Source organism: Haemaphysalis longicornis, unplaced genomic scaffold (assembly GCF_048455015.1).
Source record: "Haemaphysalis longicornis isolate Haplotype H1 unplaced genomic scaffold, Haemaphysalis longicornis Haplotype H1 scaffold_1, whole genome shotgun sequence".
Classification (NCBI taxonomy): domain Eukaryota; kingdom Metazoa; phylum Arthropoda; class Arachnida; order Ixodida; family Ixodidae; genus Haemaphysalis; species Haemaphysalis longicornis.
In genome coordinates this window covers 430479863-430551096 of record NW_027526203.1, presented here as the reverse complement: position 1 = coordinate 430551096, position 71234 = coordinate 430479863, and the positions used below count along the sequence as shown (strand labels likewise).

The 71234-nt window shown below is 48.9% G+C and overlaps 3 protein-coding genes across 3 annotated transcripts; all 3 read right to left on the bottom strand.

The window, feature by feature from the left end:
* Nucleotides 1-13733: 13733 nt before the first annotated feature.
* On the bottom strand, nt 13734-43907 carry LOC144155717 (cytoplasmic dynein 2 intermediate chain 2-like). Its single transcript, XM_077687331.1, has 7 exons — nt 43749-43907; nt 30037-30167; nt 21373-21526; nt 19716-19820; nt 17326-17492; nt 16193-16395; nt 13734-14198 (listed from the first exon to the last, which is right to left on the bottom strand). Exons 2-7 carry the CDS (start codon nt 30082-30084, stop codon nt 14060-14062), a joined length of 816 nt encoding a protein of 271 aa, XP_077543457.1. The 5' UTR covers nt 30085-30167; nt 43749-43907; the 3' UTR covers nt 13734-14059.
* Nucleotides 43908-44015: 108 nt separating this feature from the next.
* Nucleotides 44016-50001, bottom strand: LOC144155719 (cytoplasmic dynein 2 intermediate chain 2-like). The gene is made up of 4 exons (XM_077687333.1): nt 49900-50001; nt 48249-48333; nt 45781-45993; nt 44016-44639 (listed from the first exon to the last, which is right to left on the bottom strand). Exons 1-4 carry the CDS (start codon nt 49956-49958, stop codon nt 44430-44432), a joined length of 567 nt encoding a protein of 188 aa, XP_077543459.1. The 5' UTR covers nt 49959-50001; the 3' UTR covers nt 44016-44429.
* Nucleotides 50002-59093: 9092 nt separating this feature from the next.
* Nucleotides 59094-60151, bottom strand: LOC144172876 (uncharacterized). Its single transcript, XM_077701468.1, has one exon. It carries the CDS (start codon nt 60131-60133, stop codon nt 59450-59452), a length of 684 nt encoding a protein of 227 aa, XP_077557594.1. The 5' UTR covers nt 60134-60151; the 3' UTR covers nt 59094-59449.
* Between the last annotated feature and the right edge of the window lie 11083 nt (nt 60152-71234).

Here is a 71234-nt window from a genome sequence, read left to right as displayed (position 1 = left end):
CCACGCCGATCATCACCAGGTTGAACAGCAGCGGGAAAATGACCGAGCCCTGCGGCGTGCCGACGCTGCCGAGCTTCTTTTCGGGCAGCTGCAGGTCTCCTGCGCAGATCTTGGTCGTTCTGTTCGTCAAAAAGTCCCTGATGTAGTCGTACGTCCGTCCTCCCATGCTGAGTTTAGAGACTTGTCCTAGGATTGCCGAGTGTCGGACCTTGTCGAACGCACTCTGCAGATCCAGGCCAAGCACCGCTCTATTGTCTCTGGTCATCGTGTCTTCGTCCAGGATCTCGTGTTTTAGCAGGATCATGGCGTCCTGTGTGCTCATCTTATTTCTGAATCCTATGAGGGATTTGGGGTAGAGCTCTGCGTCTTCTAGGTAGCGTTGCCACCGGTTCATGAGGACGTGCTCCAGCACCTTCCCCACGCACGATGTGAGTGAAATTGGTCGAAGGTTCTCTATGCTCGGGGGCCTGCCGGGTTTAGGGATTAGGATCGTTTTGGCCGCCTTCCACTGCTTGGGGAGTTGGCCTGCGCGCCAGCACTTGTTGAAGTAGCGCGTCAGCGCCTCCACTGCCGCGTCGTTTAGGTTCCTGAGCGCCTTGTTGGTGACCCTGTCAGGTCCCGCCGCCGATCTTCTGTTGAGATTCTGCAGCGCGTCGCGCACTTCCCATGGTTCTATGTCCTTGTCTAGCTCTGCGTTCTTCTCTCCGAGGTAACCTGGGTGGTCCTCGGTGGGGGTGGTCGGGAGGTACTTGGCGTCCAGTGTTTTCTTGACCTCGTCCTCTCCCAGTTCCTTGATGGCCCTTTGGAGCGTACGGGCAATGTTGTTGTGTTGGGTACTCTTGGTCGTGGTCTCGTCCAGGAGGTGTCGTAGCATGTTCCATGTCTTTCCCGTGTGTATCATGCCGTCCGCCTCGTTACATGCCTGTTTCCATTGCTGGGCGCACAGCACCCTGCAGTGCTTTTCGATCTGTTTGTTGAGTTCGGCGATCCGTTTCCTCAGCCGACGGTTGGTGCGTTGTTTTAGCTAGTTCAGCTACGGGGCGCGGCGTTGTGTTGTGTTTTGTTTGATGACACATGAGAAACTAAGGCTATCACGTGCCAAACAAAACGTTTGGTGTTTTTTGTGGTTAATAACCAATTGCTTCATCTCGTTATAACTTGTTTAGAAGTGTTGCTTCATTTAAAAAAACTACAGATACAGTAAATTATAAAAAGACCATCCTCTCCTATGAGTAGGCTGGGGTGAAATGAAATTTGCTCCCTGTAGGACAGCCTAAAATGTTTTTTCCTCAAGGCCTCAAATTTCTCACAAGAGAGTAAGATGTATATACTGTGTGGGGATCGCGACTTTCACGCGAACCCCTTTCTGGCTAGTGTCCCATCGCGGCCGGCGTGCAAAACGCGCCTCGCTCACGCGACGGGAACCATACGGGAGGGCGCCAGCGACCGGACGGTTTGTTGTCGCCCTGGTGGAGGCGTTGACCCTTTTCCCCTCTGCCTTACCTGAGAACCAGTTCTTCCTCGATACTAGCGCCACCAAAAAAGGCGAGGTGTGGTGGGTTGTCGGATGACGTGAGGACGCTCTCTTGTCTTAGGGATCCGGTAGCGCGCGGACGTTTCGGCGCGCTGGTCCTGACCTGGGGAACGCGCCACAATGGGACGCGTCCGGACGAGCTGGGATACTGCAACCACGCTCGCACTCCGCCGCGCTCCGCTGCTCCGGTATGCCATCGGTGAGTCGAACCATCTCGATCTCTAGCGTTGTTTAATGCCTCGCTCCCAGTGTTACAGTTATGGCCTACGATTAGTCTGTATGCAGTGTATTTGATTTGCACTTTGCAATAAATGCTGCCATTGATGTTTTGCCCTCGCCGCCTCCTGCCCTTGTCTGTCTCCGCAAACAACGGATCCGTCCGCAGCCGGCGCTCGCAAGGCATGTTTGCTGAGCGCGGATGGCTGCGGGGTGGGAAATAACTAGTGTGTGAAATGTAGAACCCCACACCTGGCGCCCCAACGTGAGGCCTTGTTTGCGGAGACGAGCAGGAGGCACGGCAGCATCCTTTGTTCTGGCGTCGGACGATCCGAGCACAGACAACAGACTTCAGGCCTAACTGATTGGAGCGAGTTATTAGCAGAGGCGAACTTTCCTGAGAGTGAGGCGAATGATTTATTGCTGCAGCGTTTTTAATTTGTTAAGCGCCGAGTTTGCAGCAATCGTGTATATGGCAGGACATCGGTGCCAATTAACACGTGGTCTCCGAATTTTTGTCGGGACGTTGTTGTTTATGGAAACGAGGGTTTCCGAGTTTGCATCCACGCGAGGCCGGGAGCCCACGCCGTTGGGTCAGCCCGAAGTGAGTGTGTACGGAAGCTGCAATTTGGGTCCGAGTTTTTCTTTTTGTTTTGTCGACTCCGGGAGTCGAGGCTCTGGGAGCCGTGTGGCTGGGCCACGTGTGCCGCAAAAGGCTAGCTGGTATTGCAGCCTGGCATGGGCGCTCCGATACCGCGGAATGCGGTAGGCGCCGCTCGCTCATAAGCTGCTTGTGTTGCAGCGAGCGTGTAGGACCCTAAAAAGCAGATGTCTCCTCACGGCTGCACGTACGGGCACGTTCAGGGTTTCTTTCGTTTGGTCTGTTTTATTTTGTTTTGTTTTTGGATGCGGGTGGTTTGCCGAAGTGAGTGACCCGAAGGCTTTCACAGCCGGTCCTCCCGACGAAGGCACGACCTTGGGAACAATGCGAGGGCGCATGGAGCGCTCCCCCTCTTTTGTTGATCGCCTCGCGCGAGAGAAAGGAATCTCTCCCGCCTCAGGAAAGACTGGCTTTGACCCCTCGCTGCTTGAAAAACTGCTTTCCGCAGCGTACTTGTTTTTGTTGTCGCGCCACGCGTGCGACGGGACTGAAGGGGGGCCTCATCCCTCTTCCACTGACGGGGAGAATTACGCCAGGCAAACTTTGCGCCCGCTGATTGTAACGTCGCAGGAGCCCTCTTGTTCGGCTCGAGAGACCAAGCTCTGTTCACGTAAACTAAGCGCCAGTGTGTTGAAACGTATTTCAGCATTTTTACGCAAGCGGTGTTGTGTGTGAACATAGTGCTGTCGTTGGGAGCAAATACTGTTTCCGCGTTCATGTGTATGAATGAAGTGTTACTGATGCGAGCAAATACTGCTTTCGCATTTGTGTGGTTAAGCATCGCGCCGGGCGGTCGATGCGACCGTGTGTGTTCTTTGTACCCTGTACCGTATAGGGTTAGAACAGGTTCTAGCTCTGTGGACATTTCCAGAGCGGTTGCATTGCTGAGAAACTTAGCAGCTGAACCATCGGATTGTGTCAAGTTATCGATGCAATCGAGCTCGTATTTTCCCTACCCTGCACGCTGCAGGGTTAGGACAATTTGGCGTGCTTTGTTGACGCTAACAAGCTGGTAATTATGCCGAAGCCTTGGCAGTTGTGATATTCGACATCGAACCACATGATCGATGGGATCAAAGGGCTACTGCAGCCTGTTTTTTTCCTGCCCTATACATTGTAGGGTTTGGACTATTTATTGGGCTTTGTTGACATTAACAGAGCGATGGCAATGCTGACAACTCGGCAGTTGTCGTTAGGATCGCGCCACAAAGGCGGTGCGATCGGAGAGCTATTTTTTCTGCCGTACACTGAAGGTGCGGGGAGTTTCTTTGTGCAGCTAAGCCACCCCGGCTTGGACCACATGACGGAGCGTGTTTATGCTGCTGTCTACTGTTCCGGGCGAGCTGCCGAGCCCGCTGAAGGGGTGCGGTGCGGCATGCCGTCACCAGCCTGGCTGAGAGAGTCGGCAGTCTGGTCGCTCGGCGGCCACGGGCCATCACGGATGTGCCGCCACTTGAGCAACGCTTGCTTGGGTTGGCTGGTGCGATTCTTCCCGGAGCTACCCGCCTGCAGACATCAGCGGGCGACGACCGGGCCTGCTGGTACACTACCAGCGGTGGCATTGGACGAGTGGAAGCCGGCGTTGGCAACACGATGCAGTGACTAACGATTTAATCGACGAACGAACTTTTCGTCGCCTCTAGTCCTGTAGTCAGCTCTCACCGGCGTACGCAAGGAATTTAGGAGGGAGGGATGTGGGGATCGCGACTTTCACGCGAACCCCTTTCTGGCTAGTGTCCCATCGCGGCCGGCGTGCAAAACGCGCCTCGCTCACGCGACGGGAACCATACGGGAGGGCGCCAGCGACCGGACGGTTTGTTGTCGCCCTGGTGGAGGCGTTGACCCTTTTCCCCTCTGCCTTACCTGAGAACCAGTTCTTCCTCGATACTAGCGCCACCAAAAAAGGCGAGGTGTGGTGGGTTGTCGGATGACGTGAGGACGCTCTCTTGTCTTAGGGATCCGGTAGCGCGCGGACGTTTCGGCGCGCTGGTCCTGACCTGGGGAACGCGCCACAATGGGACGCGTCCGGACGAGCTGGGATACTGCAACCACGCTCGCACTCCGCCGCGCTCCGCTGCTCCGGTATGCCATCGGTGAGTCGAACCATCTCGATCTCAAGCGTTGTTTAATGCCTCGCTCCCAGTGTTACCGTTATGGCCTACGATTAGTCTGTATGCAGTGTATTTGATTTGCACTTTGCAATAAATGCTGTCATTGATGTTTTGCCCTCGCCGCCTCCTGCCTCTGTCGGTCTCCGCAAACCACGGACCCGTCCGCAGCCGGCGCTCGCAAGGCATGTTTGCTGAGCGCGATGGCTGCCGGGTGGGAAATCACTAGTGTGTGAAATATAGAATCCCACATCTGCTTTAGCGCCACCAAAAAAGGCGAGGTGTGGTGGGTTGTCGGATGACGTGAGGACGCTCTCTTGTCTTAGGGATCCGGTAGCGCGCGGACGTTTCGGCGCGCTGGTCCTGACCTGGGGAACGCGCCACAATGGGACGCGTCCGGACGAGCTGGGATACTGCAACCACGCTCGCACTCCGCCGCGCTCCGCTGCTCCGGTATGCCATCGGTGAGTCGAACCATCTCGATCTCAAGCGTTGTTTAATGCCTCGCTCCCAGTGTTACCGTTATGGCCTACGTGCCTGTTTCCATTGCTGGGCGCACAGCACCCTGCAGTGCTTTTCGATCTGTTTGTTGAGTTCGGCGATCCGTTTCCTCAGCCGACGGTTGGTGCGTTGTTTTAGCTAGTTCAGCTACGGGGCGCGGCGTTGTGTTGTGTTTTGTTTGATGACACATGAGAAACTAAGGCTATCACGCGCCAAACAAAACGTTTGGTGTTACTGTTCACATATGATATACTGATATACTGTTCACATCTAGGTTTGTCTAGTTTAGTAGGAAGAAGGTTATGTGTGTTCTAGCTAGTTCAGTGAGCTCTTGGCTTCCAGAAGGTGCGCCATCCGGCTGTCCATCTTGTCGATGTCCTCGTCCGTTTCTATTTCTGAAGTAGCGTCGTCCACCGTCTTCATGACGGCGGTGTTCCACTCTTCTATGTCTTCTATGTCGTCGTGCGTTTCGGGTAGCGCCCGGCGAAACGCCTCCCTTGTGCGTTTTCTTGCCGTAGTTGTTGCGGCCGGCGAGCGGGATTCGGACCTCCACTATCATGTGGTCGCTGCCAAGGTCTGCTCCCGTGTTGCGCCATTGCGCTTCGCGCGAGCACGCCGTCCCCATCTTGACGAACGTCAGGTCCGGGGTGGTATCCCTCGCCACCGACGTACCAGTTCTTGTGGGTTGCGACGAGTCCGTCACCAGGTTGAAGCCCGCGTCTATGGCATCCTGTAGTAGTTCTCTTCCCTTGACCGTCGTTCTGGCGTGTCCCCAAACCTGGTTCGGGGCGTTGAAGTCGCCGCATACCACTACCGTGTTCCCGCCGGCCAGCCGGGCCGCCTTGTAAATGGGGGCCTTGAAACGCTGCTGGTGGTGGAGCGGGTTACTGTATACGTTCACCACGAACGCGCTTTCCTTCTTTCTTTTACCCGTAACACATAGAAAACTTCTGTGGTAATGTCCTAGATGTGTGCTTCTAGAACTTGAAAAACGTACAAGTGTGTGCCTCCGAAATATCTCTTGTGCACCCCGACAAGTTTCACCCCCCTCTTATTGTCTCTGTCTCTGTCTCTGTCGCTGCCCAGCATCGCTATGGCGGTGTTGACGATTGTGCAGTCCCGCGATATGCTTTCAAGCGTGGAGATTATGCTGGGCTGTATCACTTTTATTCATCTGCTGAATGGTCTAGTGTTTTTGATGTCAATGATGTTGACGAACAGGTTCGACGTTTTACCGAAATTGTAAGGAGTGGCATGGAAAAGTACATCCCTTGTTATAAGCCTGTTCATTCCAAATTTCCCCACTGGTTCTCTAAAGAACTTCGAAATTCGCTTAAACTTAAGGACAGAGCCCACAAAAAGGCCAAGCGTTCTGGGCTTTCCAAGTGGAAAGCGGAGTTTAGTCGGTATCGCTCACTTTGTAAAAGCCTCTACCGGCGTGACCACCAGCTCTATATAGAGTCGTTAGAGGCTTCTGCGTCTCAAAAACCGGCTGACTTCTGGAGGTATGTACGCGGCCGTTCTAAGGCGTCTAAAGAACACATTAGCCTGCTTAATTCCGATGGGGAACAGGTTAAGGATGTTGCCACCAGCTTTACTCAGTACTTTCATTCTGTCTTTCAATTGCCAGATGGTCACGACGAACGCCTATCGTTTAATAATATGTCTAATTTTAGTACACTTTTGTTCGATGAAAAACTTGTCAATGATAGCCTTAAACGGATGAAACCGTCATTTTCCTGTGGTGAAAATGGAATTCCAGCAGCCCTCATGAAGGCTTACGGCAACATTTTTGTGCCTGTCTTAACTTCCATTTATAATAACTGTTTACTTTTCGGTAAATTTCCTCGTTCATGGAAGATCGCTCGAATTTTTTTAATATTTAAGTCTGGAGATAAGTCAGCCGTTACTAACTACCACCCGATCTCACTCCTTTGTGTTGCCTCAAAACTCTTTGAGTCAGCTCTGCACAAAGTTCTTGCTGCCTTCGTCAAGAACATTCTGATACCAAATCAGCACGGCTTTTTCTCGGGTCGATCGACGGTTACAAATCTTGCAAGCTTTATGACACAGGCTTCGGCAGCAGTATGCGAAAACAGCCAGTTGGACGTCATTTATTTTGACCTCAGTAAGGCGTTTGATAAGGTGAACCATCAATTATTATTTAACAAGCTTACTGCATCTGGTGTAGACGCAACCCTTGTTGCATTGTTTTCCAACTATCTCCTTGACCGACTATCTTCGGCCGGCGTGAGGCGGCCGGCGTGCGGCGTCTCATTCCCTGGGAGTGAGGCATGACCTGGGGTCCATGCAGTCTGGATGTAGGGCAAAGTCTTGATTATGATTATCTGGAGAAGCTTGAAGGCGGGAGGGGAAAGACATCCTGGCAGAAAGTTCCGGCAAGCTTTCTGTGAATCGGTAAGAATGGTTACATAGCCGGTAGTCGCTGTGGTGGCGGCGAGGGCTATGGCTGTCTCTTCGGCGGTTGAGGTGTTGGTATCAGCGATGGTGCCGGATGTCAGGACGAAGCCTTGAACAGAGAGGGTAACCATTGCATGGGCTCTTCGGTGTGAGTAGCGACATCCCTGTATCGTGTTTCGGGGTTGTTGGAGTATCGTTTCTCTAGGACACGAACGCGTGCCTGTCTTCGACCCCCGTTGTAAATATATTGGGTGCATATGGCGCGGATTTGGCAAACTTCGGTGCGTGTTCGGATTTGGGTGGACATTCGTTGTGGTACGCCCAATGAAGTGGGAACGGAACGACCCAGGTGTATCAAGACGGTGTGGCGCGTGGGATTGAGGGATTGGCGAGTGAGCTGGCCGACTTGCTGTGCTTCTAGTTCAGAAAGTGTATTGTGGAGGCCGAGGCGGAGTAGGTGCGTGGTAGGAGTGTATGCAGGGAGTCCAAGAGCAATTTTGTATGTTTTGCGAATAAGAGTTACAAAAATTAAACGATGCTCACACTAACGCATGGCATCTCGCTTCTCCATCTCTGCCGCAGATCTCGTCGCCTCCATTCGCGGCGGCAGAGACGGAGAAGTGAGATCGTCTAACACCAGGATTCGCCTTCCTTTAATTTGAAAAAAAAAAGAATTTCCACTCAAGTGCTTCCCCAATGTAACGCAAACACCGTTCATGAATAATGCATTGATTTAACCTTTTGCAAAGAATATCTCTCTGAAGTAATGAAGGGTGTGGTTAAGTGCGTTTCACTTGTCTCTGATTTCACTATCTGTAGAGCCACGTGAATGAATTTTAGTGAAGCCGCATGGGTAATCGTTGCGGGTGTCGTTTACAGCTTTGCTTTCCAACCACATTCACAGGGTGGATTGGCGCGAATTTGTTTCGTCTGGTAAACAAAAAACGCAGGTAGGACCCAGCTGTTCTCGCCCAAAACGCGGAGCGCATGCGTCAGGACCCAGCATTTGCCGCCAGATAAGCCGAGTGCAATCTTTCTTTGCAATTAGGCATGCAGCGTAGAGTTCACTATTAGTTAGAAAAACCACAAAATAAGCATCGAAACCGCATGATAGATGATAAAGCGACTGTGGACAATGGGACCCCCTATGTGTTCCCGGTAAAGACGAGGTCTGCAGCTGCTCGCGAAAGAGGGGTTGACGTGATTCGAGGGCCAGCGAATGCGTCAGGCTCTCCCGCCAGAGAAGCCGAGCGCAAGAGCACAGCTCGCCGAGGTGACGAGGGACATTTCACACCCTCCCATATCATCATGTGTAGTGGTTTACAATAGCTTCGCTGGACATGCACTTTCGCAGGGCGGGAAGGCAGCCATTTTTTATATTTTCCGCCGTTATCGCTTCTTTTTGGTGCAATTTTAGATGCGGTAATGTGAATTTTAATGCAGTAATTTGACTCACGGGGAACAGCGTGAGTCCCATAAACCTCATATATTCCTTTTATTCCTTGCGCTGAGCGGAATGGAACCGATCATGCGGTATAGACACACATAGAGCAGGGGGAACAGAAGATATAGCAACCATTTATTCTGCGTAAATCGTGGGTTCATGAATGACTCAAAAGATGGATCAAATAGGAGCGATCAAAATTTTACAACAAATATAAAGGTTTGAAAAAAAAGCACTTATCATTCCCAGCATTGTTTTTAACTATATTGCATACACACAAAGTACTAAATGAAAAATTCCAAAACCGCTGACATGGTTGGCGCCAAGGAAAAGACGCGGCCCTTCACAACTCCGCCACAAGTTCAGCCCAAGCCGAGCGTCTGCCCTCAGACACAGCCGGCGCAAGACCAGCTGACGAAGGAAAAGATGTTCCACTTGGAATAACTGGCCACCGACAGCGAAGGCTGCTCGAATACAAACGGCCTCAAGGCTCAGCGCGAGTACCACAGTACCCGCAGGTACGGGACCGATCACATGCCACATCGCCTCCCCTTCGCAAGAACGGGCTGCCAGAGCTGGCAGGCAGGTAGGGAACGAGGTCCTTCCACAACAGGATGGCTGCTGCCGATGTGTTCCATCTAACAGGCCGCCCGTACACCAATCCGACGCAAAAGGCCAGCAGGAGCACAGGACTGGTCATTGGGACAGCCGGGCTCGCAGTCACTCCAACCGCCGCTCCAACGGTTATGGTCTTCGGAACAGGAACACTGGGAAGTCAGACTCGTCGGACGTCGGCAACCGTGGCGGTGGCCAGCGCAGTTCCCTCCCATACTGCTGCCGCAAGGTATGCGGGACAGCCGGAGTGACCAACACCGTAAACTCGGAAACGCCGCCATCGGCGCCGAAATCTCGCGGCGGTCGTAATGACGATAGGCAGAAGGGAGGCGTGCCGCGAGTCCAGGGACAGCAGCCGTCCAGCCGGCCAGGTCCTGAGCGGGGAGCCGGCGCGAACCGCGAAAGGGAAGCAGCGTCCGCCAGCGGCAGGGCCCACAGCGCGAGGCCCTCGGCACATCGGAGGGCCTGTGCCTGAGCCGCTTCCGACGCTTCTTGGTCGTCATCGAGCAGAAACCGCCGGCCACCGTGGCCCGACTTGAACCAGCTACGTGGCGGTGCTGGTGATGAGATGTCGGATGCTCCGCCGCCAAAGCCTTCTGAAAGCGCGTCCTCGAGCGGAGACGATGAGGATGCTCAAGCATCTCGCACCGTTTAGGACCAGCCTGTCGAGTCTCAGTAGCGATGCCCTCTGAGAGAGTTCTGCGAGAGCCCCACGGTTCCACGTAGGCTGGCATCCCAGTGGTGGTGGTGGTGGTGGTTCCAGTGAAATTGAGCGTACCCACTCAGGGGGATTGGCCAGGAAATGGGCGCCTTACCGAAAGAAATTATAGAATTTTTTGTGGGGAAAGAAAACTATTTAAATATTAGAATGGATTAGCAGTAGATGACTAGAGAAATAAAAGTAAGGAGATTAGAGAAAGAAATAAGAAGAGGTAAAAACGAACATCATTTAATGAACATTAGAAGTAAGAAACACGAAGAAAGAAAGTGATACAGACGAAGCAGTGAGCTAGGCGCGCATATACTTGTCAGGGGAATCCAGCAGGGCCAAATGATGTCTAACATGGCAGACGGCCTGATTATATGAATAAGTGCAATGCACGGCAAAGATCCCCGTGGCAGAATCCCAGTTCCCTCGAATGACAAAATCAGTGTAGCAGACAGCGGGAGGTTTAGCCGGCTCCATTTGCTTTCTAAGTATATTCGTCTTATAGAGGAGAACCGTCCGCAGGAGAAGAAGAAATGGTCGATTGTTTCTAGTTCTTTGCAGAAAGCGCATAACGGCGACGGGGCAAGATTAGAGCGGTGCAAGTAATAATTTAAATTTGGCACGCGACAGCGAAAGCTAGTGATGGTGACTTCGCAAGCTCGCGACTGGCTTATGCTGCACTTCCATGAGTACCGGAGGTGCTCGAGCTCCGAGTCTTCGTAAGCAGAATCAGGCATACTTTGAAGTAAGCACAGCTTACGAAAGCGAGCCGAAGTTATGAGGGAAATGGGCGGCAGAACCTGATGATGATTGTAGGGTTTAACGCGCCGACGCAACGCTGGCGATGAGGCGCGTCGTAGTGGAGGGCTCCGGATTAATTTTTACCACCTGGGGATTTGTAACGTGCGTCGAAATCTCGTACACGCGGGCGTTTTTGCTTTTCTCCTCCATCAGAAAAGCGGCCGCCGCGGCTGGGAATCGAACCCGCGACCTCGTGCTCAGCAGCGCGACGACTTAGACACTGAGCCACCGCGGCGGGTGGGCGGCAGAACCTCCACAACTGGACCGCCCAATGCCATCCCCGCCATAGCATCCGCCGATTCCTTAAGCCAGATACCTGCATGTCCATGTACCCAAACCAAACGAAGTTCACGAAGGGAGGAAGGCGATAAAGAAGCAAGTGCTCGACGTAGGGGGGATGAAGTTGAGGAAGTAAGGGCAGAACAAACAGAAAATGAATCCGGGAGAATTATTGCCTGTCGTTTCGAGGAACCAAGCTTACGAAGGGCCAAGACTATTGCGAGAAATTCTTCGTGGAAAGACGTAGTAAAGTTAGGCAGCCAGAGGGAAAAGGCCCAATCTATAGACTTGGAGAAAAAATACCCACGCCTGCCTTCTTCTTCCGGACAGAAGCATCGGTTGCAACAATGGCGTGGAAAGGGAAACCGTTCAGATGATCCTGCAGGAGGCCTGTTAAAAGGTTCAGAGGGAGTAATTTCGCGTTAGAGGGAAAGATTTCATCAAAATAAATATCTACGGGCGACACTCTGTCAAGTACTGGGGCCGACAAGAGGGCCACATTTAATGGGCAAAGCAGAGACTGAACAAAGACCGCCTGTGGTTGTTTTAACCGCGGCCATGGACTACCAGAAAACAACGAAGGCCATGTAACGAAGGCTGTCTGCGGCCTGGATATGGGCGATTACATGACTCGTAAAAATGCATCTACGGTGAGGGCATGGATGCGTGAGACTAATGGTCAGCATGCGCACGCAGCTTCGTCGTCTTCGGAAATTGATGCGCGTGGTGCTGTAATGATAATGATAACGATAATTATGTTCCTTTATTCTGTCCACTCTTCTCGTTTCACAACCACACATGGTATGTGGTGGTGCAAGAAATTATACCAACCTGGTAGTAGTGAAGAAGAACAAAGTTTTATTTTGTTTTCGTGGTTCCTTCGAAACCAGGGCTTGATTAGGTTATCGGTTTTGAAAATCTCGTTTAGGTTCTCGGTAAAATAGCCGGCCTCCATTAAAGTTATTCTTTCTCTCTCTGGGTTTTCGACTAACGTCTTATGTCTGCTTACGTGGTTTAAAGGCGAAAGCCTAGCGGTTATCAAAAATGTCGTTACTACTACATTGCGTCTCTTCCTTCTCGATGTTCGTCTTTTTGCGGGAGCCACGTCACCCATCTGCGCGGCTCCACACGGCATGCTGCGCTAGAGGGCCTCTTTTTCTTTGCTTATTTGGGTACGCGGTCAAATTGGCCGCGAGGCTCCGTCTTGTGGCGTGTAGCACCCCTTTCTTTATTTTAGAGTTACCTAGCTTCTTTTCGGTGCAGTTATTTAACCCACATGCGGTGATTTGTATCTGTTTTCATAACAACCACTCCATCGTGTATTTTAATGATAAAAGTCATTCTTATCATGAGAATCGCAAACCCGTTTCATATGGCCGTTTTTCTTGTATTGTTTCCGCTTTAGACCAGGAGGGTACATGCTCTTGCAGAGTTGCTTCAGCCTTCGGCGGGAGTCACTAGATCCTGCGCAGCCTTCAGTACTACAAACATAATCTTTACAAGGAGCACATGGTGGGGGGGTGTCCTATTGTTCACAGGCGCCTTATCATCAGCATTGAAACCGCATGATGCTGTTTCGATGATGAGCACTCGGCGTCTTAGGCCTTAATTACTTAGAGTTTTTGCCCACGGAGATGAAACAGTGGGAAGGTAGAGGTATACAGCTTTTCTGTAAGCCTCGTGTCTTTGAAGCACGCAGCGCGAGGCGTTGGAAAACAAGTGTACCGGTGTTTTAGTACCGGGAATACATGAGACGACGACGACAGGAGACGCCGACAGCCCAAGCCCCTAAGGTGCTTCGCCCCTAAAAAAAAAACAAAAAACGCGAGACTCTCCATAAACCGTCGATTAAGCACGTGGTTCTGGGTTAATAACTGCGCACGTCGTTGGGATTTGCGCTGCTCGTGACGTTTTCTCAAGAAACATCTACAAAGCCTTAATCCTACATAATAACTCCCTGCTTGTTCGTTACTGTAATAACAAAACAGCAGTTTCATATCACAGGGGGACCACATCGGCTTTTGCCAATAGTATCCCTCTCAGGTAACGCGAGCAGTAGCGATTTTACAGCGAGGCTCTCTTGCGCTGGGTTATGGCCAAAATTCCGTATCTCTCAGGTCGCGTCGACGAAGAATGGCACGCACTCGTTCCAGAGGTAGTGCAAAATTCTGTGTAGCTCTAAGTCTAATATATCTTGGCAAAAGCACACCCAAACTGACCGCAAAATGTACGGCTCTATTATGACGCCGAGTCTCATTTACTTGTCATGATAAGTTACTTCACAGTAAAGCTGTAAACGTTGCAGAATTACCGCCTGCTGTCAATACGCGATGGCATTCACGGAGGGAGCATGGTCTGTAACTCCTGTCTCATCTAAACTATCCGGAAGCATATCTTATTAGGATGAACTTAAAATTAATTCAAAGGAAGTTGCTGGTATGGGTCTTTATTCGATCGATATAGTAATTCGCCATACATAGTCCACCAATACTACGCCGCTGGTCTTCCATCTTCACATTAGTGGAAGGGCACAAAATTTTATTTAAAAGAACAGTACTAGCGTCGTTTGTGTACTCGTGTTCTGCCTCAAATGTGCTCAAGGTTTTTCTTCGGGTAAAATATTGCGGACACGTATAAACCGCGCACTGTAATCGGGATTAGTTTGGGTACAGAGTGCTCTGACTGCTTGCTGTCCCCGCTTATTACAGAACATGTACTCAAGTCAGCGCAAGAGCGTGCTAGCATGAAATTGCTGCCCAGTTGTTCAGTGCTAGTCGAAGACGAAGGAACCGCTGGCCAGCTGCCGGACGGTGTCCTTTTGATTGGCGTCGCTCGCTGCCGCCAGCTTGGAGCCCAGCTGCCACACTTGCGCAGCTCCAGGACCGCAGCCGGTGAACAGCAGATCGCGGCTGCGAATGAGCTCTGCTAAGACTCCCTTCAACGAGCAACACTTCCGATGCAATGGTTCATAGTAAATTGACCGGCTATTCAAAGAAGGCTTGTGTTGGGCATTTTACGAAAGCAAGAGCACTTCTATAACCGGAAACACTTCGGATTCTTGCGACAAAGTTCGGCTTCATTTCGTATTCTGGACAATGCCCCAAACTTTATTGGGCTACATTGGGCGATTTTCGTTTCGTTTAGCTACTTCATTTTTTTTTTGTTCTTTTTAGCACCATTATACCTTTGCTCCATAACTTTTATGATGTTTTAACTTCGTGAATTATGAATTTTCGTGCAGAACAAGGCATTAAACGGTTCATGATGTATACATTTTTTTGTGGTTCTGTTTGTCCTTTCGGACTTCTTCTATTTCTGTTTTAATCGGGTGAGGACGCGGTGAATAAGATAGGCTTTTTGGTTTCCTAATTACAATTTTAGTTTCTTTTGTGCTTATTTTTGTTTTGCTTTTCATCGACAAATAATCTACATTTCCACTGTGATTAAAGGTGCTAAATTTCCCAAGTATATATTTTGGGCAGATACAACGCGTTACGATATTGGTGAATTTATACGATTTCTTTTTGGGGTTTCCATTTGTTCCTTCAGTTTTATTTTATTTTTATGTTAAGCGAGTAAGGGCGGTGAAAATACCGACCTCTGATATTTCGTTATTTCATTTTTTTAAGCTTCCTTCGACAAGTTATCTACATTTATACTGCTATAACAATGAACTGTGCCATTACATGGTTTACTCCAGGGTGCTCGAAAAAGAATTCTCACGCATTAAAATCATGCCAGAGCACATTAAAGAGCACCATCCTTCCCTTCGGCGCGAATCATAGGTCCGGTACATCGTCAGCGCGTCAAACCTCAAATTCGAAGAATGTCGCGAGGTTACTTTCTTTGCGACGCCGTCACATGCGTTCCAGGCGTGCAGGCCTACTAATTGTCAAGACGCTTACACTCGTTAAAAAAGGCGCGTTCGGCGAAATAAAGGCCGCCAATGCATTGATCGAATTTCTAGTAATTTTCATTCCGAAAACGTAATTTCTTTAATCATAAATTACCCCAACCATGAGTAATGGGATGGCATGCTGGCCAGCCCGGACGCCAGCGATCAGCTTCCGCTGGTTGAAAGGGCCCGCCAGGAGGCGACCGCCCAGTAACTTCTGGACTGAGAAGACCCCCCATTGCCAGGACTCCAGAACAAAAATAAAAATAAAGTTTATTCCTCCTCGTCCCACGTCAGACCGGGAAAGCCCATTCACGAGCAGTAAAATAAGTTGACTGGGGAGTGCAGCCTTCCCATATTATTTAGCTGCCAAAAGCACGAATTTCAGCCATCCGCGCTGGTTAAGGACATGACGGGGTTTGCGGCGTCGGATGTTGTAGAGATGATGTTTATGTCAGTATCATCATATTCGTCGTTGTCGGTAACGTTGCCCCTTTGGAGGCGATAATTACAATTATTTATGATAATAAAAAATCATGATTCTTTAATATAAATGTCGCAACAGGCTGACTAATCTGATTACGTTCGTGTTGTTGCCTCGTTGATAGGGTGAATAGCTAGTACTTTTGTGCGAAGGTCACAACATAGGTTTAATATCATACCTGGTTAAGATTTGTAAAAAATGCGCAGGTCTTAGACAATGACACGTTGCAATTCAAGAATTCCATGCGCAGCTTAAGATCCCCAAATGAAAAGGTAATAATATTTTCATGACACCGAACGTTAAAGTTGGCACCTATAGTTCACCAGTTTTGCTTTGCTTTCGTGTACCATAAACAAAAGTTTCCAAGGTAGTGGGGATCTGACCCCAATCCGGACCAAAAATATCTGCCAAATTTTTGCAAGCCCCAAGAGCGTTGATCCCTGCAGATGTAACGCAATTTCTCAGTGGACGCGGCAAACCAGGCTAAATTTTCGACGGGGCGGAAGAACTGTTGCAGCGCTCACCTTCGTGGGCAAAACTCGAGGCTGGTTCCGGTACAGTTTTTGCCGTCAGGTGTGAGCTCATCCACCGTAGTGGCGGTGTTGCGCACATCGTAGAAAGCTAGCCGGCCGCCGCACTGGAGCGCCACCAGCAACGTCGGCTGCGACGGCGACCACCGGACCCTGGCGACCGGCTCCTCTAGATGGATGCTCAGAACAGCCGTCAACTGCAAGCAGGGTGTGACAGGAACAGGCTTTGTGAATACCCAATTCCCCATGCGACCGAAATAAAGCTTTAAAAAATTGGTCGCGTACCTGCTTGCTTCGATGCAAATGACGTCAAAAGACGATAGCGTTTCGCAGCCCTCTACAGGTAACGTCCCCTCCTCTCTCTCCTCCGCTCCCACCGCTCATGCTCTTCCCCTCGCTGTGCTTAGTTGCACAGATAGCAGTGGCGAAAGTAAAAGTTTGCAGCTGCCCCTGCTTAGATTCAAATTAAACTTGTAGCACAAAAAAAATTCCGAATTTAACGAGATCTGAGCGCGAAATTACAGGTTGGGCTCAAGTCTTTTTGTTTAATACTAAATAGCGCCAAGCCTGAAAACTTTCCGCTTAGTTTTACAATATCGTACATTCTGAGCCACAACAGCTGACAAGTTGATTTGAATTTCATCTACAGGGGCATATCAAGTGGGAAAAATTGTTGTATGCTGTATCATGTTGTATGCTGTACCAACAATTTCTAAATGGATTTCTGCCGAGACGGAGATTGCACAGCGACAACTGAGATACGCAACGAAACAGATACATAACTTCGAAAGTTTTGAATATTAAAATGATTTAAATATAAAGTTTCTCCAACAATGTTGCCATATTATTTTCACGGCAACAAGTATCATTTTAATCGTTTCTGCATCTACCGAACGGTTTTGCTTCTTGTTGCAATGTACATCCTATAAGCGACGCCAGAACAGTCGAGGGGTTCCGTTTTAACTGGGTATATTCAGGCTTCGCAAAACTGCAGCTGCCAAGCTGTACCTCAGCTTAAGCGCGCAGCTGTATACCGTCGATGAGAACAAAGAACGTGCGGATATTGATGAGACGCCGGTTTACTGAGTGAGGGCAAAACAAACCGCCGCATCATCGAGTAGCAGTACCTGCAGCAAGCTACAAACTTTCACTTCTCGGTCCATGCCAGCCGATGCGAACAGATTTCTCTCGAATGGGGACGAGTGAACGTCCAGGCAGTGTCCACGATGAGGAGGAAACCGGGCGACCACGGGGCAGTTGTAGGTGCGATCCGCGGGCACATGGCTGTCAACGACTGCAGCAGAGAAGGCACTTATAGGGTCAGGGCCTGCCACTGCAATGGTATCTTGCGGAGAAGCGTTGCAGTATTCTACACTCGGGGAACGGCAAGCTTACAATGTAGCCTCACCTGTGAGGCTTCCATAGTGAGCCACACTTAACTCTTCCCAACCTTCTCTTCCCCAATTATGCCTCACGCCATCCCACTCAATAAATAATTCTTCTTTTGCTACTACTATTTAACAGTGCGATGTTAAGTGTTACTCAGCTGATCCCACACCAGACGCCGTGCTGCCTTCGCATGTGGCCTCTCTTGGTACGATAATTAACCACGTGGCGCTTTCAATCTGAATACGATCGTGTACAATACCTCGGTAATGGCGAAACGCGGGCAAATAAATTTATACTTCATAGACTGAACATGGACCAGGCATTGCCGAATGACAGATAAATGCTGGTGTTTCAAATCGCATATCGGGTATATACTGTAGTGCCCACGGGGTTGAATGAACAAAAATTAACGCCATACACTATTTTTTTGCTACGGAACACATTACAGGTCAATGTACTTGATCATTCATGTGTAGCCAGAGAATGGAGGGGGCACAGAGCAGGGTCAGGCTCCAAAACAAACTGTCAGGTTGGATAATAATAATAAAAAATTGTCATCGAGGAACATAAGTTGCTCCAGGTAGCCAACTATTTCACAGCGTGAAATAGATACACCTTTTTAGCTGCAGGATGGGGAGGCACACCTCGGAGAAAATATAAGCTCCGCGCTCCCTCCGAGGCCGCTTTTAAGGAACCTTTCGTTCTCAAAGTGCGCTTTGAAGTACTGTAAGTGCTAATCTCCTCAGGCCTTATGTATACATGGACGACCTTATGATTCTACGACAGGATTTTATATATCTGCACTATAAAACATTTAGAAGCGATTGTGATGTGGGCCACGCCCTCAAAGGAACGGAATGACGGATTACCCCTATAGTATATGGTTCAATTTGTGGCATCTGAAAATGAAATGAATTCACTCCGTAAGCAATACGGCGGCCAGGTTTTAGGGTAAAGTTACAGTTCGCTTATATGCCACCGGTTCTTTGGTATGGTAAAAGTACAGATGACCACTTACTGGCATGAAAGCAGCCTAAGCGATTATGCAAGTACTAGGCGGATAAGAGATAAGTAGCACGAAAGTGAATATCATGTTTTGAAACCAGGAGGTCCCGATGCCACAATGCTTTGTAAGACCAAGAGGGCCGACTTGCAATAAATTCTTGCTGGGAACGGCTTCTTTTAAAGCGTATTGGACGCCGTTTTTATTATCTGATAACGTTCGCAGTAGTGAACTCACCCAAACCGACATTCAGCGATTATTGAAGAAGCCATACAGAAGCTTTTCTTACTTTACCATTTTACTGCCATAATAATGTGGGTGTTGCGTTGCGTAAGCATTGCATGCTCAACAGCAGAGCGCCAACGAAACGCGTAAAAAAATGCATGACAAATTGCTAGACACTTGTGCGGCGTGTAGTAAACGTTCTCTGTTTGCCCATCTGGCTTGGTAAGCCGGATGTTACGCCGCCCACCACCAGGTTGCTCAAACTCTTGCCGTGTTGCAAATATACTAAAACAGAACTAAACTGAAGCCGTACTGTCGATAATCATTTTAACAACCCCGGCATTTGTAAAACCTTTCATAACCGAAGTTAACCAAGCCGAATCACGCACGTCCCCCCATACATCAACGCCCTCTCCACAGCGTTCTTGCAGAAACTTTATTCTTTTGTTTTCTTTTTTTTCCCTCACCACCGCTATCCATAAACCGCATCCTTTCCCCTTCATATTTTTACGTTAGCTTTTAGCCAATCGGTGCTGAGTACTCCTCCTCCTCCTCACCTGCTAACCTCCTCTCTCTAGGTCTCGCTTTTTTGGGATTCCCTTTCCATGATCACAAAATCTCCGACAGTTGGCATGAGAACGTTACGGAAAGACGTTCACAAGGCTTGTGTCTTCTTGACCGGTCACATTGTTACTACTATCGTCATCACTACGGTCAGACATTGAAAACGATACAGAAACGTAAACTATTGATCAGGTTATTGCAGTGTGACCATTTTGAGCGGTTATTCATAAATCTGCAACTAATTTCACCACAGAAGTACCTACTGTACAAAACTTCGGACAACCACATATGTTGTGGCGCGTTTTACGGGCTAAGTTGCAAAAATGCGACTCTTACCTGCGATCGGCTTGGATAATGCAAGCGATCCCTCAAGAACTCCGCCTCCTTCAGAGCCCATCACGAACAACGTGTGGTCGAAATAATTCATCGACAGTGACGTCACTGAAAGAAAACAGCGGGGAAAAGTTGCGCGCCCTCTCCACGGGATACAGGTTGGCGGCGTTATCTTCCTCGGCCACGGCTCGGCCCGGAGAAATGGGAGCCGGCGGCTTGGCACGTTTACGCCCCCAAAAAGTGCACAAGTCCCGTTGCGCATCGTGTGCTACCTTGCGGGGGCCCACCTTTATTATCTTGCTCAAGCGAGCGGTAGGTAGCCAAACAGTCTTCTGTCCAGATCACGCACCTCACATCGGCACGCCTTTTGCCTGTTTTTGAAGCCAGGCTTTGGGCACTACGTCGCGCGGCCTTTCGCGCCGCTGTCCATCTTGTTTTCTCCGGGTTTTCCTTGAGTGATGTTGACGGGCGTCCTGAAGCCGAAGGCGAACGAGCCAGCTTCCTTAATCTGCTCAAGTCGCCCCAACAGCTCTGTCGTATTAGTTGACTAAGCGGCCACCTCGAGGCAGCATGATTCTTTTGCAGTTGACTTCCCCGTCTTCGCTGTAAAAGTGCGCACTATCATAGCCTATACACCTTGGACCACTGTCGTAGGCACGCGGGGACCCAGGCGATGGCATGCGACTACCGTTTCGTTCCGAAGGAATAAAACCAAATAGCCAAAGTTCTGTCATGTTTGCAATTGGTTATTTGTGTTTATAGTTTCACTAAAGAATATCCTTCCCGAAGCCTGGAACAACGTCTCACGTGAAACAGCCTCCCATCCCTTCCCCCTCTGCATTTTCTTGGGCCCGTGGGATCGAATGTTCTTTAACTTCAGGCCGGGAGCTGGTCAGTTCGCACTCCTACTGTGCTCCGGGGACGGGAAAAGAAGGGCCGTTCGATGAAAGGGGCATTCCCACACAAGGCGGTGGTGTGCGTTTGTACGAGTATTGAGTGGGAGGGATGTGGTGTAGAATGGCGGGAGAAATTTCTATTATTATTAAAGGTGAGTACCATGGCAGTGACCCCATTTCAAGTGCGAACTGTGTGCAATTGTATCCGACGAATTACAAACACAGTGTAGTTTTAGTCTAACATTTAATTATTTTATTTGAGGCCATACGAGCAGGCTTCACCCGGTGAGTCCGAGTACTCGTCGCCGCAACCTTTCAAAGACCACCTAATCTACACGTATCTTATATAGTTCTACGCCTCGCTGGTAATGCGAGACGTGTGGAATATGTTCGCCTCGCAATTAAATAATACATATGTACGCTTTAAATAAGCCATGATTCAATGCCGCCTCTAAGGCCTTCCAAGCGACCAGGAGTAAACCAGGAAACAAACTGTTCACCGGTGATGTTAACAGCATAGACGTTAACACACCAGGAAATGAGCTCTTTCCGCATCGCTATCGCATGGTTACTATCATGAATGTAATACAATAACCTGCTGCAATCATGTCATTTTTGACGGTATGAAACAACGTTTCAAATGAATTCCGTAACTAAAACATACACTATTTGCATTTTTGGCCAGGGCCGAATCTCGCATATTAACTTCTCCCCGATGTCGTCAAAACGTCATAAATCTTAAGTGAGACTTAACGAAGCCTTACCTCCTACATAAGTTCCACTTGTTCCGCCGAGGACCTTGGTGTGAAGTCGTGCGTTTTCGGCTAGCAGCAGAAAATAGTTGATAGGTTCCAGTTTATTCTTCCGTGCGTCGTACCTCCATTGTATAACCATGCCATCTAGACCGCAGCTCAGCAGCTAGAAAAGTGACCCACAGACAGGGAGTGGTTGTTTTTATCGGCTTGAATTGCATCATCGTCGTCAGCAAAATGACTTTCAGGAGACATTTTTAAAGGAACAGCGCAACACTTTTCTTAACTTTTTTCTCAATCCTAAATGCTTTCAGAACGTAGTCAACAAGCACGTCCAGTGCTTAGAATAGGGGGTCACAAATTACCTCAGCCAGAAACGGCTGCTTTATGCTCAACAGGTAACTTAGAAACTTGCTCAAAAATTTTCTCTCCCGGTCCTAGCGTGCGTATCGAGCGCTCATATTACGTCATTGCAGTAAAGCAGCAGTTATTGCAGCAATAACCACTTTCGATATCCACTTTAGAAAAATCACCACAAAAGCAAAGCAGAAACGGAAGGCGGATCTGCGGCGACCTGCAAATCACGCGATGCCGCTCTGTGCTGGCGATAACTATAGCCTTCACAATGCTTCCAGAAGCGAAGGAAAAGAGTTAAAGCGTTTATCGGAAGTGTTGCAGAGTCCCTTTAATGGATTGTTTAGCAACTCAAAATTAATCATCTGCTTCCCCGTCTGCATCTGCAGCTACTGCACATCGACGCCCAGAACGTACGGTATATGACAAAAAAAAAACATTAGTCTTAATCTTACTGATTATTGCACATCAATCTTACTGATTATTGCACACACCATCAATATTTAATGGTGTGTGCAATAATTTGATGGTGTGTGCAATGTGCAATAAGATTGAACCAATCCAGAATAGAGCTGCAAGGTTTATCTCAGGCAATTATAAGTACCCCTCAAGTGTAAAAGAGATTAAACTAAAGTACTTCACCCGCTATATCTCCGACGCGACATTTCTCTTTTATGCCTTTTTCACAAATATGTTTACAATTCAGCACACTTAACGCTACATCTTAAAGTTCGCACTAACATTTCACGTAGAGTAAATAATCAACATTGTTTTTCCAGCCATTACGGCAAAAAACAGACGCATTTAACTTGTCCGCGCTTCCCCTGGCCATCAGACTTTGGAACGTTCTTCCCTTCCTGATACCATTGCCGCCGAATCTAAGCACGACGCATTCCGTGAACGTCTTCAAGCTCACTTTTTTCTCGTAATATGTTTCTGAACTGTTATTCATTGTTTTATGTAAATTTTGTGTAACCAATTTTTGCGTTTGAAGTGTCTGTTTGCTATTGCCTGTATTGGGTTGAATTTGAGGGATATTGCTCCCTGTTAGCACAAGATATAGATCTTGTTACTCATGTAACTTTACGTAACCGCAGTTAGATGCCCCTCGTGGGTACCTACAAGTGCCTCATTGACACTTTATTGAGTAGGACAGTAATTCTCGAGTTAGATAATTAATTACAAATAATTAGTTAAGTATCATTAACGAAAAAATTACTGTCCGCTTCTGCACAGTACTACAAACATTACGCACTAGGTTTTCTTCGAGTTACGCCATTGCTCTTTTTTTAAATCTTGGTGCATGATAGCTGGGACACTATATATATATATATATATATATATATATATATACTCGTTCTACAAGCTGACGAACGATGGAGGACAGTGTTTTTTAAAGAGTTGTGTACTCCTCTCCCTTTTCTGCATGTTTAGGTTTGTTTTTGGTTTTGCGTTTTTTTTTTCTCTCTTTTTTGCAAACCTTCACCTCATCTCGCCGAGAGCGTGTTTGTTGCTACCTCTCTCCCCAAATCCCCCCTCTCTCTTTTTTCGGCGTCGTTGGACGACGAGCTTATAAATACGTGCACAGAAATACGAAATGTTGTCTTGAGAAAGATCGGCATCCGATCGAAACGTCGACCAATAAACAGTTTTGTTAGAAGCTATACCCATTTTTTACTATTTGCTACGGCAACCAAAGACAGCCCTTCTCGCAATCAAAGTATCACTTGCAATGGCTGCCGTCAACGCTTCTACGAAACGGATCATCTGGAAATTCCCTCAGCATGCACCCACCTGTGCCGTCGTGGGTGATTCCCAGACGAAGCACCTGCACACGCACTTCGACCCGTCAAGCCCGGACTCCCCAGCGTTCATATCGCAGCCGGGTGCCCGAATTGACGACGTCGGGGGATTGCTGGACTTCGTGCCCCGAGGGGTGTCTCTCCTCGTCCTTCACGTGGACACTAACGACATCGCGAGGACGAGCGCGGAGACAGCAATTCAAAGGTACCGTACCCTCCTTCACCACATCAAGGCCGAAAGACCGGACATTGGAACCATTTTTGTGTCATTGGTGCTGCCCCGGGGCCCTAACGAGAGACTACACCAGCCCAATTTGAGAAGAGTAGGGATCATCAACCAGGAGGCGCACACATTCAACTGCCGGCTCGTAGATTTGTGCAACGAAATGGCCGGAGTATTCTACCTCGATCACGCTATGCAGCACTTCTCCCCTCGGATGGTGTTGGCGGCGGATGGGTTGCACCCGAACTTCACGGGAGTATCACTACTTTCCTGGAACTTGTACAACCTGCTGCTGCGAATCCGGAAACCCCAAATCGGAGATTGGAGAGACCACGCCCTCCCCCGTGTAACCGTCCAACCACCGCCGACGAGCCCGGACGTCCCCTGCATGAACAGCCTTCACATGGACGATACGGCCTACCCCACATGCCCCAGTGCAACTAGCCAGCTGCAGCCAGTGATACCATCCTTCGCCCAGGTGGTCTCGAACAGTCCCTCTGCTAGCAGTAGAGAACCGGCGCCCAGCCCGGTCGCTCGTCCGAACGTTCACCAAAGGCTTACAGTTGGGAGTGCGCGTACAACTGTGACCCCCCAGAAAGGTGACGCAGCGTCTGCGGACTCCACGTGGAAACCCAGCGAAACACCTTGCAGCGTTCTTTCTGGGGCTATCAACAAAAAACCCCAAAAGCCTCGTAAAGCACCGCAACCAGCCAAACCCATCGCCAGATCAAACAGCGCACCACCTGAACAACCCCAAGGCCCGGACCAAGGGCTCTCAGCCACAAGCGCATCTCCGTCGGAAAACCTGCAGACGATCGAGCCCAAGCCCGGGAAATCAGAACTCAACTCACGGACTTCAACGAGCCCACAACCTTCTGACCCCCAGCCGAGCGCGAGAGACTGCGAGATTCTGGAATCCAGTCCAGAAAACGAGAAAAGCCCTGCCACCCCCGCCGTCAAAAGGTACGATCTCCGAAAACACTGTGGCTCTGCACGTCGCATTTGCATGAATTGACATACTGGCCGCGCAAATGTTCCGACCTCCTCTCCCTCAGATGACACGCGTGATCAGCTGCTGACGCCTAATTTTTTTAAGATAAGGAAAACAATTGACAAGCGGGTGCGCCATGATCTACATGTGCGTACACTCAAAATATACCTAAAGGCTGGGATCGCCCCCCGGGGCCTTCTTCTATCATTAACACCATCGATGCATACGTTTAACAAACGTGAAACACAAAATTGGAACGAAACTCTTAAATCCGCATCACTTCAGCTAACTCAAATTGTAGTGGATCATTGTGATAATACACTCGCGTCTCTGAGGGCGGAGGAGCTTCGTGCTAGGAATAATATTGTCCTTTCTGCGCTGGAGGCCAGCGAACTGGAACTGTTCAAGAAAAAGAAGACAGATGAAATAATGAGAATCAAAATTAAAAAATTGTCAAGGGATAAAGTTCCATACTCAAACGAGTTTTCTGTTCCATACTCAAACGAGTTTTCTCAAATCAATTCAGCTCCGCACCACACAGACATTGGAAATTCCAAAATTACACCCCCAATTCCACCCTGCAAGTCGAAAGAAATATCAAAAACTCAAAAGAACATAGATGAAAACATAATTAACCTCTCCGGGGTACAGCTTACTATTCATGAGCGGTCGTTAATCTCGCGCGGGTTGACATTTTGCCCAAGTACCGGCCGATACAATGAGTTTAGCTTGCTGAAAGATCTGGACAATTTTTCACGAAATTTACGCCTAGAAGAATATTTTTTCGATAAGCCGGACAAGGAGCGCACTGCCCCAACCTCCGTCAATGTAGGGCGGCAGTGGACACCGAAATCAGAGCGGGAAAAACACTTGGACTCGTACATTGAGGCCGTTCAAAGAGACGTCCTGCGGGCTTATAACGCTCGCAAACCAGGGGCCCAGAACCTTTCTAAAGAGGAGCGCGAGGCACTTAAGGCACTGGGTGATCGAACAGACATTGTCATAAAACCGGCCGATAAGGGTGGAGGTATTGTAATACTTAGTAAACCAGACTACATTCAAGAAGGCCACCGTCAGTTAAATAACGAATTTTTCTACCAAAAACTTGACGCGGATCCAACTGTTGAACATCAGGAAATAATAACAACACTAAATAATCTTGTCAAAATTGGGGAAATAGAGCCACGCCTCTGTAAAGCACTCACAGCAGCACACGCAACGCCAGGAAGGTTTTACATGCTGCCTAAAGTTCATAAAGAAGGGAACCCTGGTAGGCCAATAATTTCGGGAAGAGGCACTCTCACCGAACCAATATCAAGCTACATAGACTCCCTGATTAAGCAAATACCCGCTACCCATTCGTCGTATCTTCGTGATACTAACCACTTCCTACGGGAAATCGACAACATAAAAATCCCTGATGGCGCCTTCCTTGTAACTCTAGATGTAACTTCTCTGTACACAAATATACCTCACCGAGATGGGATTGAAGCCCTAATTGAATCCTATAGCATACATCGGGACCATGAGTCGCCAAGCCCACAAGTCATTGAAACTTTGACCAAGCTAGTGCTGGAATTAAATAGCTTTGAATTCCACAATCAGTATTACCTACAAATAAACGGCACTGCGATGGGTACTCGAATGGCACCCAACTACGCTAATATATTCATGAACGATCTCGAAACAAAATTTCTATCAACCCGCGAAATTAAGCCATTCTTTTACAAACGCTTTCTGGACGATGTATTCCTTATTTGGACCGGTACGGAGGATGACTTAATCGACTTCATCGAGTGTTTCAACAAGGCCCATCCAAGCATCGCATTCACTTATACGTATTCAACCACGGAAATCAATTTCCTTGACGTGCATATAAATACAGACAAAGGAGAACTGATCACTACCGTGTACAAAAAACCTACCGATAGGCAGCAGTATTTGCACTTCGACAGTTGTCATCCGCGCCACTGCAAAACGAGTATCCCATACTCGCAGGCCCACCGATTTAGGAGAATTTGTTCCCGCACCGAGGACTTCGAAGCAAACGCAGAAAACTTGCGCAATGTACTCGCGAAGCAACAATACCCACCACCCATAGTCAACGACGCTATTTGCAAAGCGGTCAACCTTGATCGCCAAGAGTTGCTGCACCATGAAAGGGAACTAAACCAGAAGGGGAGAGGCAACCTAGTTTTGACGTTCGGGGGCGACTCCCCAAACATAAACAAAATCTTGAAAAAGCACTTCAACATGCTACAACAGAGTGAACGGCTTTCGAAAATCTTCCCCACCCCTCCTCGGGTCGTATACAGGCGCCCCAAAAATATTAAAGATTACCTCGTACACGCCAAAACTGAGAGGGCACCCAAGGGTGGGTGTCGACCATGCGGAAGGGCACGGTGCCGCGTATGTAAACACATGCAGACAACCACGGTGGCAGAAAGCACCAACTCAAATTTCAAGCATCTAATTCACGCGACACTCGACTGCGACTCTTCTAATGTGGTGTACCTTCTGGAGTGCGGTGTTTGTGGCATCCAATACATTGGCCAGACGGACACGGCATTCCGCATGCGCTTCAACAACCATCGCGCACATGTTCGTTCACTCCCGGATCTACCCTTATCACGACATATTAACTCCGAAAACCACCCGTTCGACTCCATCAGGGTCACACTTTTACAGAGTGGATTTTCTACTTCAAGAGAACGCGAACAACGTGAATCTTACATTATTTACAAATTCAACACCGTAAAGGCAGGAATGAATGTTAGCCCGGGCATTATGTCGTCTATACATGCTGTTGATAATCTGGCTGCAGAATAATCCCCTATCTAAATTAAGTCTCTGTGTTGTTTAAACAAGTAATCAAGCTATTCTTATTTTATTTATTCCCTTCCTGGGGTGTCCGCACAGACGGCATATGCCACAAACAACATCGAGGCGCCCGCCGCCGTTTACTCCAACAAAGGACCCGCGCGACTCCCGCGTGCGGTTAGAGGATTAGTTAAGCTCCTTCTCCCTGGTTCATGGTCAGGGACGACCCTGTCGGCTGCCCGGGCAGGGCAGAAGAATAGAGCTAAGAATGATGAATGGCACTCGCCCGTCCTGCCGGTAGGCAGAATCGTGCATGCTTTGAGCCACAGTGCGGAGATCGTACCTACACTCTTAACGAGCCTGCCTGTTTGTTTTGTGGGGTTGGCGTCACTGAGATATGTGTGCGGCTGCGACCGCTTCCTGTAAACTCTTCCCGTAAGGTCAGTGACCATTAGAATTCTGTGCCTCCCAGTGATGGTGTGAGAGCGTCCCTGTTACTGCTTTGCGCTTTCGTTTCTTAAGCAGAGCGGCCCCCCTCTGAAGTGGGCGCTACCTGTCACTCGTTCTACAAGCTGACGAACGATGGAGGACAGTGTTTTTGAAAGAGTTGTGTACTCCTCTCCCTTTTCTGCATGTTTAGGTTTGTTTTTGGTTTTGCGTTTTTTTTCTCTCTTTTTTGCAAACCTTCACCTCACCTCGCCGAGAGCGTGTTTGTTGCTACCTCTCTCCCCAAATCCCCCCTCTCTCTTTTTTCGGCGTCGTTGGACGACGAGCTTATAAATACGTGCACAGAAATACGAAATGTTGTCTTGAGAAAGATCGGCATCCGATCGAAACGTCGACCAATAAACAGTTTTGTTAGAAGCTATACCCATTTTTTACTATATATATATATATATATATATATATATATATATATATATATATATATATATATATATATATATATATATATATATATATATATATAATGCTAAAAGCAATACACATGGCCAACTCTACGTCCCATCATTTTCTATTGGAATGGACGCGGACGTACATTGTTTAGTCTCCAAGTGGATACCCCCGCTTGTGTGTAAGCATAACCTCTCAGCCTCTCTCTGACTGCTTACATACTTACACCGTGGGGTTCCGCGGAGTCTCCGATCCACTGCATGCATATATATATATATATATATATATATATATATATATATATATATATATATATATATATATATATATATATATATATATCGAATCAGAATAGGAAATGAGGGGCTCGTTGAAAATAAGACAGAAATAAGGGTTGGCAGTCAAGAAAACCTCGGAAAACAAAGGGGAGGATATGGTAGGTCATTGAAACAGATAAGGAATTTTGAGAGAAAGAAAGTGAAGAAAAAACGCCCGCCAGGTGGGATCCGAACCCACGACCTCCAGAATACCGGTCTGGTGCGATAACCACTACGCTACCGGCGGGGCTATTTTTCCCCTTCATTTTCTGGGGTATTTATGTCAATGTAATTTTTTCCTGTGCTTGTGGCTGGTAGCCAGCGCCACTCCGACTTCTCGGGGTGAAGGGGACCTTCTTTTTAACCCCCGGGCCGTGACTCGAGTGTCTACGACATGTCGGGAGTGGTCGACGAGCGTTGAGCCCTCTTAAGCTCCCTATGGCACCAAGACTGCCAGAACAGAGGCCCTCGCTATGCATGTGGCGAATCAGAATAGGAAATGAGGGGCTCGTTGAAAATAAGACCGAAACAAGGGTTGGCAGTCAAGAAAACCTCGGAAAACAAAGGGGAGGATATGGTAGGTCATTGAAACAGATAAGGAATTTTGAGAGAAAGAAAGTGAAGAAAAAACGCCCGCCAGGTGGGATCCGAACCCACGACCTCCAGAATACCGGTCTGGTGCGATAACCACTACGCTACCGGCGGGGCTATTTTTCCCCTTCATTGGTTATCCTTCAGAGGTTATCGCACCAGACCGGTATTCTGGAGGTCGTGGGTTCGGATCCCACCTGGCGGGCGTTTTTTCTTCACTTTCTTTCAAAATTCCTTATCTGTTTCAACGACCTACCATATCCTCCCCTTTGTTTTCCGAGGTTTTCTTGACTGCCAACCCTTATTTCTGTCTTCTATATATATATATATATATATATATATATATATATATATATATATATATATATATATATATATATATATATATATATATATATATATATATATATATATATATATATATATATATATCTATATATATATATATATATATATATATATATATATATATATATATATATATATATATATATATATATATATATATATATATATATATATATATATATATATATGCTAAAAGCAATACACATGGCCAACTCTACGTCCCATAATTTTCTATTGGAATGGACGCGGACGTACATTGTTCAGTCTCCAAATGGATACCCCCGCTTGTGTGTAAGCATAACCTCTCAGCCTCTCTCTGACTGCTTACATACTTACACCGTGGGGTTCCGCGGAGTCTCCGATCCACTGCATGCGTTTCACCATATCATGATGCCGGTCTTGTATAACCTCGGGAGAAGACGCCCAGTGCTGGTTCGCACCTTCCGTATCCCACAGCAAGATGTCGCCTGTAATACCGTAGTGCGAAAACTTTAGCCTAGCATTATGTCCCTTAGCGACAAAGAGCAGGACACGCGCACGCGCACACACACGCACCCACGCACGCACAAACGCGAGACCCGGTGGTGTTTGCCACACAGGCTAACGGCATTGAGTGCGTGTAGTTTACGATTCCTGACCTCCAGGCTACAAATGCTCTGTAACATGGCAATGAGCGGACGGCGCCGACCCACGAGCATATTTTATAACAGTAGCGCACGCTTTGCATCATAATCATTTTGCCCTAGTCCAGAGAGATTTGGGGAGCTTTTTTGGGAGCTCGAAGAGGTTGAAGATGATGGTTGTCTCATCAGACGCAAAAGCGGCCGTATATTTGTAGTCGCCGTCGTCGGCACAGCGTGAATGGTACCGCAATACCCGCCGCTGTAAAATGAAAATGAATGGTGTTCGCGTGGGATTTCAGCCCGGGTCGACAGAGAAGCAGCGAAGGGCGCTAGCCACAGCGCTGACCCGGCACCCTGCCAGAATAGAACAAGAATTAGCCTGATCCGGTCGCCGTGACAGGTGCACGTGGCTGCACGTGCGTAGAACGGGTGCATGCACGCGAAGGAGAGCCCTGATTATGGAAAAGCTGAAGCGTGAATTGATCAGTCTGACTGTAGGAGTACTCCCGTCAAAAGACGAAAAAAGAAAAGGAAGAGACGCGTTGTAGTAGAAACGAAATATTTGATAACCGCTAGACTTTCGCCTTCAAATCCCGTAAGCAGACTTAAAATGTTAGCCGAAAACCTACACAGAGAAAAAAATAACTTTAATGGAGGCCGGCGATGTTACCGAGGACCTAAACGAGGCCTTCAAAACCGAGAACCTAATCAAGGCGTGGCTTTGAAAAGACAAAATACAACTTTGTTCTTCTTCACTTCTACCACGGTTCATAAATTTCTTGCACCACCACATACCATGTTTGGTTGTGAAACAAGAAGAGTGGACAGAAGGAAAAGAGCATAAGTATCAACATCACCATAATCACAGCACCACGCGCCTCCATTTCCCAAGACGAAGCTGCGCGTGCATGGTGACCACTGGGACGTCCACCAATAATCTTCTTTGTTACAACACGGGTAGTGCGACATTTGTCCGGAGCCGAATGCGATCTGTCTTGGATTTAACATTTGCAAAAGGCGTTTCAGCCTCTTCGTGGAGTACTGTCGATTTCCCGACAAATAGCCACCACATACCGGTAGTTTTCCATGTATACCTGTCTCCCCAAGTACACCGGAATGGGTATTGCGGACGTTGGTAAATTACGAAGTTATGAAAAAAAAAATTGCATTGGGCTATCATATCGCTCCCGAATGAGTCTGAGGAAAATAGGGCTATGAACGTAACAGCCGCATTGAAAAACTCACTAAATAAGTCTTAATTCATTGTTGCTTCTGCCAAGAGAGAGGGTATAAGCACCTTTGGGATCAGGACTGTTCGATAGATTATCGGCGTAGGAAGGCAGCGTGGAAGAAGTTCATTAATTCATAATCAGAATCCCGATAACTGGTCAAATTTTAAATATTACTCGGCTATTTTCCGCCGAACAATTTCTACGGCTAAGCAACTGCATCATTCGCATTGTTTCTCGGCGCTTTCAGATACAAAAAACAGGCGTGCTCTCTTTGCTTTCTTGCGTAACCGCAAGAGTTTAAATAATCGCAGTAACGATGTTTCAGTCGTGGAAACGTCTGATGAAATCATGAATTCGACCGAAAAGGTCGCCCAGGACTTACAAATCAGGTTATCATCTACACTATCACCCACTGTCGTAGAAAGTATACCAGTTGTAGACGTCTCCCCTGCCACGATGGGAGAGATGGGGGATGTTGTTATGCGGCTGCCACGAGCCTCCTAGGGGCCAGATGGGGTTTCTACTCCCCCGATAAAACTTTCGTTTGAGGAATCTCCTGACGATCTGTTGAATATCATAAATACTTCATTGGAAAAATCATGGATTCTTGCAGAATGGAAAATCGCAAAAATTTTCCCCCTCCTAAAGAACTCCAGCATAGGTGTTATTCCGGACAATATTCGCCCAATTGCACTAACTAGCAACCTAGGCAAATTGATAGAGAGAATTTTGTATGGCCGTTTAGTCCAGTTTTTGTACAGTGAAAATATCCTTAGCCCGCATCAAATTGGCTTCCGTCCGGGTTTCTCCATTTGGTCCGCCCATGTTGACCTGTAGAGCCGTATTCAGTTTGCGCGCAGAAATAAACAGGTATGCGCACACGCCACACTGGATGTTGCTAAAGCGTATGACAGCGTTGAATATAGCGTGCTGATAGCCAAACTTAAAGAATTTGGGTTACCCAAGTACATCCTTTCATGGATTCAACAAATTTTAATTGGACGCAAGTTCTTTTGCTCGAAAACGGGCTTTAAATCATCGACTTTATATCAGACAAGGGGCGTCCCCCAAGGCTCGGTGCTTTATCCCATCCTATTTAATGTACTAATGAGCTCAATTCCAATAAATCAGGAGGTCTGTACTTATGTTTACGCTGACGACATAGCCTTTTTCTCTGCTGCCCAGGACATTCATGTTCTTTATCAAATGCTACAGGCATAATTGTTTTCTATCGAAAGGTGGTTAAAGGGAAGCTGAAGCGCTTTCCAAAAAAATTGAGTTAGATTCACAGTTCTATAGTTTCTTGCGCGCTGATTCCGAATATCACATTGAAATTTATCGTACACGAGTCCAAGTGGCATTTATCTTACAAAAAGCGCGGCCCCGTTTGAAAGACGCGCGCTTTTCGTCTTTTGACGCCCCTGATTGGTTGCGCCCGTGATGACGTCAAAGGAGGACACCCTTCGGCCGCGCGGGTTGTCGGAAGCATTGCGAACGATCGCACGGTTGCCTTTGCGGCAATTTAGCTTGCAGTTTAATTTTCGCACATGACTGGAAGTTTGTTGTATATATTTCCCGTGCTGTTGGTTCAATTATCTTGGAGCTTAAATCTGCTTTACCCAACAGAGAACCCCAAAGCAGTGACTGGGACGTCGACTAGTGGGTTCCATCAAAATATTTTTGAATTAGGCAACCAGCATAGGGGGATTTTATACCTTATGTTAAATTAGGTACTGCCTTAACCGTTTCTTATTATACACAAAACCATTTATGCCGAAGATTAATGGGCGTTTTATAAACAATCTACCAGCGAAAAGCACGTACGTGCACTGCGCGAAAAAATAGCGTTCATGCGCTGTAAACGTATATGCGAGACACATCTTGCCGGTACACGCATAAACGAACAAGCAGACTCTGCTTCCGCATTTCCTTTGTTCGTTGTCGCCCACCCCAGCCCCGTTACTCATCCCCGTACACAGACTCACACGCGCGCGCCATTTCGGCAGCGGCGCTACGGCGCCCCCGCGATTGCTAGCTGCACTTCGATGAGTGGCGTCTTACTGCTTCACATGCATTTATTCTGAAAACACTGCAGCATACTAGTGCCTGTTCAGCATTATTGGCTGTAGTAGGGCTTGATTTTCGCTTGTGCGTTGCGCATTCTGCTACAATATTACGGCCACCTCGTTATAATTAACAGTCCAGTCGGACAAGGCAGTTACGTTGTAGTTACGTTACTTTAGGTAACAATCACCAAACGTTTGTGATAATGAATCGTTGGCCTGTTTCAGCATTTCTAGATTTTAGCATTTACCGCGCTAGTCGGACAGAGGCCGTATATTTACTCTTCGCTCCTAATTTTTTTAGTATCATCATTATTATTTATCACCGACTATCACTGGAGCACACTTGAGGTTCAGTGACAACAAGGGCTTGCCAGGTTATAATATGCAGCCACACGGAATCTTGGGAAAAAATTAGGCCCCCGCAGTCAACACAAATTATGGCACGGTGGTGGTTCGGAGTGGTGTTTTTTTTTAATTCCAGACAAACATCACCTTATCGTGACATGTATACTTGCAAAATAAGTAATCTGGTTGTCTTGGTTCTTTTACTTTGTAGGAATACTGTTTACCTCTTAGCCGGGAGAGAACTTCTATCAGGATTGGCCCCTTGTTTTAGTTTCGCCAAAAAATTGTTTTTTTGAACACTGTCATGAGCCCATAGGGAAAGAAAACCGACGCGTTTAACGAAACAAGTATTTCCTGAACAAATGCGACTTGGTTTCTGGAATGGAACGAAACGTCCCCGGCCAAAGTACAGCAGTATTCCCCATCCTTCCTATATCTAGAATCGAATGTGAACATTCACGTCCGTCGCATCAAAAAAAAAAAAACGCAATAGAGCGGTTTACAAAGTATTTAACGTAGTGTAGTATATTCTCTGTCATCAAGCACAGCCACCTCGGCTGTCGCTTCCGTATGTTATCAAGCATCCCGGCGTGGCATTATTCTGCTTAGGAATACGGCATGAAAACGTATGCCTCGTTTGGCGTTTGTGCATACTTTTTGAACACGAAAATTGTACAAATGAGTGCCATCAACCACAACAACAACAAGTATCATTCACAAGGAGACACGGCGAAAAGAGCATGGCCGAGGCGCCGATCCGGCCGGAAGTCCAGGTATGACGTTTTTCAGCCGGTTTTCGCCCGCGCTCTTCGGTCTTCCGGCATCACGCGGCGAGATGGGGGCGGGGCATCGGGCCAAATTTGTTTTCTCATCGCGCCGCTTCTATTGCATGTATTGCGAAAATATTTCGTACACGGGAACTATTCAATGTGCACTTGCTGCTAGTCAACTTTTCTTTTAATTATAAAACCGCTTCACCTTCCCTTTAACAAACTTAAATTTGAACATTAACGTCAATAAGTGCGCTGTTATTGCTTCCCGTATCTGCTCCGGTTACGCTCTGCCTGACGTATCGGGGGGCGACTATCCCTAAGGTGGCATCACTGAAGTATTTGGGTGCAATATATGATAATACAATGGATTGGCACCCTCGTATAAACCATATCGCGACCAAAGGAGAACGGGCACTTGGACTGTTGCGGAGACTCAGCAATAGGAGTTTTGGAATGAAAAGTGACACTTTACTTTTCATTTACCGGGGGTACATGCATCCCATTTTAGAGCTTGGCTGCGCCCTCTTTTCAGTTTCACCAGATTACAAACTCAGAAAGCTTATTATGTTGGAGCGTTGTGCACTGAGATTGTGCCTCGGCCTCCCAAGGTGCGTGGCAAATAACATCTTGTATTTGGAGGCCCGCATGCCGTGCCTGGAGTCTTGGTTTCGGCTACTCAGCACTGACGGTTATGAGGATTTTTTAATCTCCACAGATCAGATATTTTTCATTGATGGTTGCTCAGCCAGCACTCTTTTTCAGCTCTTGGTGGCCTCAATACATTATTCCACAGTGGTTTTACGCCCATACGTTACTCTCACCATCGAGTATCAATATTCACACAGTTCTGACAATGCACTCTGATGTTCCTCCTGCGCCTTTAACTTTCCATAATATTTTCCCCAGTAACGCTAAAATGCTTACGTCGCGATTTTTAACAGGAATACTGAACGACCATTTGGCAAGTTTTAAGGATTATGCAATAGTGGCAACAGATGCATCCCAGCGTGATGAGCGAGCAGGTGTGGGACTTTTTAGTCCACACCTTAACTGGTCAGTCTCGCTGTGTTTACCTGATTTCACATCGGTATTTCAAGCCGAATTCCTAGCAATAGTTCTGGCCTTAAAAGAAGTACCTCCGCAGCACTTTAATGAAGCAATAATTACTGACTCCTTATCGGTTTGTTTTGCTGTGTCTCCACCCGAAAATTCCGCTCTTATTCGTGCATTCAACTTCCTTGTGCCTTCCCATTTGCGGGACATCTGCCTCATTTGGGTTCCAGGTCACAAAAGGTTGCTGCTTAATGAACAGGCTGATTCCTTGGCGCGATCTTCGTTGAATGGCCCTCCAGTGGACCTATGCCTTATTCTCTTTATTGTAGCAGGAGCAAGGTTTCGTACCTACCAACGCCTAGCAAGAGTGCAGGAAGGGATCATCTCTAATTTTGAAGATTATGTCCATTTAAAACACAATTGGAATACCCGTTTTTGTGAACCTCGTCAATTCGAGGTCACATTAACTACCTTCAGATGTCGAGTCCCCCAACTCAACTTTTATATGCACCGGGCTGGTCGAGCCTCCTCCCGATGTGCTGTCTGCGGTGATCAGGAGGCTTTAGAGCACTTCCTATTGCATTGCCGCGGTTTTTCAATGATGAGGCAATGTCATCTTGCCACACCATTGCGACGAATTGGTCTGCCTATTTCCATGCCCGTACTACTATCTATTGGGGCCACATCACTGGGATATTGTCACCAAGGGGTGGCTGCAGCCATTCATGCATACGTTTCCGAGACCAGGCGCCTGCCCTGTTAGCTTTGATTCTTGCAAGTACTTTTTCCGGTCCAAAAATCTCAGTTGTTCTATCCCAAACTCTACTTACAACAACCAATTCTATTTTTTATCTTTCTGTGTATAAATCGCTAGGTTTATCATTTTGCAGAGTTTTAAGAGAGCGCATTAGCCCTTCTCACGCCCGATTCCTGGCCAGTCCCCCACGTGGGTATGTGCCAAATCACCAGGAACAACAACAACAACAACAACAACAACACTGGGATGCCAGCCTACGTGGAACCGTGGTGCTCTCGAAGAACTCTCTCAGAGGGCGTCGCTACTGAGACTCGGCTGGCTGGTCGTAAACGGTGCGAGGGGCTTAAGCAGCGTCACCGTCGCCGCTCGAGGACGCGCTTTCAGAAGGCTTTGGCGGCGGAGCATCCGACGTCTCATTACCAGCACCGCCACGTAGCTGGTTCAAGTCGGGCCATGGTGGCCGGCGGTTTCTGCGCGATGACGACCAAGAAGCGTCGGAAGCGGCACCGGCACAGGCCCTCCGATGTGTCGGGGGTCTCGCGCTGTGGGCCCTGCCGCTGGCGGACGCTGCTTCCCCTTCGCGGTTCTTGCCGGCTCCCCGCTCAGGACTTGGCCGGCTGGAAGGCTGCTGTCACTGGACTCGCGGTACGCCTCCCTTCTGCCTGTCGTCATTACGGCCGCCGCGAGATTTCGGCGCCGGTGGCGGCGTTTCCGATCGGAAGTTCACGGGGTTGGTCACTCCAGCTGTCCCGCATACCTTGCGGCTGCAGTAAGGGAGGGAACTGCGCTGGCCACCGCCGCAGTCGCCGACGTCCGACGAGTCTGACTTCCCAGTGCTCCTGTTCCGAAGACCATAACCGTTGGAGCGGCGGTTGGATTGCCTGCGAGCCCGGCTGTCCCAATGACCAGTCCTGTGCTCCTGCTGGCCTTTTGCGTCGGATTGGTGTACGGGCGGCCTGTTAGATGGAACACATCGACAGCGGCCATCCTGTTGTGGAAGGACCTCGTTTCCGACCTGCCTGCCAGCTCTGGCAGCCCGTTCTTGCGAAGGAGAGGGGATGTGGCATGTGATCGGACCCGTACCTGCGGGTGCTGTGGTACTCGCGCCGAGCCTTGAGGCCGTTTGTATTCGAGCAGCCTTCGCTGTCGGTGGCCGGTTATTCCAAGTGGAACATCTTTTCCTTCGTCAGCTGGTCTTGCGCCGGCTGAGGCTGAAAGCAGACGCTCTGCTTGTGCTGAACTTGTGACGGAGTTGTGAAGGGCCGCGTCTTTTCCTTGGCGCCAACCATGGCAGCGGTTTTGGACTTTTTAATTTAGTACTTTGTCTGTGTGCAATACATTTAATAACAATGCTGGGAATGATAAGCGCTTTGAAATTGTAAAAGTTTCAAATCTTAATACTTAACCGGAAAATTTTGATCGCTCCTAATTGATCCATCTTTTACGTCGTCCATAAGCATATATGAGCTGATGATTTACGCAGAATAAACGGTTTCTATTTTCTGTTCTGTGTGTTTCTACCGCATGGTTGTCTTCGTTTCGCTCTGCGCAAGGAATATAAGGAATATACGAGGTTTATGGGACTCACACAGTTCGCCCCGGGTCAAACTACCGGATTCAAGTTAAGATCATCGCATCTAAAACTGCACCGAAAAGAAGCGAGATAGCAGCACAAAAAAGTAAAAAGAACAGGGTTATACACGCTAACTTGAGCTGCCGTGTCGAGGCACGCAGCTGACTGTCGCAGCCCATGCCTCCCCCTCCCCCCACCACTCCCTACACGCACGCACGCACGCACAAAGTAAACTTTTGTTGCCGCGGAGCCGAATAGCTGGCCTAATTTTAATGCGACAGATCAATTGGGCACCACTCCCAGTTTCAAAGGCCTGCTTATCCGGTTTTTTGACCACCTATTGCACGTTAGCTCGAATACTTCGTAACAGCTGCTGTTAGCATAAGGAGCGCAACAAGCACGCACCCCCCCCCCCTTCCCCCTAAACACACCACGTAATAATTAATCCGAACGCGCGCGCGCACACACACAAACTTATAACAGTAGAAATATTCGTATAACCGTAATTGTTTATCTTTTGCTGCAGTTTGGAACGATTCGAGGATTTCTTCTACACAGTATAGGGAGAACCTCCCTTTTTAGAGCCGTACATGACTAGTGAGCTAAGGCAGACGACTATGATACCACACCGCAGTATTTTAAGTGGGAATGCACTTTATAAGCGACCCTGAATTCCGTTGACCGCCGTCCGTCCACATAGCAACAGCTGCGGGTGCGCGCGCTCCTCGTCTTCCTTGGCAACGGGGGGAGATGGCACATACCCACGTGGGGGATTGGCCAGGAATCTCCTCGTCTTCCTTGGCAACGGGGGGAGATGGGTGCGCGCTGCCTGGCCGCTGACATGGCACATACCCACGTGGGGGATTGGCCAGGAATCGGGCGTGAGAAGGGCTAATGCACCCGCTTAAAGGAGTACTGACACGAAATTTCAAAGCTGAGACCCGCTCTAGCAATCAAGTACAACGACACAAATAGGTGTCTGTGCATGGCACATACCCACGTGGGGGATTGGCCAGGAATCGGGCGTGAGAAGGGCTAATGCACCCGCTTAAAGGAGTACTGACACGAAATTTCAAAGCTGAGATCCGCTCTAGCAATCAAGTACAACGACAACACAAATAGGTGTCTGTGAATAAATGCATCTTTCTTTCTTTGTAGTTGTGTGTGTGTGTGTGATCTCTCTTTCTCGAACATTACCGAACCGCGCAAATTCAACTCGTGCATTCGCACTTTCACATTCTTCCCCTCGGGGAAATGCGGGGAAATTTTTTTTTCGATCCTGGCCCAAGTGCTGTTTTTCAGATGGAGGTGAAAAGCGAAAAAAACGTCCGTGTGCCGAGATTTCAGCGCACGTTAAAGATTCTCCGGTGGTCAAAATTAATCCGGAGCCCTCCACAATGGCGCTCCTCGTAGGCCAGGTGTAGCTTCGGCGTGTTAAGTCCTTAAATATTGGATTTTAGGGGTGGAGACCCTTAGGGGTTCGGGTTGTCGGTGTCTCCAGTCGTTGTCGTCAGCTTTTCATGTAGTCACGGTACTAATAAAACACCTGGACACTCATTTTCGAACGCAACGTCGCGGGTTCGATTCCCGACCACGGCGGCCGCTTTTCTGATGGAGGCGGAAAGCAAAAATGCCCGTGTGCTAGAGTTTTCGGTGCACGTTAAATATCCCCAGGTGGTCAAAATCAAGCCGGAGCCCTCCACTACGGCGCGCCTCATCACCTGTGTAGCGTCGGGGCGTTGAACGCCATAATCAATCAATCAATCAATCAATCAATTAATCGTTTTCCAACGCCTCGCGCTACCATAAAACGCGTACTAAAAGTGTAAAACGGATAAAACCGGTTCAAAATAAACTAACATGATTTAAATATTTGTGGAACACTCCCCGTCCGCTTCAGCAATCGTCAAGCACGAGCAGAAGCTGTTCGTAGACGGGCTAAAATTTGTGTTACACCTAAGGCGTTGCGCTGCTGAGCACGAGGTCACGGGTTCGATTCCCGGCTGCGGCGGCCGCTTTTCTGATGGAGGCGAAAAGCAAAAACGCCCGTGTGCACGAGATTTCGGCACACGTTAAAGATCCCCAGGTGGTCAAAATTAATCCGGAGCCCTCCACTACGGCGCGCCTCATCGCTTGCGTTGCGTCGGCGCGTTAAACCCTACCATCAATCAATCAAATCAATCAATTTGTGTTACACTCAAGCAGTGTTGTACACGTTCCTCTAAAACAGGAACGAAAGCTCGTTCCTCATTCCTTCCCAATTTTGAAACGACTTCCCGTTACAAGTTCCCTTATTGCGAAAGGAACGCGTTCCAGTTCCACTTCGAACATTGGAACGTGCCGTTACATTAACGTTACATTTCATTTTTAAAAATTAAAATACGGTGTCGGATAATCCTGAGGCAAAATAAAATGAGAAAATTAAAACTCACATTGAACTGGGTATATTATATACAAATATGAACACCGCCGGAAGCAGATTATCTGGAGATGAAAAGAATCCAAAGAAACGCTCCTAGACGAAGTTTTTCAGGAAGCACCAGACAAACTCCATACATGTCTAACTGCGCCCCTGATATACAAAGTTCACATAAGAAACAGACGAATGCATAAATGATCTCAGCTAGACATATTTAACTCACGAGGGGCTCCTCGTTCACCCTCGTTCATTCAACTGACCGGACTCAAGCATCCCTATATCGACTTTCTAGCTCTCCCTCTGACCGTTCAAGAACACCAAACACTTCGGTTTTATTGCACAAAAACCACGTCTCGAGGACCTAGTAACTAACACACACTGGGCCACTGATTGGCCAGGTAAAAAACCCAAAGATTGGTACACAAACAATCAAGTGATCCACTCTCTTACTCTCACTCCCAGGTATTCATCAAAGCACAAGTATAACACAGGTTGAAACCGACCAACTAAAGCAACTCTGAACGCTGAGCTTCGGGCGGCCTCTCTCAGGTATTTTTCATACGGCGCGCGACGAAATTAGGCCCAACAATGAAGAAATTCATGTCCTTTGTCTACAGGACGCGTGCACTACAAAAGGACCTGGCACTCCCGTCGACCAATTCCCGCCAGATCGGCGATAGACCGCGCCGTGACGAACTGCGTGTGTACTCTGCCCCTTCGAGCAGTACAACATCCTGAGATACTGCGGCACACCCACAGCCGGTGATACTTCGAATAACCTCACAGCGAGCGCAACTCCACCGACGACAACGCACCCTCGTCTTGCGCGCACTATTTTTTATTTATTTATTTATTTATTGTACCTCTCAGGGCCAAAGGCAAGAAATAATAATACAGTGCAGTGAGTATCATAACAATAAAAACATTAGGTTGTTCCTTAAAATACAATACTAGCTAAATTCTCGCGAAAATTCAGGTTATCATTAATGTTAACAATGTCACGGGGAAGGTGGTTCCATTCGCTGGATGTACGGGGGAGAAATGAATGACTGAAGGTTTTTGTGTTGCACGATTCAAGACCAACTTTGTGAGAGTGATAAATGCGATGGGAAGTGTACTGAGGTGGTGGAACTAATTTGCAGAGTTCTGGGTGGTGATACAATTTATGGAACAGGGTTAGACGAAAAAGCTTTCGACGCGAAGACAACGTAGGTAGGCCAAGTGTATTTCTCATTGCTGTTATGTTTGCACCTCGGCTATAATTAGAGAGAATGAAGCGAATTGCATTGTTCTGTACAGTTGTTAGCATTTCGTGAGTGGTATCCCATATCGGCGCGGCGTATTCTAATTTTTAACGTTCTAGTGTTGTAAAAAGCAACAGTTTAAGTTCGTACGGGGCGTTAAAAAAGTTTCGCCTATAAATCCCAGCATACGGTTAGCATTGTTAATAACGTATTCGATGTGAAGGGCCCAGGACAAGTTTGATGTGATGTGAACGCCAAGGTACTTATAGGAGACAACAAATTCTAAAGCGGAATTATTAAGAAAATAAAGTGACGTAGTGATGTTTGTACGGGATACACGCAGGACTTTGCATTTGTTAGTGTTGAGCTCCATTCGCCATTCATGACACCAGTTAGCGATACTAGTAATATCAGACTGAAGAATTGCGCAATCGTTGTTGGTGTTAATTTCTCGGAAAATGACACAATCATCAGCAAAAAGATGGATTTTAGAAGTTACCATGGAGGAGAGATCGGTAAATTAAGAATAAGAGCGGCCCCAGCACTGACCCCTGAGGTACACCGGAGTGTACGTCTCGTAGGGGTGAGTTGTAGCCGTTTGCTGCAACGAATTGCGAACGATAAGTAAGAAAACATTAAATCCATTTTAGAAGATTATCATCGGTATTTAGTTGCCGTAGTTTATGAAGCAGGATTTTATGAGAGACCTTGTCAAAAGCCTTGCTAAAGTAAAAAAAAAATACAATCTGCATTAGATGAACGATCAGGAATACGGTGAAGACTGTGTGTAAATGTTACCAGTTGAGTTTCACAAGAGTATGATTTCCGAAAGCCGTGCTGTGCCGACGTGAAAAATGCGGTAATTACCCCTGACAATATACAGATACGATGGTTTCAAAAGGGACCTGCGGCTCTGCTCGTACTTAGACAACCTTTCCCCGGCCGGAAACAATTCTATCGGCCATACGCGCATCCTGGCCTCCCCAAACTATGAAAGGTGAAAAGCATTCTCGTGGCTGCGCTATTCACTCGTCGAACGCCCTCGCGTTAGCTAAACCGGCATGAAAGCTAGCACAAGCTCCGGCCCACTGCTTGGTTATTCTTCTGCCCTTGACATTAGAGGAAGCACGTTCCGCTGTAGGGGGGACAAATTGGCCAGCTTGTAGAAAGAAAAATACAGTAGCGACTTGTGGCTTTTTGTACTTGAGCCTTGGCATCAAAAACAGCAAAATCCTAGCGATGTAAAGTTTGCAGAAGGAACGCCGTTCCTGCCGTTCCTTCATAAACCTAAAGAGTTACCGTTACAGTTCCACCGACCCTTAATGGAACGGTGGCGTTCCTCCGTTCCTCCAAAAAGGAACTAGTTCCAGGAACGCCATTACGTATAACACTGCACTCAAGTACCCACCGGCTCTTGACTTTAGGCCTGATCGGGTCAGGTCAGGTGGTCGGTCGAAGCACCAAAAGGCATACTTACCTGGTCTCGGGGCCTCGTTGATCAACGAGCACCCAGGGTGAAGCACGGGCATTGCACTGCGCTCGCGTTGACCCCTGCCGCTACCCCAAACTGGGGCAGATGGGCAGCAGGCAAATTGCTTAAATCCGGTTGAACGCAAGGGAGGCGCTACCCCCTCAGCAAGCGCGCGATTGCTCCTCCCAACGGCGCTTCTCCGGCGCCCGATCAGTGCGCGCCGTGTGGCAAGAGAGAGTCTTACAATCTTTAAATGCACTGATACACTGCACACTTCGCCCCTCCCCAGGTTTCACGTCAGTGGAAATGACCCGGAATTTCTTTTTTTGTTTTTTTTTTTTTTTTTGTTTCTATCGTCGCTTAGCAAGAATCACGCCTTCTGCTCCGTTTCAAAGCGAAGAGATCTGTCATAGCTCTGTACCTTTTTGCGCTCTGGAGCGCCGTTGCGTGTTCAAAATGAGATATCATAGGCGTGGAGACTATCCCTCTTACCGTAAACTGTGCCGGCGGCTAAGATCGATGGCCTTTGCGGATGGAAAGCGACCGACGTGACGCAGGTGTCCGTGCTGAGGCAGTTGCCAGGCTGGTTGCTTTTACCAGAACGGTGAGGATTCCAAAGACGCACTCCAGCTTCATGTGTGCACCATTCCTCGTGATTGATAGCACCACATGTGCGGAAATTTCGTCAAGGAAGAAGTCACTGCGCCCCATGCATAAAAACTGTACGGGTGGGGGAACTTTTTAGTATTGCTAATGGAGAGTGGAAGCAGCTTGCATCTCTGAAGCCACTAGTTGGTGGTAGTCAAACTATATAGAACTATACTACCGCTATGTCTACAGCCTCTGAGACTAAGCGGGTGATTAACGTATTAACGTATTCTGATCTCTGCCCACCCTAGGGGGTGGGGGGTTCCGAATGCGATGTCCGGGATTGAGCTTGAAACCACTCCCATAATATTTTAAACCCTTACCACGCTCATTTAAAAACAAGGCTAAGATTACTTTTTGGGGATTTCTATCTACATGGCGTTCCCAGATGGACCGTAAACGTTTTCATCTCCTACGCGCTGCGTAATATATGGAAGATTATATCTTACGTCGATTCACTAGGTAAAATTACATTTTCGTTGACTGAACTTTCTCCTGAAGTGCCCTCGTCTAGGATTCTTTCTGCTATGGCGATTTTCCAAAACAAATTCGTTTCAGAGCTGTAGAATTACTACAAGTTTTATTTATAGCGTATTTCGGTTTCAAGCTTAGGAGCACAAATTTCTGCTCGTTATACGATTCCCCACACAGCGACGCGCGGCCCCGAAAAGCGAAAGGATATGAGAGCGCTAAGATGGAGCCTGTGGAATTCCAACTCGCATCTGTGCAGTGAAACTGTAAAGAAAAAAAAATAACTTCAATCCCCTCATAAAATGGAATATTTCATAAAAGGACCCTTCAATGAAAATAACTGGATTATCTCTGCTTTGCACTTCTTACCGATCACGCTTATATCCTGCATGTAGGGTTGAACTATGCGAGCGCGCCCCACACACACGTGCGCGCTGAAGCAGGTCGGCTTCGCCGCAATGCCACTGAACGACCAATTCCTGCAAGCACGGCAGGAAACACGGCGAATACGGAGGTCCGACCTAAAATTTGACTCAAAAATATCATCGGCGCATACAGCGTAGGCCGCATGTCAAATGGTACGTTGGGCCTAACGATTGGGCAACGTGGTCCGTTTCTTCGCAATAACTGGTCATTCAGGTGCATGGCGGTAAAGTACGCCAATTAGTGCGTCGCCAGTAGCACGTCACATGCGCCGCCGAGCATCTCAAAAACCTTTTTTTTTTTTTTTTTTTCGGGCTCGGGAACTCCTGGGATCGAACACAGGCTCCTGAGCTTCAGAAACAAAAATCATAACCCCTCAGCCCTGAATTATTTTCTTTAGATAGGCTGACAATAAGGTATAACTGCAGCTTTTCTATTTTAGAAAAAAACTTATAATCTCTTTTGAGGTTCAGTAGGTGGAATAAATACTTTTCATGGAGTGCAGATTTCACGGCAACTCAAAAACGATGTCGTTGCTCCTCCAGAGCCACGCCAACACACATACACATATCCTTACAAAGGAACCATCGCAAGTGGCAAGTACCCCCGGATGCACACAAACTAGGTACATCAGGAGGTTCATGCGCCCCAAGCGTGTGTCCACATATGCGCACGGTGCACCTGCCCATGCGCCGCACGTTGTCGCGCTCGGGATAGCTTTATTTTTGTTGTTTAACGGCGACAACTTTAAGAAATAATTAGGTACGGCATAGCACCCTTTGGAAGATCATCATATTAGCATAGCCGTGTATCAACAGCTGACACAGTCCCCCCTTGGGATGACCGTCCAGTATTTTTTGCCCACGAGCGAAAGAAACAGGACCTTACGCTCCCAAACGAAAAAACTGTGACAAGTGGCAATTTTTATGTTTGGCATAATTTCACGCAACTCAAAAAGACAGCCGCTGTGCCGCGTGCAAACCTCCTGGGGGAACCTTGTGTCGCGGTAGAGTCGGGACGGCGTGCCCTCGCACGTGTCGGCCAGCAGCCTGTGGCCTCGGAAAGCGCTGCTGCGAGACGATTTTTCCAGCTCCTCCTTCATGGTGGGGTAGGCACGACGCATGAACGCTGCCAGGGAGGGCCAGTCGTACGCCCTGGGCTCGAGGGCTGCCACGGCCTTTGGCGAGGCTTGTACCTGCGCACATAACGCTTTTTCGAGCCATTTAGTTTCTCTCCTGATGAGGTGGCTCACCAAACTCTTTCGAAATTCGGGAGCAGCTTTAAAAGGGATTATATCCCACGAATGTCGGTGTTCCTGCTTTGTGCTTCAAGCCCAGACTGGGAAAAGGTGATTTGCTGTGCAACCCAACCATAGTAATAAAGACAAGTTGGCACCATCGACCGACGGATTGACTGTCTGACTGATTTGTCATCGGCAAGCCCAAGCCGTTCAACCAATGGACTTTGAATTGGTAGCGTCCATTCCTCCACTTAGGGGTATACCAAGAAAGCTTTAAATGTGTTTTCTTGCACACTTAAATTTATCGCATTTGATTTTGCGTACAGAGGTTACTGATACAGCTGTATAAAACGATTTTTTTTTTCAAATTAACTTCTAAAGAAGTTAAATGGATAACATCTTGCTCAAGGGCGTTTCCACATATCCCACATAATCTCTCACTCCCGTCAAGTTATCGCATCTGTCGTTGCGCCTACATAACGCTCATTTAATTTTCCAATAAAACCTTGTTTGAGGAATTTTCGGAAAATCAACCCTAAAAGGTAAATTTAATATCACGACTTTTGCACATTTTCATAGATCCCGAGATAGAAAAAACACCTGCTCTGAATGGTTCCTATATAAACAAACATCGGTATTTCTAGAAAATTTACCTATGAAGAAGTTAAATGAATGCCACATCGATTACAATGTTTGCACGGATCCCAAAATACCCCTTAAACCCTCAAAATTATCAACTCGATTAAAAAGAAATTGTAGAATTTTCATAACGTATCACGTAACGTTTTTTTCCCCAAATATTTCAGTGTTATTCAGGCCCGTGATGTTATTAATATGGGTTTGGCGTCTAAACATGAAAATAAAACGAATACTCAAACCTCGTTATAACGTAACGCGACACAACGAAATAATGGATATAACGAAGTAAATAAAATTCCCCTTCAAATCTCCGTAGAGAACCATGCCTTTGAAACCTCGTTGTAACGAAGTAAAATTGACCTGTCAATCGATATAACGAACTATATTAGTCTCCCCTACGAACACAAAATCCACGGCGTGCAGTGCTCCGTGGAGTTCCACAACTCGTTCGGCTCCGCTGTTTTAAAACTCCCGCGTCGACAGCATGCGCGGCCGAGCGAGCCATCCTCCTCGCTCAGTCAGCGGGGTGGAGCAAGCAGTATGGCTCTCTCAACGCCGATGCCGACGTGCTATTATCACAGATGTCACCGGAGAAACTGACGCAAGCAACGACGAAGACGCCGTGGTCTACCATGCCCACGCGTTCGACGTGCCAACGTCGTCGCACGCACTCGATGCGGTTGACCTTCTACGTCGTTTCTTCGGTGCCCATGGCGACGGCGAAAACGGCATCAACGGGGTGGCACGTGCACTGAAAAGGAACTCTTTCGCTTGCGATGTCCGAAGTAAAGGAGCATCATGGACTTTTTTCCAGCCATGTCTAGCGAACAATAAACTATGCAGTGTACGCATTGAGGAAGCAAGATATTTGTCTTGTATTCAATTTCCTTCGCATGCGTGGTCGCGTAGCGGTGCAGTGGACCGCGAGGCGATTTTCTTCTTTGCATGCTTATAGGTGCGCATCCAAGTGCGCATACACTGCCGTAAACTCTTATAATTGATATAACGGAATAATGGATATAACGAAATAATTACGACTTCCCTTCAACTTCGTAATAATGAGGTTTGAGTGCAATAGGTAATTTAGAAATTTAGAACTTTGGTTTCGGCGAGCAAATTTATTGGAAGATAAAGTACGATAGGGTTCCCTGTGTATGAAATTACACTTGCTAATGCGTAAAAATTAATTCAACATAGTTTTCCTAATCAATTGTAAATGAACAGAAATTTGTTTTACAGGGTTCTCCAACGACCTTCTCACGAGTGAGCACATCAGGCAGCTTCGTGATCCGAGTAGCAAAGAAGAGAACTTCGAACGCGACGTGCAAAGAAGTCGTAGGCACGTACACGGTAACTAGCGCATACAGCCAATTTCTTGTGTGTGTTTTGTCGTGTTCTGCTCATCAACAATCAACATGTGCAGCGCTAATTGTTTAAGTGTTGTTGGAAGCTTATGCAGCCTCCAACACGCTTCTGGTTGGCTAATCAGCACAGAGGATATAGAGAAGGCTGACCGTACTCCTCGGAGTGAAAGGTGGGGTTGTGTATATTGTAAAAGCAGGAAGACGCACCTCAACGTGACAGCACTCTCGCCCCTGTGTGCCAATTTCCGTCGTGGCCTGTGGCTCCGTCTGGACGCAGCTGTGGGACATGTTCCTGAAATAGGGCAGAAACAGGGATTCAAACACTTATCATCAGCTTAGTTAAGGGCACTGTAGGAGTAAGGCCTCTCCCATTGACCTTCAAACGCTGCTATTCTGCCCTGCCCGAGTCCAATATTTGCCTCCGATGTTTTTATTTCGTCCCTCCATCGAGTTAATGACCCCCCCCCCCTCTTTTTTTTTCTAGACCCGTCTCTCGGTAGCCACTCTGTTACCCTGGTGCTCCACCGGTTGTCATTTCAGCCCACTACTTGACCAGCACAAGACCGTTTCCTTTTCTTTATTTAAACTATGATATCATCTACTCGAGATTGTTCCCTGATCCAGGACCACGACGTGTCCAGGACGCTCGTTTCCTGTCTCTCAGCGTCACTCCTATCCTTCTTCGTTCCATGGCCCCTTGAGCCCATCTAAGTTTTATTTTTCCAGTTCTTCAGTACGTCGCCAAGTTTCCGCTCTATATGTCATCACCGGCAGCCCTGCAGCAATCAATTACGAAAACGTCACAGACGTTTCGCTCACTTAATGACAGGAGTGCACTACGCCCACAATTGGAGTAGCCAAAACTCACTCAATTGCGATTTCGTTTCTTAATTCTAGTTTCGCGGTACTTTTTTTTTATTCTGAAAAAAAAATACCCCAAATTTTGATGCGCTTCATGCTCATTCAACATTCAACTGCCTCTGCGCCCCGCCCCTCCCCCGGCTTTTATTTTTTCTTCCCTCTTCGACCGTATCCCCACAAGAGAGAGAGAGAGAGAGAGAGAGTTTTAATGAAATTGAAGAGGTGGGTCCCACTAACGAAGGGCCTTGCAAGTTCAGGTGGAAGTGAATGAAGTGAGATTAAAGAGGAAAAATTGAGGGGAGAGGGGTAGCAGGAATAAGGAACGGTATATGCTATGCACATGCGATGGTGCAACCGTTAGTCTAGATTCGTCCAGAGGTGTATACACACCCACAAGATGCAAAAGGACAGAATATATGCACACGAGGGTCACAGAACATCATCCCGATCTGAGGCTGTGAGGAACGTCAGGAGAGTTTTTTGTCCCTAGCGCCACTTTGTCACGATTGCCCCAGGGTTCAAGAAGGTGACAAAAATCAAGCCCCCTTCCTCGTCGAACTCGCACTTGGTTGCGACGAGTTTGCACGTGCATTAGCGAGTCGTCGGCAGCATTAAATGTGCTTAATGTCTACCCTTACCGAGCTGCGGCACACTAAAAGCTTCGGTAGCATTTTTATTTATTTGGTTGCGAAGGCGGGGGTAGGGGTGGATGGGAGCCCTGAGCAATTCTTTTGGTCGTGCACCCGTGCGTTAGATCGCGTTCAGTAGTGCGTCTCAGAAATTATTGCAGTCAGTTCCGCCAAATAAGTGGACTTTCAAGCTGTTCAAGTGGGAACAGGCCGGAGAAAGTCCGAGTATGTTATACTGTTTTGGACTTGTTTAGGGAGTGTATTAAACTGTTGTGTGCCATGCGATGTCATTTCGGTTCCGTGTTTTTCTTTTCAACTGCACTCTAAAGCATACTCGGCCTGCGCCGACTAGGCAATGATAAACCTACCTAAGCTCCTTTCCTGACGGCGGGAATTCGTCGTACTGGACCAGCTCCGTGGAAAACATGCTGGCGAGGTGCGGCAGCGAGCATCCGGCGCATGCAGGACGCGGCCAGCGGAACTACTCACAGAAGCGGTCGCCATGGCAACGTTCGGTCGGCCTTTTCCCGCTCCTGCACCCAGCTGGCACCACCGCCGCGCAACGGAGTTACCGGCGTTTATAGGCGTTAGGGGGAGTGTTCCGATTGGATCAAATAGAGGGCAGACGAAGAAGTTTGTGCTCCTAGAAACCGCTAGATTTGATAAGCTGGAAGTAAGAGTACAAGTCGTGCACAAATCCCGCTTCATAATCGGCATTAGAGCACATACTCATTCACGCCGTCACTCCACATGGGCAATGTTGTCCTTTGCCCCACCCGCCCCCATCTTCCTTATCTTTGTTCATGGCGAGACTCATACATCATCAGCCCCGGACTGACCGCTGACAGTTTGCGGGTGGTACAAGGATTCACTCAGCCATATGAATGCATGTGTAAATCGAATACCCGATCGCAGCTCGGGCCGTCCACGGTGATTACGGGACTGCCCGAGCGGGTGTTAAGACTCCAGTATGTATTATGTCTGTCAGAGTAAGACCTCCAGTATGTGTTTTCTGTTGGTATCGGCGATTTTTTGCATTTTAAATCGTTAATGCAACATATATATTAAACAATATTGCTTAGTCAAGGGCCCAATAGTTTTGAGGATCTTTATACCTCAACTAATTTTCTGCAGTAATGATGAAGCAACGTTAGTATTGAAAACACACGTTGATGCGCTTTCCTCTGACGAGATTCAAAACCACTGACTTATTTGTTTAGCATGACAGTTCCTACCCAGACAAAAAAAAATCTGAATGAGCAAAGAACGCACCCTAATATCCTAGTTAGGGAGAGGCCTGCAAGCTGAATGGGGAGCAATGCGGCTGTAACACGTGAGTGTGTAGAAAAGCAGTTTTGTTAGCTATATATGAGCGCTAACCACAGCGCTAACACGGCACCCCGCCAGAAATTATCCTGATCCGGTCGCCGTGACAGGTGCACGTGGCACGTGCGTAGGAGAGCCCTGACTCTGGAAAAGCTGCAGCGTAAATTTCGCTTAGTAGTGCGCGCTGCAGAGCTGCCAGCTCGAAGACCAGGAGGCCCTGATCTCTTGGGCGAGGATGGCAGCCGCGGCACGCGGCCTACCGGAATAGGATGGCCGCCCACAGCTCCGAACTCTTTTTCTCCCCTACCCCGTCCCTGTTGTTTCAATAAACGTTTTCTCTCTATATATATATATCTCTCTGCCTGTGGGAGTCTCTCTCTGCCTGTGGGAGTACTCCCGTCAAAAGACAAACAAAGAGAATAAAGAGACGCAAACACTCTTGACTAACAGAGAAGGCACTCTTTTTGTCGGTAATGTACTTCATAGAAAAAAATAAATCAAGGCGCGCTGCAACGTTCAATCTTACATCATTTACTATTTATTCTTTATATGATTTACCTATATTTTAAATTTATATAATTTAAACACTGAGAAACGTCCAGTCTACCTTGCCAAGCCTAAATTGTAGGGAAAGTGCAGCAAGCGAATTGGGCGAAAAATTGCCAATAAACCAGTTAGATAATCAACAGATAGCAAGATCACGCGGCATCCGTTGGCATCAGCTGGCTTTGACGGCACTTCGGTATGATGTTCGGGATTACGGATGGTTGCGTGGCTGGGAAGAATTCTTCCGGCGTGTGACCGTCTGGCGAGATTCGGCATCGTGCGTTCCTCACGGCGCCCGCACTGCGGGCACACTGAAACATTGAAACATGCCTTGTTTCAATGTCGTGTAGCGGCGACGTTTTGGACTGTGTTGAGCAGGTTGTTTGGTGTCACACTTAGAACGAGCACACGTTAAAATGACGTGTTATTGATGAACATCCTGATGTGTGCTGGGGCTTTTGTATTGTGGCGAAATCGTGGTGCCGCGTGTCTTCGCGCCCGACCGCAACGGGCTATGTTTCCACTGCTGTGGCGTGTACGGTCGATCCTTCTGAGTCACTTAGAAAATGAGTTGGCAACTCTAGGCGAAGAAGCCTTTCTGTTTCGCTGGTCCAAGCGCTTCATAGTGTTCAGGACAACGTTCTGAGCATAACTATTGTACCGTATGGAGTTTCGGCTAGTTTCTGAACTCAGTATGCATTGGACACCTTTGAACTTCCTGTGGATTGATTTTACAGTAGCTTGTTTCACCACCACAGACATTTGTTGTGAAGAGTGTTGAATGCCCGCAGTACTTGGAAACTGATTCGGTATTTTATGTTTCTAGGGCAGCGCTGTTACCCCTAGTCGCTGCGCCCTGATATGTGGCTTCTAATAAATTCTCTTTATATGCTGAGGACGACTTCGCATGCACCACTTGCCGCGAAGAAGACGACCTCTTCGATACGACGATTACTAGCACCGCAACTATACAAAAAAATTTCCCCGCATTTCCCCGAGGGGAAGAATGTGAAAGTGCAAATGCACGAGTTGAATTTGCGCGGTTCGGTAATGTTTGCGAAAGAGAGATCACACACACACACACAACTACAAATAAAGAAAGATGCATTTATTCACAGACACCTATTTGTGTTGTCGTTGTACTTGATTGCTAGAGCGGATCTCAGCTTTGAAATTTCGTGTCAGTACTCCTTTAAGCGGGTGCATTAGCCCTTCTCACGCCCGATTCCTGGCCAATCCCCCACGTGGGTATGTGCCATGTCAGCGGCCAGGCAGCGCGCGCCCATCTCCCCCCGTTGCCAAGGAAGACGAGGAGATTCCTGGCCAATCCCCCACGTGGGTATGTGCCATGTCAGCGGCCAGGCAGCGCGCGCCCATCTCCCCCCGTTCCCAAGGAAGACGAGGAGCGCGCGCACCCGCAGCTGTTGCTATGTGGACGGACGGCGGTCACCGGAATTCAGGGTCGCTTATAAAGTGCATTCGCACTTAAAAATCATGCACCCCTTAAACGCCAAGCTCTCTAGTGATGGATTCTTTGGTTTGCCAATCCCAGACTGCAAGTATGGTTTACTCTGGAGGTACGCACCACATTTCTAGAGAGAGAGGGAGAGAATAAATGTTGTTTGAAAAGGAGAAGAGGTCGGCCTCAGAAAGTGATCATGGGCCTGCTACTTCCTACTGGGGGAAAGAAAAAGGAATGAATATGGAAGGTATGTGAAATGACAAGGAAATTGACAAATGGACTATGTACAAGCAGTAAAACCAATAAACATCTCACATACAACCGGGCGCTGGATCAGATGATTACAGTCCACTTTTCAGCACATGATTATCGTCCATAAAAAAAAAACCCTTGAGACATTACTTCGCAGTCTGTTAAATTTTGTCGCAACCTAGAGCCGAGAATCAAGAGAGGAGTCACTGAGAAATATAAGCAGAGCTTTACGGCTATCCTGTTGTCAGCCCACATGCCCAAAATCTTTTGTTCGGACAGAGGGCGAGTGTAAAAGCGTAGAAATGCTGCCTCAAGGTTCTTTCGCACGTTCCTAAAGTACCCACAGCAACTCTCGGGTGTGAACTCCGTAGGTAGATCTAAAATTTAGGGGGGGAGGGCGTGAGTTCACCTCGACCATGTCGAAATGGAGCAATCGGTTAGACGACTGCTCCATAATGCGAGCGACCCAGGTTCGATTCCGGCCACGGGAAGCGTTTCAGGGGCGAAGCCCTTGGGGGCTGGGGATGTTGGCGTCTCCTGTTGTCGTGTTCATCGTCGTCTCATGTAAGTACGGTAGGTGAGGCGAGGTGACTGTGAGAGGGAAAGAGGTTCCCAGCCTGCACCACATATGTATCGCAGGGAGAGAAAGGGAAGGGAGGGGGTAGAAATATGGGTTTAGGTAGTGGTACAAAGGTGGTTGGGGCAGGAAAAGGAAGGGGTAATGGGGAAGAGAAGATATATACTAAAACACCTTGAAACTCGTTTGTGGCTTGCGCTAGAACGTAACGCGTACAAAAAGAACACCTGGACACTCGTTTACGGCTCGCGCTAGATAGCTTCGTGCTTCAAAGACAAGAGAACTTTACAGCAAAGCTGTATACCTCTACCTCAAACAGTTTCATCTCCGTTGGCAAAAACGCCAAGGCGCCAAGAATACACTTATACACTGCGTGCTTCGCCCCCCCCCCCCCTCCCCTAAGGTTTAACGTTAGTGGAGATGGCCTGAGATTTTTTAGATGCAAAGCATCTCTTGCTTGGGGCGTCCATCGGCGTCCGTCCGCACCTCTCCCCTTCTCCCCACCAGCTGTGCGATAGCGCACGCGCTGCTCCTCCTCTCCCCCTCTCCCCACCAGCTGTGCGATAGCGCGCGCGCTGCTCCTCCGCGCTGCTCCTCCACGCGCCGCTCCCTCAGTTGCTGCTTGTCCGATGAATTGAATGGACGCCAACAATTCTGTCAGCGAACTGGCGAAAGTGAAGCCGCTTCGAAACGCCAGCGTCGATTCTGCTTCCAGCTACTGCGCAGTGCGGACGCAGGATGGCGAGCTCCGTTGAAGGAGCGGCTTTTGCGGCCCTTTCAGCCCGCGGTAACAGGTCAACCGGTATTGATAACGCCCAGGATTATCAAGTTATGCTGCCGCAACTGCCGTACGTACCATCTGTGCTTAATACGATTTTTTTGCACGCCGATTTGAGAGCCAGGCCGTACAAGGTCGAAGAATTCCGCGACACTTCGGTTCGTCTGGAGCTGTTCCCCGAGGTTATCGCCTTGGTGGCGTACCAGATGAACCATTTGTGGGCGGCTACTTTCAAAGACCCCGAAGGGGCGAAGAAACTTGCTGCCGCCGGGGAACTCCAAGTCAAGGGCCGTCGTTGCCTCGTCATCGATCCCCGCCACCAGGACATTCGGTTAAAGCTCCACTAGGTGCTCCACAACGTCCCCGACGACGAAGTGCGAAGCGCCCTGGGGCTTTACGGCAAGGTCACGAAAGTGACCCGGGACCAATGGCGTGTGCCAGGCTGCTCTGCGCAGCTCTCGACTACGCGCCTGGTCACCCTACAGTTGAAGTCGGGCGTCAGTACATGTGGTCGACATCCCTCACCAGGTACATACGCGTCGCCGGCGAGCAAGCCCTGGTCGTGGTGCCCGGGCGTGCGGCTGTCTGTCTCCGTTGTCACCGGAGCGGACACATTCGACGCGAGTGTAGGGTGCCCCGCTGTGCTCTTTGTCGCCGCTTCGGCCACGACGAGAGTGGATGCGTTCGCACCTACGCAAACGTCGCAGGACCAGGAGGGGTTGACAAGACGTCCGAGTTCATCATGGATACAGAGGAAGCAGAGGAGGCTGCAAGGGGCAAGGTAGAGGTGCTGGCGAAGGAGGTGACACCCCCTGAACCAGCTCGCGCCGTCCCGCCGGAGCGCAGCCCTCCTGTGAAGCCGGTGAAAGACCCTGAGACCACCCAGGAACAAGATGCCGTACCGGAGGCGTATAACGCCAGTAAAAGTATTGGTGAGCCGCACGCAGACAACATGAGCGTTGACGGGCAAGACCAAGACAGGACCCCAGGCGCAAGTGCTGTGTCGGGTGTTACGAATCGGCCAGCGCCGCCGTGCTTTCCCGCATCACTCCTCGGCTGTGCGGCGAAGCCACTGCGTGCGCCTTTCAGCCGTCAGGCGCCACCATGTCGGTGACTCATTACTCAGGTTTAAACAAGCCGGCTCAGACGCTTTCTTCCTCTCGGAACGAGCATCAAAATAGCCTAATTAGTTCGTCTTCATCGTTCACCAAGAATATGGAGAGGCGAAATCTAACCAGTTGCACCTTGGTTATTGTAAATGAAGATCGCTATCGACGCCTGCCCAGAGGAGGGGGCCACCGAGCAGGGCCGTACTCAGAGGGGGGGTTTGAGGGTTCGAACCCCTCCCGAAATCTTTTCCAGGCAGCACGTAAACAATACTTACTGTTGCTTTCAGCAAAAATACCCCCTTCCCAAAATTCATAACCCCCCCCCGAAAAAAATTTCTGGGTACGGCCCTGCCACCGAGTGTACATTTCGGTGTACGCCGACGACATCGCCCTGTGGGTGCTGGGGCCCAAGGGTCAGGGCCGAGCCATTGTGCAGCAGGCCATGGACGCAGTCCGTGCCAAGCTGGCGGGCGTCGGCCTACAGCTGTCGGCGACAAAGACCGACGCCATGCTGGTGCATCCGGACGCCGCCACCCGTGGGTGGACCCGGCGCCTGACCATCGATGGCGAGGAGCTCCAGTGGAGGACCAGGGTGCGGTACCTGGGGCTCACCCTGGACCATCGACTGAACTTCCGGCAGGCGGCCAAGGAGCTCCGAGCCAGGGCGCAGCTGGCCACCACGGCAGTGCGCAAGATGGTGGCCCGGGACAGCGGCTGCTCGCAGCGGACGGCCCTCCGGCTGTACAGTGCCTCGGCGGTGGGTCTCCTTATGTACGCGCTCCCACTGGTGACCCTGCGGAAACCCACCTGGCGGCAGCTTGAGGGAGACCACCGCAAGGGGGTCCGCGCTTGCCTCGGCCTGCCCCAGAGCTCGCCGTGCGAGAAGACGCTGGCCGAGGCGGGTTGGCAAAACAGGTTGGCAACATTGTGTCCCCGGGTAGGGGGGGGGTTCACGACACCTACGAGACCACAGCCCGGTGCTTCCGCTCCGCCGTCCACACGTCCCCCACGCGGAGGCGCAGGACGGCCGAGCGCAGTCGTCGAGGCAGGCGTGAGGCCCGCACAGGCAGCAGGCCCCCTCCGACACGCAGCCGCGGGTCCGGATGCCTGGTCAGGATGTGTCGCTGAATGAGCAGGCGGGCGTCGTCCGCTGCCGCCTGAGCCACCATGACCGACGGAGGCAGCGTGTGTGCCCCGGCGGCCAGCTCGTCCGCCCGCTCGTTGCCATCCAGACCAATGTGGGCGGGGACCCACTGCAGGCACAGTTGAGTGCCCCGGTCCGCCAGCTGTGCCGCCTTCTCCCGGATGCCACGCACCAACAGGGAGTGCGAGTCTCCGTCCTGAAGACGCATCAGGGCCACTCGGGAGTCGCACAGCAGGGCGCAGCGCTCGGGCAAGGGCTCCATCTCCAGCAGCAGGTCCAGGCCCAGTCCGACCCCCACCAGCTCAGCCGTGGCCGAAGAAGAGGCATAGGACAGCCGCGCCTGTCGGGTGGCCTCTCCCAGCACGGCGGCCGCTGCGGCCGACCCCTGCTGCTGCCGCACCGAGCCATCTGTGTATACTAGGGCGTGGCCGTCTAGGTCGCCCCAGACGACACCCAGGGCCAGCTGCAGTTGCCCGCAGTGGGGTGTCCGCCGCTTGCTGTGCAGCCCCGGAAGGTCCAGCCGCACGTCAGCTGCCAGAACAGGAGCGGGGCCACGAGGTCCCGCGTCCACGGGGCCCACCACCTCCTCGTAGAGCATCAGCATGCGCCCCATGCGCGAGTGGTGGTGGCTCTTCAGCCGCCGCAGCAGCGGACCGCCCCCTCGGCGCGTCTCAGCCGGTCAATCTGGCCAAGTGCCCGCAAGTCAGCTGTCATCTCTAGGGTCCACGCCCCGGCTGTGGTCTCGTAGGTGTCGCGAAACCCCCCCCCGTACCCGGGGACACAATGTTGCCAACCTGTTTTCTATCAGTTCTGCTAAAAGTAGCGGTCGGTTTTTCAGTGTTGCCAGCAGAAACAGCGTTGCCAGCAGCGCCTCTGTGTGCGCGCCGTAGTCGCGTGCAGCACTCGTGAAGCTCGAAAACAAACAAATTCTTGCGTCTTGAAATTGTCGTACTCCTGCCGCTCTCGCCCGGGCGTAGTCGCTCGCCCGCGCGCTCCCCGTCTTGCTGTCGCGATGTGCGCGCCGTAGTCGCGTGCAGCACTCGTGAAGCTCGAAAACAAATTCTTGCGTCGTGAAATTGTCGTACTCTTGCTGCTCTCGCTCGGGCGTAATGGCTCGCCCGCGCGCGCCCCGTCTTGCTTCGTGATCTTTCTCGTGCACTGAGACTACAAAAAGTCCTTCATAAGCTGGCATCGTTCATTACATTTCGCGAGGCAAAATACAGTAATCCCTTGTTATAACGAAATCGCTTTACTCGAAATGTCGCTTTATTCGAAATTTATTCTGGTCCCAACCCAAACGTACGCATTTTAGGCCGCATTACCTTGAAATTGTCGTACTCCTGCTGCTCTCGCTCGGGCGTAGTCGCTCGCCCGCGCGCGCCCCGTCTTGCTGTCGCGATGTGCGCGCCGTAGTCGCGTGCAGCACTCGTGAAGCTCGAAAACAAATTCTTGCGTCGTGAAATTGTCGTACTCTTGCTGCTCTCGCTCGGGCGTAATGGCTCGCCCGCGCGCGCCCCATCTTGCTTCGTGATCTTTCTCGTGCACTGAGACTACAAAAAGTCCTTCATAAGCTGGCATCGTTCATTACATTTCGCGAGGCAAAATACAGTAATCCCTTGTTATAACGAAATCGCTTTACTCGAAATGTCGCTTTATTCGAAATTTATTCTGGTCCCAACCCAAACGTACGCATTTTAGGCCGCATTACCTTGAAATTGTCGTACTCCTGCTGCTCTCGCTCGGGCGTAGTCGCTCGCCCGCGCGCGCCCCGTCTTGCTGTCGCGATGTGCGCGCCGTAGTCGCGTGCAGCACTCGTGAAGCTCGAAAACAAATTCTTGCGTCGTGAAATTGTCGTACTCTTGCTGCTCTCGCTCGGGCGTAATGGCTCGCCCGCGCGCGCCCCATCTTGCTTCGTGATCTTTCTCGTGCACTGAGACTACAAAAAGTCCTTCATAAGCTGGCATCGTTCATTACATTTCGCGAGGCAAAATACAGTAATCCCTTGTTATAACGAAATCGCTTTACTCGAAATGTCGCTTTATTCGAAATTTATTCTGGTCCCAACCCAAACGTACGCATTTTAGGCCGCATTACTCGAAGTGCACGAAGAGCTACACCCGCTTAGAGCGAAGTGGCGAGCGGCGGCGACCCAACGGCGAGTCATGCTTCCAACATGGGTCTTTGCCCGGCGATTTTCTCGGGCCGGTCATGCTCGATTGGCGCCATACGACTTTAGACAAATGGTCCGAATGCGTGGCAGAAACACCGACACCGGCGCTGAAAAACTCTTGTTTTGGTCAAATTGGAGCAGGGGTAGCTCACGCCCGGCAAGAACTGGAAACAGCCAAAGCTAGCTTACATTTTGCACCTGAATAAAGTTTTGCTTCACTGAATACATTGTCCTTTGATTCCTTGCAGTTGTGGTGCAAGTAAACCTCAACTGCTTTAGTTTTTTTTCGAGTGGTCGCTTATATCGAGATACCGCTTATAACAAAATTTTTCGCCGTCCTGCTGACTTCGTTATAACGAGGGATTACTATTCGCGGTTCTTGGGTCGAAGTTTGAGAGGATACAGGGGTGGCAGAGTGTGCGCAGTGCGTTCTCCGCTAATGCATCACGTCGTTGGCCCTGAAAAGGGCCTTTAGGAAGAAAAAAAATGGAGCCGGAAGGCAAACATTGCGGAAGGTCGGGCGGAGGTAGGGCGATCCTAGCTGTGGCAGGTGTTTAGGCCGGGTACTTGCGGGCGATGGCCTCGAGCAGTCGAAGGAAGGTGTCCTTGCAACGGCTTCTCCCGTTCATAGACAGCCACCAGAGCCACAGGAGGTGACACTCCAAAAGGTCGGAGGTCACCTTGTTGCCGTTTCTCACGAGACGCCGCCTCGCCTTCTGCCAGAAGCTCTCGATGTTCTGGGTGTGGGTGCCGGTGTTGGGGTCAACGAAGTTGTTCGTGTGATTTACCGTTTTCCAGATGTAGTTCATGCTGCTGCCGGCGGCGTCCACGAGGTTGGGAATGCAGTTGTATGCTGCCCACTCGTCACTGTGAATGGTAGTACCCGGAGCGATGTTCTGCGTAATTTTCTCGCCGAGCGTGACGGCGTCCCGCGCGTCCACCTTGAAAAGGCGCACCTCCTTCGTCTCCACACAGACCATTCCGAAGACCCAGGGGCCCTTGTCCACAGTGCTCCTGGTGACGCCATCCCCAGTCAGCAGGCGGCCCCTGTTCCCCTTGCGTTTTCCCCGCATGAGGCACTCGTCCACCTGAACGACCTGGTTGGGACCTCCCAAGGGGGGCCGCGCGCGCAGTTCCTCTTGCACAACCTCTCGTAGGAGGTTGCGCCAGTCGGTGAGCACCTGCTTGCTGAGCGCAAACTCTCCGCGCATCAGCTCTTTGGTCAAGGCGACAGGCATGTCTTTGCCCAAGCTGAACGCGAGCCACATTATCTCCTTGCGCGTCAGCCGCACGTTTGCACGACCAAGTCTGTCCATGAAAGCAAAGAAGCTGCCCTGACCTGGGAGGCCACGCAGCACATTGCTCCCGTTGAGCTGGGACAGCTGTTTGCGGCATCCGCTGCACCTGAATTGCGGGCGGTGTCCTTTAGCTGACTTGCGTTGATACGTCACTACTTGGCCGCCGCAGTCCGGAAACGAAGGGTTGAACTTGAGGTCCTTGCAGATGCCCCAATACTCGTTGTTGGACGGGCGACCTGGCGCGCTTTCCAGACGAGGGGGGCGAACAGCGTTCGGCGTCGCTGACAAGCCCAGCTGCCGCAGGAATTCCTCCTCCTTCTTCGGATCATCGAAGATGCAGATGAGTTCCGCCACGTTGGGATCGTAACGTGGTGATGCCATTGCAGGGCTCAGTCGGATCGGAGAATGATAATGCAGCCGGTGTCGGGAGCTTCGACGCACCAACTGACGCGGGCCGTGGGACGTACGAGCAGCGCACAGATGAAACGCACGTGTCGCGCGGCGCCTTAAAACGTCGCGCATTCCGAGGAAGTCCGCGCCTGCTCGCACCAGATGTCTTAACCGCCACCACATGGGACGGCCACCGACGAAGACGACTAGCTTTTCCTTCTTTTCCGGCCGTCAGCGGCAGGAGGAAGGGAAGATGAGACAAGAGAGACGCGGTCCAGTTCTCCTAATTATGCACGCCTGGCATGGTGTAAACGATGTCATTGAGGCAATCCTGTCTGATCAGCTGTCACTGATCAACTTCGCGGCTAATTTCTCCCATTTCCTGTGACGATCCGCCGTCATCGGCGCTGTGTGCGAACCTCTTCTATGCAGGCACAGTTTTGCCGTTTATTTTGTGTTTTGAGCGCGCAAACAGACCACTCGACAACAGACGTTTATTGCTTTAAAAACGCCCCACCAGCCCGAGCTCACGCTTGCGAGCAGGCACCCCGGCCTGCTTTTTTGCGGCACCAGACCGGAAATAGACCCCTTATGCGCGATTTCTCAGCAACCGATTTTCATAATTCCTGCGGGAGGAGATTGCTGGGACAATAGACTTTACCCCAAAATACATTCCTAGAAGGGAAGTGCTGCAGGGCCCCTTTAAATAGTTTTTGCAACCTCGCTGTTTCTTTTTTTTTTTGACGCGCATTTTTTTTTGTTTTTGACGCGCATTTTTGACTCCCGTTGAGCTAACGGGAGCGATGTGCTGCGTGGCCTCTCTGCCAGCTTATGAAGGACTTGTGTATTCTCAGTGCACGAAAAAGACACGCCAGATTTTGTTTTCGACCTTCACGGGTGCGGCACGCGACTACGGCGTGCACATCGCGACAGCAAGACGGGGCGCGCGCCGGCGAGCGAGGGCACCAGTACGGCCCAGGAGTGCGGCACGCGCGCGCGCCGGCGGAGGAGAAGGAGAAGGAGGAAACATTAAGGCCGACCTCCATGCAGCGAAGTTTCTCGGCGAACTTGGCGCGGCGGACGCCGTGGTTTGACGCGCCGCTCAGTTTTCGTCCACCCAACCTCCATGCAACGTGACACGGCGAACGCCGCCGACGCAAGACAGGACAGGGAGTACAACGAAGTACGAGGCTGTGATTGGCTGCGGCCTCAAAATGCAGTTTGCCGCTTCCGGTCGCGTTCGTCGCCGCGCGTTCGACATCTAGCTCGCGTAGATCGCCGGCGAACAGCCGTATTTTCGACGCCGGCGGCAGAGCGGCCGCCGCCGGGCGACGTTCGCCGCCTTTTCGCCGACATTTCGCTGCATGGAGGTCGGCCTTTAAGCTTAGCAATAAAAAACAAAAAAAGACCCGATAGGTTTGGCGGAATGAGCAAAAAGCAAGTTGGCAACATTGTGTCCCCGGGTAGGGGGGGGGGGAGGGGTTCGCGACACCTACGAGACCACTGCCCGCCACCGTCTGGGGCGGGCGACCAGCCCCGCCTGCACCCACTGCCGAGCGCCTGTGCAGTCCCTGCCGCACGTACTATACGAGTGCCCCAAGTTTGCGGCAGGGCGGGCAGAGCTGCTGGTCGTGCTTCACGGAGCGCGGCCACTTGAGGATCTGCTTTGGCCCCCCGGCAGTGCTAGGGAGCGAGACAAAGTGCTCGAGGCCCTGGGTACATACCTGCGGGCCTCGGGGCTGCACAGCGCACTCCACTACAACTCTGCCTAGCTGCCCAGATTGTGGTGGAGTGCTGCTGCTGAAGCAGCTTCTGTACTTGTGTGTGTGCGTGTGTGACCCCTTTTACATGTGTGCTTTGTCCTTTGTAGATTCATGTGTCTATATCTGTAGTGTTTCTCTGTAATGTTAATTTTCTCAATGTGCAACTCCTTTCTTTTTTTTCTCTTATTCCCCTTTTTTCCTTTTTTTCTCGTTTGTTTTATATTTACCCTTATTCCCCTTTTTCCTTTTTTTCTTCTCTTTTGTGTTTTATATTTACCCTTGTGCGTGTTACATACATTGTATAATGTCAACCTTCTCCCCTATCCTCCTATTCCTATGTATTCTTTTCTCCCTATCCTCCCCCTCCCCCCCTACACAATTAATTTACGCCTGTTGGTGGATCTTCCTTTTCCAAAGAACAATAAATACATACATACGCATTTCAAACTTCGACGGTTGCCGGCCCGGCGAGGCGCGTCGCAACCCGTTCAAGGGGGCCGCGATCTCAGCGAAGTCCTCCTGACGTGACCATATTAGCCATTTGGTTATGCTGAGTGAAACGCATTTCTAGACAAGGTGATTCATGTCGGGATTTGAAAATAGGATATACAAAAATGACACATGCCACAGGATAGACGCAAACTCGCAACTGCTTTTTACCGAGCAATACCACTCTTGCGCGTCCACAGAAACGTGTTTTAAATAATCCGTAAAATTAGCAACACGTGACTGTCCAAAATTGGTATTTATTTTCGAAAAGGTACGGAAAGAATTCGATCACAACAGCGCTTGCGTGTGTAAAATACGTCCCCGTTAATGTATGGGCGATAGCGCACGGATCGTGTGCAGTGTAATTGTTTTTGTTTGTTTCTTCTTTCTATAAGGACACAGCGCAATTTTACAAGGGCGGCTCAAATGGACGGGTATGCACATGTCTTGTCGCTTCTTACCCGTTTCGTGTATTAAACTTTTATTCTTTAAATAACCGCAACGCCACCTTCAAAAAGCACCCTAATGACGTCTCCGAAACGGCAGTCACGACTGCACTCATCAATAAGAAAAGTGCAATGTGTCGAAGCAATGTTTGTAACACGTTTCACACTCAAACGGTGACCACAGCGAAGATATTTCATGGAATTAAACCACCGCATTCAGCCGCAACCGCCGCTCATTATTGCATCTCTAGAGTAAACGTGCAAGCAGAGGTAGCTATGTCATTGCTTACTGCCAAACAAGTACACATATTGGCTGTTTTATCGTGTGCAGCACGCGTCTTGCGCCGCGTGCAACGTGGACGTGCAGACGACGCGAGAGCGCCATCCACACTAGGAGCGGTTCGTCCCGCCGCCGCCAGGGGGCCACTGCGTTCGATCTCGGATGCTTGGGTTCACGCTTAGGAGTAAGTAAACACCTGCATGGATCAGGGAACAGACTGGTGTGGAAGACATTCAAGCTCAAATTAAGCGAACAAAATGGGTATGGGCGGGTCGCGTCATGCGCAGGAGGAGAGGGACAACAGGTGAATCATCCGTTTAACAGAGCGGCTGCCAATAGACCATATAAACGCAATAGAAGTCGGCCAAGGACTCGACGGAAGGATGAGCCACGAAAATTCGGGGGGGATAGGGCGGACTCGGCTAACACTCGATAGACGTGCCTGGAGATCATTGGGAGAGGCCTTCGTTCTGCAGTGTATACAAGCAGGCTTATGATGACGGTGATCGAGGATGACAATGAATGACAAAAGTAGCAAAGTACATGTGCCCTAACAGCGAGTATGTGTTGCTGAAAATGGTGATTAGCCCAGCCCCTATGTCATAGTGACATAGAGAGGAAAACGCTAAACTTGGGAAAGAGCATGAATAATGGCGATAGTAATGAAACGGCGGTCGCAACACTGGAGACCTTTCTGCATGTGAGTGCTTTTTCTACTGCGAAGGACTTGAAGGTCTGCACTGCAGCAGCTGTGAGCAGAAGATGACATTATCACAAAAGACCTACCATGAGACATACAGGATCGCAAAGCTTAAAAGAAAATGTAATTCTCTCGCATTGTCATGCGTAAGCAGTCTTCTGCTCCTCTCAATTTTTGCCCATAGAAACAGCGCAAAAGCCCAGTTTCCAGTGTATTTATCGTGTGCAAAGAAAGCGCTATAGAACAAAACCTTTTACTACAGCAATAGCTCAATTAGTTGCTTGGTAGCACTCAATATTTGTTTTATTTTTACCATCAAACTCTAAACCACTGCCACCTCCTCTTCCTCCCCTTATCAGCTCAGGCCTTCTGCAAAAATTATACGACCTAAAATAAAATTGATTTTATTTGATTTTAAATTGAGCATAAATACTTACGTGACTTCTCTTAATTGATTACACGCAAAAAACTCATCTTTGCTCGTGTTAATAAGCAAAGCAACCATAGACCGTTATCTACGCAAACTATAAATGCTAACAAAATAGCGCTACTCTTCTGAACAAAAAATTGCTGTTTTTTTATAGCGTAATTCCCTTTGTAGTCGTTTAACACGCTGAAGCAACACCCGGGCTATAAGGCGCTGGGGGGTGGGGTGCGAATTTAGACCACCCTGGGCTCTTTAACGCGAGACGAAATCTCGACGCACGGGCGTTTTCGGTTCACGCTTACCGAAAAAACTGCCGATGCGCACTGTATCGAGCCCGCATCCACGGGCTCGGCACAACGCCTTAGCAACTAATCCACTGCGGCGGGTCCGATGGCGTAATAAATCCTTTACTTTCGTCGAGTGTTCGAATTGTCCCCACGTAAGGGAAATGTTACACCAAAAGCAAGCATATAGTGATCAGGTCTAGGCGTTGAAAGTTTTGCGAAAAAGCAGTAGAGATGGCGGGTAAATGTTGTCGCATTTCAGTGCATGATCTTACCTTGATGCGCGGACGTACGCTGTCAATCCAATTTAACAATTCCATCCTCAATACGTAAAAAAATAAAAGTAATCAAAGCTCACAGCGCTACACGTAAGAAATACTGCAGTTTGTGAATAATCCAATTGTGCGGTTGATTCCCGACGCGTGCCCGAACTGCATTTCAGATATCTTACGAGCTAACACCTGTGTGAATCTGGGCCCTATTTTTTTATCTTGCAACGACACAGATTTCTTCGAGTTGCCGGCTAGTCTTATGCGAATATACTTGCACTGTCTCAGTTGTGACCTCATGATTTCGAATATGCATAACATCGTTGACCGCAGCTGAATATTTGTTGCGAAGCCATTTATAATAGCTCTTCCTTGTACGTGCTTCCGGCTGACAAAATCGTTGGTGAACTGGACCTATTATGCGGACCCCGCGCACGCCTAAAAGTGTGGTCTGCAGCAACCACGAGCCACATGAAGTTTATTTTTGAAATTCCCGGGTAAAACGTTAGCACTCTTTTATCAAAAGGCCTGGTGCCAGCATTAGCCGTTACATTAGACTACAGTACCTTGATCGGCGTTTAGCTAAAAACCGCTAAACCAGCTAAACGCCGATCAAGGAACTCTACATTAGGCATATCCCAGTGACGGGGTTAGCACACTGTAACGGTGTCATCAGACGATAACACGGCAGGTCTATCGACCCTACAGTCGCCGGTTTTAGGTGTGAATTTCGATTATGAGGCATGGGTGGTGGTGGACATGGTTTTATACAGTGATACCTGGAGATGAATCTGGACCTGGCGTTAGTGTCAACGACGGTTCCCATCAACGAACGTTGGACAGTGGTGGATTCGGAGTGTCAAAGCTCAAAACGTCGTGCTTTTTCTTTTTTTTTTTTTTTACACGTAAAACGTTTGTTAAACGATTTTCTGTTTACGAATTACACTGCACACAAGAAAGCTAACCGCTAGAAACAGGCACATGTTGCATAAAATCAAGCAGAAGACGCGCAAAGTATATGTCTGCCATTTGTTGCCGAAACCAACGTGCAGGAAAATTCTTTAAAAAAAACATTTTTAGGCCTCATGGCAGTTATATATTTAATGACTGACGAAATTTTAATGTAAATAAAGGTTTCAATAGGCTGAAATAATATGTGCAGCCATTTAAGAATTCACGACTGCTATCGTACGTCTACCCTCGGGCAAACGGCATCATTCATTTGTATAAAAATAAAACTACGTAGCTTTCCCTTATGATGTCAGAATGCGCCAGCATCGGTTGTCGCTTAGGCGCGCCGCTGCGTTCAGTGTTACTGAGCGTATGATGCCGCGAAACACGCAAGACCTCAATTTTTCCTTCATCACACACCAAAAGTGCGAAAGCCAGCTTTACAAAGACCAGGCTTGACAATGAGCTCTTTTAAAGTAGGCTTCACAACTTTACACTAATTCATTGCTAGAAAAACTTTCAGGGGCAATATGTAAGCAGTCGACCCGCCGCGGTGGCTCAGGGGCTAAGGCGTTGCGCTGCTGAGCGCGAGGTCGCGGGTTCGATTCCCAGCCGCGGCTGCCGCTTTTCTGATGGAGGCGAAAAGCAAAAACGCCCGTGTGTACGAGATTTCGGCGCACGATAAAGATCCCCAGGTGGTCAAAATTAATCCGGAGCCCTCCACTACGGCGCGCCTCATCGCCTGCGTTTCGTCGGCGCGTTAAACCCCACAGTCAATATGTAAGCAGTCATATCAAAATATTACAGCCCTGGGGCCTTTTCTTTATTTTTTATTTAAAGACTTGTTTACAGCCATTGGGAATTTTCGACATTGGGGTCCTGGCATATCACTTCATGGTTAATAAGCGAATCTGGGGACAGAGCGTTTTTCGCCAGGTAATGGACGGGTAATGCTCACACATTGAAAAAAATTTCTCAGGCACTTAATTCTGGTGATACATAGAGCTAGCCTATTTAGTGGCTCTCGTGATATAAATTAACAACTTCTATACTGCTACGCCGTGTTTGAGTCTCTTGATTTACTTTTTTTTATTTAGGGCGGGATTTACGTCAGTGAGCAGACTGGCACACGCCACAGCTCCCCTAGAACCATGGTTCTGCACGGCTTATGTGCACCTGTTCTACTCATGGGCCATCGCGTTCAGGTGTCACACAGCATATGCACTATTGTATAACTTTTAATTTTCCAATTCATGGTTTTGTGAATTTTAATTGTGAAAGGGGCTCATTAGCCCCTCAAAGCTCCTGATTTCCGTCCAATCCCCAAAGTATGTGCCCCGAAGAAAGAAAGAACGTCAACTTTTTTCCAACCCTGGCAACATGCAGAAATAGCACAAGTGTTTGAGAACCCAGCTGCTACTGTGCAGACCCACGTCCAGGACCCATCAAATCACACATTTGTTATTTACTACTCTTTGCAGCACCGGCCATCTTCTTGACTGTGCAACAATGGCTTTCCGCAGAATGGGGCATTGAAGGCTTTCCCCTTAAAGCACTGTGAACCGGAGCATGACTGCGTGCTCAGTGGTGCAGTCCCTGAATCACCACTGCGGGTAAAATTTTGTAAGGTTAATTCAGAAAGAGCTGATGATAATGAAGAAAAAACATTGCGCCATGTTCTCCTTCCCTAAATTGTGAATGCACTTTCGTATTGGAGTCATACTTGCATGGCTAATGATCTGTGCAGGCACTGATCACCAAGAAGGCGCTAGCAAGCAGCCCGGAAACGTAAAACAGAAAGAGCAATGCAAAAAAATGGCCACCTGCTTTCTCTTTCTCATCCAGAGTGTAATTTCAAGCTGCTTGTATTTTCACTGGGCCGTTATTCATTTGCTTGCACCAAATCATCTTTGCAGCTTGTTTTTATATGCAGCAGGTTGTCAAAAATGCACATAAAGTTACGTGAAGCAGCACATGCGCGCTGGACAAGCATGGCTGCCCATCTCAAACAGCCCTCTTGCACACGTGCTGTCTCTTCCATACATCAAACTCACTGGACAAGCCTTTGATACGATCCCTCAGATGGCCAGACATCTGCTCGCACCAATGGACAATTTTGGAGCTGCCGTAGGTGGGGTCCCTAAAGCTGCTCCCAAAGATTGTTTCACCAAGGCAGGGAGCATTATAAATAGCGACAATGCAATTTTCCTCGATGAAAAACCCTGATAACAAACTGCAATGAAAAATTCATAGCCCAGGAGCAAGGGAAAGTTGCAATTAAGGCAAACCTGCATGCACTGGCCATCTTGTTTGTTGTGCACACTGTTTCCAAACTATAAACTAAATACTCAATAAACTATACTCAATAAACTTTGAAGTTGCGTATAGTAGACAGGAACGCTTTGACAGTGCACGGTTAAGGAGACCTTCACAACTACTGCGTCATGACTAGACCGTGTCAAAATGTCACGAGCTGCCACGAACTCTGGCTGGCTGGAACTCTTTTATGCTACCTGTAGCACCGACACTGGTTCAAACCTTAGGACATTGCTTCTGATCCCACTCAGGATGCATATTTCTCTTTATTTTCTTTTAATGTTCCTAATTCTTCAGACGAAAAAGAAAAACTGCATCATCTGGTTGACGGCTAGCATCCGTTCACACAAGCACGTATGCACACACACACACGCACGCACACGCACACAAGCACTGACTTCCAAATGTCCCAGTTATTTGGTAGAGTGTGGGCTTGGGCTAGCTAGTTGCTGTTAGCCCAACAGCAGACAAGACACAGAGAGACAAGCAGGCCAGCACTAAACTTCTAGCTGATGTTTATTCAAACGGGTAAAATGTCAAATGCGGACAGAACATTATCGTGCACAACATAAATAAAGCACCATGAAGTATGCATACGAGACGAGACACACACATATAATGTGGATGCTTCAAAATAGGTGCACAATGCATTGACTATGGTGAAAGCCACTTCACCCACCCCACAGACAACCAATTTTTCTTCAGACTATTCACAGTGTGCTCACAGATCGGTCCCCCCCCCCGACATGCTACTTCCACAGCTTCAAAGAGTTTTTTTTTTTCATTGGCATGTGTGGTTACTACAGTGCAGCACTTAAAGCAGGGCTGGAAGCCATAGTCACGACGAAGAATGCCTAATCGCCCATGTGCACCTTTATGCACGTTGCAATATGTTCACATAATCTGTTCAAGCACCAACTGGTTTACCCTTGTTTACTGGTTTATCGTATACCTTCTCCCTCACCACCGTTCCATGCCCAAAGCTCAGAATTTTAAGATGTGCTTGACGCTCCCAAGTAAGCCTTCAACAAAAGCGGTCACAAGTTGTAGTGGCTCACAATAGCCTGTTTGAAAGCGCTCCACCTTCTGATGGAAACTCACTTGGAGGCGGTGGCTGCAGGACTTTTGCCTGCATTTTAAACTCATTCCCTTTAAATAAACTTCCAATGGAAGTTCAGCACTTTGTGCACGTGTCGTCCCCCTCTGCTTCAGCCGACTTTATTTCACGCTGAACACTGCTATAAATCTCTGTCATGCAGATAATGAACCAAGACTTTTGACAATATATATGGTGTGTGATAGAGGCATAGTTTGGGCTCTAGTAGCACGTTTTATTAGGAGTTTGATTACCTAGTCAATCATTTCATCATACACGTACCATGCAGATAATTATGGTTTGCTACTCCTAGAGGGGCCATTGTGCACCTATTGAGAAAGTCTGAGGACATCACTGAAAACAGTCCAAAATGATGCTCATTTGCGTGTGGCTTCTGTTGCAGACATTCATGGCAGCATAAAATGCGAAAGAATTTATTCCGCTACAGAAGCGAGAGTCTGCAGCTTACATTTAACTTCGTCTGTCACCACGTCTGCCACCACTGGCAATGTTGACTGATTGACTGATTGTAGGGTTTAATGCGCCGACGCAACGCAAGCGATGAGGCGCGCTGTAGTGGAGGGCTCCGGATTAATTTTGACCACCTGGGGATCGTTAACGTGCGCCGAAATCTCGTACACACGGGCATTTTTGCTTTTCGCCTCCATCAGAAAAGCGGCTGCCGCAGCCGGGAATCGAGAGAGAGAAACAACTTTATTGACACTGAGGGATCAGGTGAGGGAGGTGGGGGCAGTCCAGAGGGCCGCCGCGACCGCCAGTGCCCGGGTTGTCACCAAGTCTTGACTCGATGCCTCCGGGTCGCGTAGCGCCTGCTCCCAGAGGGAGGGGGAAGGAAGGGGAGAAAGGGGTCTGCTGGGCACTCGCACAAAGAATGATGGTGCGTGTCGAGGGCCCTGCAGGCAAGGCATGTTGGGAATCAAACCTGCGCTTTTGGGCCTGAAGGCAATGTTTACGTCAGGGTGAGGACAGGTGAGGTACTATACACGTTGTCGTCACAAATAACAGTCCAGGCCCAGTGGGAATTGAACACGAATATTCTTGGTCCTGCAAGAGGGTTCTCTGAATGCACCAACGACTCGTCCAACAGAACATAAAAGAACACAGACGAGTTTTATGCGTGTGCACGCTGGCTATGAGGGAAGATGGTATGCACATAGAAGTGTGGAGGAGTTTCGTGCACTGATTTCAGTTCCAGATAAAGCATTCATCGCCAAAATTTTATTGCGTTTTTAGCACTTTAGTGCGGAAAGAGCTATTCATTATGTTCATTGTATACCTCGTATGATGCAGAGGAGAAAAGGCCAGGTAAGAGATGAGCAACCTGCATCAGCAGAGCAGCTTTGTAATTGTCAGGAAAGGAAAGGTCACTGGTACTCAGTACAGAACCCTGTAATGCTTCCTCTGTAGCCAATACCTAAGGGGTCATGACCTTTTGCCAGCAAGCCAGCAGTCACCTACGTTGCCCTCATGAAAGCAGAGATACGAAAAAGTACACGTGCCTATAGATGCTCAAAGCAAAGCCTCGTGTACACTTGTGTGACCTTCCTTTTGTTTTGAATGGGATAGGAGAGAGAAAAAACTAAAGGGGAAAGGGGAGGGCTTGGTGCCA

Bases quoted from the DNA above. Each gene is read 5' to 3' on its own strand.
- LOC144155717 (XM_077687331.1), bottom strand. From the start codon at position 30,084: ATGGTGAAACGCATGCAGTGGATCGGAGACTCCGCGGAACCCCACGGT. The intron at 17,493-19,715 runs GTAAGAGTCGCA...TCTCTGCTGCAG, and splicing joins ATTATCCAAGCCGATCGCAG to TCGTTGACAGCCATGTGCCC. The intron at 14,199-16,192 runs GTGAGCGCTGCA...GCTCATTCGCAG, and splicing joins CTCGAGTTTTGCCCACGAAG to CCGCGATCTGCTGTTCACCG.
- LOC144155719 (XM_077687333.1), bottom strand. From the start codon at position 49,958: ATGTTTTCCACGGAGCTGGTCCAGTACGACGAATTCCCGCCGTCAGGA. The intron at 45,994-48,248 runs GTGCGTCTTCCT...TTATGTGCGCAG, and splicing joins GAGAGTGCTGTCACGTTGAG to GTACAAGCCTCGCCAAAGGC. The intron at 44,640-45,780 runs GTTTGCACGCGG...TTTTCTTTACAG, and splicing joins ACACAAGGTTCCCCCAGGAG to TTTCACTGCACAGATGCGAG.
- LOC144172876 (XM_077701468.1), bottom strand. From the start codon at position 60,133: ATGCCTGTCGCCTTGACCAAAGAGCTGATGCGCGGAGAGTTTGCGCTC.